The sequence below is a fragment of the Lepus europaeus genome, chromosome 15, assembly GCF_033115175.1.
Source record: "Lepus europaeus isolate LE1 chromosome 15, mLepTim1.pri, whole genome shotgun sequence".
NCBI classification, from domain to species: Eukaryota; Metazoa; Chordata; class Mammalia; order Lagomorpha; family Leporidae; genus Lepus; species Lepus europaeus.
In genome coordinates, this window is record NC_084841.1 from 61,441,978 (window position 1) to 61,513,322 (window position 71,345).

The 71,345-nt window shown below is 42.0% G+C and overlaps 2 protein-coding genes, 1 long non-coding RNA gene and 1 pseudogene across 16 annotated transcripts; 2 read left to right on the forward strand and 2 right to left on the reverse strand.

Moving 5' to 3' along the window:
• Positions 1-3,082: 3,082 nt before the first annotated feature.
• ZFP62 (ZFP62 zinc finger protein) lies at positions 3,083-39,920 on the forward strand. Of its 8 annotated transcripts, none has more exons than XR_009868083.1 (4): positions 4,134-4,493; positions 14,352-17,363; positions 19,429-19,491; positions 39,447-39,920. XR_009868083.1 is itself a non-coding variant. In XM_062212278.1 (2 exons), exon 2 carries the CDS (start codon positions 14,462-14,464, stop codon positions 17,060-17,062), a length of 2,601 nt encoding a protein of 866 aa, XP_062068262.1. In that variant the 5' UTR covers positions 3,083-3,138; positions 14,352-14,461; the 3' UTR covers positions 17,063-19,149. The 8 variants fall into 8 exon arrangements, 4 of the variants coding, with proteins under 4 accessions (XP_062068262.1, XP_062068261.1, XP_062068263.1 ...); XR_009868082.1 differs by lacking the exon at positions 39,447-39,920 and adding an exon at positions 21,087-21,164; XR_009868084.1 differs by lacking the exon at positions 19,429-19,491.
• LOC133774524 (uncharacterized) lies at positions 21,219-40,007 on the reverse strand. The gene is made up of 3 exons (XR_009868086.1): positions 39,919-40,007; positions 22,306-22,487; positions 21,219-21,702 (listed from the first exon to the last, which is right to left on the reverse strand). It is a non-coding gene; the product is annotated as an uncharacterized LOC133774524 (long non-coding RNA).
• Positions 40,008-40,168: 161 nt separating this feature from the next.
• On the forward strand, positions 40,169-59,529 carry MGAT1 (alpha-1,3-mannosyl-glycoprotein 2-beta-N-acetylglucosaminyltransferase). 7 transcript variants are annotated; one of them, XM_062212282.1, is made up of 5 exons: positions 40,169-40,273; positions 41,234-41,657; positions 54,763-54,802; positions 57,247-57,357; positions 57,912-59,529. In XM_062212282.1, exon 5 carries the CDS (start codon positions 58,037-58,039, stop codon positions 59,378-59,380), a length of 1,344 nt encoding a protein of 447 aa, XP_062068266.1. In that variant the 5' UTR covers positions 40,169-40,273; positions 41,234-41,657; positions 54,763-54,802; positions 57,247-57,357; positions 57,912-58,036; the 3' UTR covers positions 59,381-59,529. The 7 variants fall into 7 exon arrangements, with proteins under 7 accessions (XP_062068266.1, XP_062068269.1, XP_062068271.1 ...); XM_062212285.1 differs by lacking the exon at positions 54,763-54,802; XM_062212281.1 differs by lacking the exons at positions 40,169-40,273; positions 41,234-41,657 and adding an exon at positions 47,139-47,279.
• Positions 59,530-64,586: 5,057 nt separating this feature from the next.
• Positions 64,587-65,577, reverse strand: LOC133774234 (actin-related protein 3-like; annotated as a pseudogene).
• Between the last annotated feature and the right edge of the window lie 5,768 nt (positions 65,578-71,345).

Sequence of the window (71,345 nt, forward strand, 5' to 3'; positions counted from 1 at the left end):
ATGAATATAATATTTTTAATAAAAAGATGACATAAAATTACACTGATCTGGAAAACACTCCCAAATTATTGATAGAAAAGAAAGGAAGTATACTAAGATGCTAATAGTGGTTTCTACTAAGCAGCATTATAATCAAATAGTTTTTCTAAGGTTTCTCTTTTCTAAATTTTACATAGCTGATTTTATGCTAAAGGGGAAGTAGACTTTTATTTAGAGTAAATTTATGACTAAATTAAATGTCTAAAAACGGTGTTGGAACTAAGTTCTTGTGGGCATAGCTCAACTTTTGTTCACATTTAAACAATATTTAAACTAAAGGGAAGCAGATGAGCTTCAAACCAAGGGCAAACTCCAGTGCAATACTATTGCTCCACCTATAGGTTATTTAGTGCAGCACTATCCAACAGAAATGTGTGAGCCTTGGATGATTTTTGGTTTTTCTAGAAGACACGTTTAAAGCAGAAAAGAAATAGGTGAAATTACTTTTAATGGAAAATTTTATTCACCCCAACAGAGCCAAAATGTTATTATTTCAGTATGTAACCAACATAAAAATATTAAGATATTTTACATTTTCTTTTCTTACTAGGCTAAGAAATCCAGTGTGGTTTTTCACATTCCTAGCACATCTCAATTCAGACTAGCCACATTTCATGTGCTTAATAGTCATGTAAACAGAGGAAATCATAATCTGTAGATATTGCAGAAACAAGTGTTGGAAAAAGCATGTGTATGTGTGAAGACTTGTAACAAGGCTCAACAAGGAAACAAAAATCACCTAAAATAAAAATCACATAAATTAAGATATTTTTTGTGAGCTTCCCAGTGATCATTTCCACTATGCACTTCATTTCATTGAGCAAAATATCCTAAACTGGATGTAAATACTTTTCCATCTTGCTGCCTATTTGGGAGAAACCAAGTCTTCTGGCCATGGTGGCAGTAAGGCAGGGGGCATTCAGGAGTGAGGAAAGCAAAAAAGAAAGAGGAAAATTCCAGAGTTGTAAAAGATAAAAATTAAAAATTTGCTTACTCCTTCAATCTGCAGTCTTCAATCTGCAGAGTGAATTCTTCTAGAGATCTGTGAGGACTGGCCAAAGGTCCTTTTAGGGATATACTAGAGCCATTAGATTACATTAAATTAAATGTAATTAAAAGTTTGGATCTTCAGCCTCACTACACACATTTCAAGTGCTCAAAAGCTGCATGAACCTGACAATTGTTTGAGGGCAACTCCAAAAGGATTAGCTGCCTGTCTGCTCCAGGACAGCTCTGGCCCAGAGGTCTTGCAAGGCCCGAAGCTCTGGCATGGAGCCAAAGGTGGCACAAAAATTTGTTGTTACAATGAAATCTCTATTCTCGCTACGCACCCATGAAAAACACGTGCATCTATAAAAATAAAACAATGAATTTATAGTTGGTGCCAAGCACTGGCTCAGTTGAGCAGTAAGCAAAATTCATCTGAGCAGTATAAATAACTTGAACTATTAAAAAATGCATCTTACTCAGAATTGCACTTCTCTTACTTGGGATGGCTGGAACATAGGATCTTGTTTTCCCATAAAAAGGGAATTTCAGATGTGAGATGCTGATGGGCAGTGAGCATGCAAGTGAAATTTAATGAAGAGTATACACCTGGAAGGCCAAGTGGGCATCTCAGCAAAGAACTGAGAGCCTAGTTTTAATTCAGACTCAAGTTTTTATGTGTATTGGCCTACCATATCTCCACCTCCGTTCTCTTCTTCTGGAATATTGCTGGGCAGAGGTCATCAGAATTCACAGACACCCTGGCATTGGGCTGTGAAGATTCCCTTAATATGTCCCTGGGAGAGGGCTGGAACCCACCTACCAGGGTTATCACGGGAGAGACTTTTTTGATCTACTTCCAAAGCATGAGTCTACATTTCTTCCCTCATTCAATTGCATGAATTCCCATTTTATGTTCTCAGGCCCCTCACACACACATTGGCTAATGTCTACCTTCCTACCTAACACTTCCAAAGCATTTCCCTTTCTATATAAAAACTGCTAAAATAATTTTGCAATATATTTATACAATTTTACTAAGAATCTAGAAAATAAAACTTAAGTTAAAAAAATTTCAAACTTCTAAGTATGCAAATATATGCTAGAGTGAACAACAAATAAAGTAGAAACTTTTAGAGTAGGATAAAATTCAGTGAGACACATAAAGTGGAAATATTTTATATCAGGAAAAAATTCATTGAGTTGAGCACAATAAAAGTTTAAGTAAAAGCCCGGAAAGAAGTAAAATTTCAGGATGTTAAAGTGGATAGTAGTATCAGATCATCGTGGATTTAAATAACTTTGGACACATTTGAAAGAATGATAAGGAATTTTGCTATTAAAATACCAAAATTGAAAGCATGCCATTGCAGAGGGTTGCCCCAGAAATGCAAAGCACCTTCCTGGGAGAGTTTTTTGGATCAGGGGAAGAATACCTCATCCTGAGAAGACACTGACTGCTGTTACTGGTATGCCTCTGGCTGTGCTTTGATTTCTTCCATCCAGCCAGCCCATCGCGGCTCTCAGCTTTCAGCTGTGCTGCCTGCTGTGTTGTTTCCTTGTAGTAGACAACTGTTGAATTCTTTCACTAGCTGTCCTTAACCAGTCACTTCCCACGACAGAGACTGGAAAATGAAATTGAAAGACAGGCTTATTTTGGTCAAAAATAATAACATTTATGTGTAGTGTCTTGAAAGTTTTTGGAAGTATCTGGCATTTACGATTTGAAATTTTTTGCACACAAAAAAAGACCACATTTATTAATTCTATTTTCCGTGAACTTCCTGACCTAATTCTGCACGCATTTCACAGCTGTTCAAACATAAGATGAAAATGACTTAGATTTACTGCGAAAAAAAGGGGTGGGGTAGCTTTCGAAAGTCATTTTATACTCTGGGTTTGGGTGCCAGCGTTCCCGCAGTGCCAGGCGCTGGCCCGGGCATGGAGCAGTCAGGGCTTCGCCACTCAGGTCTGCATTGCCTGGGGACATTGCGCCCGCCCCCACCCAGCCCTCCAGCAAGGCGGGAGCCGCCGCGGTCCCGCCCTCTCCCCGCCCCGCCCCGGCCGTGGCTCGCAGCCTCGCTTTGTAACTGTATTCCGGTCCACAGGCAGGTTGTTAACTGTTTATTTCTTCTACTGGGCCACTTTTTCATCTGTGCACCATCCCCCCCATCCTACCACGAGCCATAAAGGGCTGAGAAACAAGAAGCCGCTCTTGTGGTTTCTTGGTTTCGCTTCCAGGCCGCAACACGGCTTGAGCATAAACAGCGGTTGAAAGAACCATCCTCACCGCACACCCAGCCGTGCTGAGTGAGGACGTACCATCGAGTTGGTCCTCCAGCGTCCCAGAGCGGGCGCGGAAGTGCCCCGTGGCTTGAGCAGTTTTTTTCCGGCCGGGCCGTCGCAGCTTTTGTCCCGCCGGCGGCCGGGCTCCCGCGGCGCCGCCACCGCCAGTACGTGAGTCCGCGGCCGCCCGCGCTGCCGCCCCAGGCCCTGGCCTGCCACGCCCTTTTCTGCTTGGCTGGGTTCTGGCTGCCCCTCTGGTCTCGGGCGGGACTGGGCGGTGGGGGGTTGGGGAGCCGTGCCCAGTCCCGGTACAAATCTCAGGATTCGCGATTTGGGACGTGGAGGGGAGGGAGCCCTTAGGCCTGCAGAGGAGTGTGGGGCGCGGCTCTGAATCACGCTGGGCTCCACGTAGGCCCCACCTCCGGTCTTCTGAGCTGGTCAGGACCGAGTTCAGGCCACTTAGTGGTCAGAAAACCGCCGTGGCCTCGCTCCCGTGTTCCTTAGCTCCGAAAATGAGCGCTTTAGGATTCCTTTCTCCCCTGCAGTTTAGTTTTGCCTTGGTATTTGAGTGGGTTCGAGCACCATAGGGAACTCCACAGGTGATGTGTGACTCGATCTCTCCACCCCACCTCCTGGTAGTGATGTGTGATAATGAGAGTCTCCCGACGCCAAGTGTGAATGGAGTCCCAGGGAGACCTAGCTGGCTTTCGTCCTGGGAAGGCTCGCTGGTGTGTAGCACGCTGGTGCTCTTGGAGGCGACCTGCCGCGGGCTCCGGGAGCTGAGGAGGAGAGGACTGGAGAGGAAGGTGGGAGAGGCCCCTAGAGCCTGGGGCAGCCTGCCGGAGCCCAGTTGTGGGCCTCTGAAGGATGAATGGAGTGTGTGTTGCTCCAAGACATTTAGACGAGGTAGCCAGCAAGAATGTTTTCTTTTTAAAGTAGGAGGTCCTATTATTTATTTATTTGAAAGGTAAAATTGCAGAGAGGGAGCTTCCATCCGTTGGTTCACTCCCTTAATGGCCGCAGGAGCCAGAGCTGGGCTGGTGGGAAGCTGGGAGCTTCTGAGTCTCCCATGAGGGTCGGAGAGCCCAGGGACTTGGGGCATCTTTGGCTGCTTTTCCAGGCACATTGGGGATCTGGAATGGAAGTGGAGCAGCTGGACTCCAGCCGGCATCTGCCAGCTAGTAAGCCACAGCACCGGCCCTTAAGACGCTTTTTTAAAATGAAGTTTTGACTATGTGATACATTATTATGGTCCAGATATTAAAAACAAAAAGTTGTCAGTGAAAAGATTTCCTCCCTCTCCTCTCAACGGTCTTCTGACGTCCTTAAGTAGCTTTGGAAGTTTAGAATGTATTCTTCCAGGGTTTCTTTAGAGCAAAAACTGGCAAATATAAATGTCGTTAGTTCCCTTTAAGAAACATAGATGATAGAGTACTTTACATCTGTCCCTTCTTTCATTTACTGTCTTGCAGATCTCTGCATGTTACAAGATAGAGCATTAAAAGATTTTTTTTTGTAAAGTGCTGTGATTGGCCATTATTTGGATGTTTTGGATGTCTGTAATTTTTGAGATTTATTTGAGGAAGTATGGGCTGTTGCCAATTTTTGTTATCAAACAGTTGTATACTGTATGATGTATACGATGAGGGCTTTTAAAGAAAGGACTGAATAATCATAAAATAAATTTTGTTCTACATTAACTTAAGCAAATATTGGCAGGTTATTAAAGATGTCAAATTATTAATAATAATCCTTCATGTATAAAGAACAAATAAAATAGGCTTTTCCTCCTGATATTTTCCTACATGATGTTTAGTCTTAACACTAGCTCAACAGACTAATCTATTCATGACTACTCAAGACACTTTTCATAATCTGCTTTACTTATTACCTAGGATGGCTAGAAATATTTTTTCCACCATAGATATGAGAATATTCATTTATTTTACATTAAGGAAAGCCCGCCATTGTTATTTTTTACTCTTAAGCAATAGAACCAACTCATGTTAACCATCTACAATTCTGATATTCATAAATTTAGTGCAATAATACCTAGAGCATCAACTCTTTTCTCTCTCACCTGTGTATCACCCACCTCTCTTCTTATTCCTGTTATTCACTTGCTCATTCTCTCTCTAGGAACTTTTCTGAGTTGGTAAGCATTTTATGATCATATTTCCTATTAATTTTTTTTCTTTCTCTGTTCATCTTCAAGTCAAATATAGTATCTGAGAATTTAAGATACAGAATACAGATGTGACATTTGAGATGGTAGGGTGGCTTGTAGAACACCTGCATGGTTGGACTCTGAAACTTAAATTAGCTACTGGCACATTGCACCTGTTGCTTGATGCAGTGTGTTATTAATGAGAAAATATTTTCAACCAGAGGGAATTACAGTTCATCTCTTGAAGTTGTCTAGTCTCTTGAGAAATGGCTTTTGATTCTCCAGGGGCAGGGACAGAAGGAACTAAGGGAAGGTCCTTACTGTCTGCAGGCAGTTTTCTAGGCATTGGTAGAATGTGAACAGGAACCACAGAGGTTATTTGGAAAGAGTAGATGGCATTCTATGGCTATCACTTTTGACAAATATAACCAGGCTATAAAGAAATTCTCTACTGATGATAGGTTAGAAAGGGATTCCCACCCAGCCTTTAGAACTAATAGGAAATTTAAATTTTTTCATCCTTCTCTATGGAGGAGTGATGATTTTGGAGTAATTCCTTTCTTGTGTCCTTAGAGGATGCATGAGTTAGCGACCACATCGATCTTCAATTTCAAAACTCAGTTCATTCTCTTCTCAACCCATTTTCTTCTTCTGCAAGTAGTAGGAATGATCTTTATTTTTAAAATTTATATGGGAAAGTAGACTAGTACAGTGACCTCCCATACACCCATCACTCAGTTTCAGCAATTATCAGGATTCTGTTAGATTTGTTTCACTTTTGCCTTTGTATTTTTCGTTGATTGAGATATTTTAAAGCAAATTCAAGATGCTAGGCCATTTCACTTTAGCATTCATTAATCTGCATTTTTTTTTTTAAAAGGGTACATCTACCATAACCATGTGCCACTGTCACATCATCTTAAATTAACTGATTCCTTCCTTGATTTTTATCTAAAGAGGGTTATAGACTGCTGGGCCTACAGACTGCTTTTGCATAACCAGCAAGCTAAAACTGATTTTTGCATTTATAAGGTAATAGTAATAATAATCAACACTCCTATGTGGCCCACAAAACCTGAAGTGTTTCCTATTTGGCCCTTTAGAGAAAGTATTTACTAATCTCTTGATTTAATAAAATAAAATGCATATCCAAGTTTGCTGCTTTTTTGCCTAAAACTTCTGAGGATTAAGTCTGAACTCCTTAGTATGAAACATACTAAATTATGTGTAGTGCCTGTTTTTGCCTACTTGTTTGGTTTTGCCCTTGCCCACCATTCGAGATGTCTGAGATGTCTGAAGAGGGGTGAACACCATCCCCTTTGCACATGATCTTCCCGCTGCTGGGAATACCCACTTCTGTCTTTATGGTGCTCTTCCTAGTCCTTTGAAGCAGAGTCTGTACCATTCTACTTTTCCTCCATTTGTCTCAGTTGTTTTAAAATATCACGTATTATTTTCCTGTCAGAGTTTCCTACTAGTCTGCAGATGACTTGATAGCTGAGCCTTGTCTTGTCTGTTTCTTAATTTCTAAGGACTAGCCTAGGGCCTGGAAAACAAAAAAGATGGGTATGGTTCATAATGTAAGTTCCTGTGCAGCATTCATCCTTAGGAAGGACTAAGACACTGGAGTGCATCTTCAGTATTGTTCGTAAGGATAACTTAACATTTTGTACATTTTCTTGGTTGCCTTTATATTTTAGCAGCACTTATTCTAGTGGGTTTTAGCCTATGTTTCTTTTTGTTGTTGTTATTCTAGTATTGATTAATATGAATTTCATTTCAAGCCATCTGTTTTCAATGATGATGCACATTTATACAGATCCAGTTTCATTTCACTCAATGAGGAGAGAATGCATTACATCAGATTATGGAACAATGTACTCTCCCCACCCCTCCTACCCAAACAGGAAGTAAAGCAAAGCCAGAACAGAGAGACTACTAGCTTTTGCATAAGTTAGAGAGGTAAGCAGTGGAATACTAACATTTTTTATTTAATACAGACTGAGCCAGTCAGCAGCCAATCAAACAATTTCAGCAGACATGGAAGGAACTAAGAATTAGTCTATCAGAGAGAGTTAGGGAAAAGGCAGGCAGAGAATCAATGAGTACAATGGGAGTGAGGGGTGAATTAGCATGTTACCATTTAGTGTTGGGTGCAGAAGACTTAGGTTGTCACAGTGAATAGCCTTAAAGAACTTAGCATTTGGAAGTGTGTTTGTTTTGCATTATGAGAAAACACCACAGGGGCTGGCATTGTGCATTGGGTTAAGCCACCACTTACCAATTTAGCATCCCCTACTGGAGCACTGGTTGGTGTCCTGGCTTCTCTGCCTCAGATCCAGCTCCCTGCTAAAATGCTTGGTAACTCAATGGAAGAAGGCCCTAGTACTTGGGCCCCTGACACATATGTGGGAGACCTGGATGGAGTTCTGGGCTCCTGGCTTCAGCTTGGTGCAGCCCCAACCATTGTGCCCATTTGGGGAATGAACCAGTGAAAAAATAAATAAATAAATCTTTAAAAAAAAAAAAAAAAAACTAGGCTGGTGAATTTAAAATTAGAATAGTCCTGAAGGTTGGAAAGCCTAAGATCAAGGTCCTGGTTTCCACTGAGAGCTTTTTGCTACAAACCCATCACTTGACAGAAGGGCAAAGAGAAAGGGGCAAAATGGGGCCAAACTCACCCTTTTATTTGGAATCCACTGCCACAATAATATCAGTAATACATTGGTACAGGTTAGGCCTAATTACTTCTTTTTTTTTTTTTTTTTTTTTTTTGACAGGCAGAGTGGACAGTGAGAGAGAGAGAGAGAGAGACAGAGAAAGGTCTTCCTTTGCCATTGGTTCACCCTCCAATGGCCGCCGCAGCTGGCGTGCTGCGGCTGGCGCACCGCGCTGATCCAATGGCAGAAGCCAGGTCCTTCTCCTGGTCTCCCATGGGGTGCAGGGCCCAAGCACTTGGGCCATCCTCCACTGCACTCCCTGGCCACAGCAGAGAACTGGCCTGGAAGAGGGGCAACCAGGACAGAATCTGGTGTCCCGACTGGGACTAGAACCCGGTGTGCCGGCGCCGCAAGGCGGAGGATTAGCCTAGTGAGCCGCGGCGCTGGCTCTAATTACTTCTTAAAGGTTCCACCTGTTAAGAATGTTACAATGGCAATTTAATTTCAGCGTGAATTTTGGAGGGGACATTCAGACCATAGCAGAAAGTGACTGGGTGTACATTTTACAAACTTATTCACAGCTGGTGGAGGAAGAATTGGATGGGGTAAGCAGGAAAGCAGAGACTAGGGCAGTCGTTCAGAAAATTTAGGAAGGCTTCAACAAAAAAACTTAAAAGAGAATGGAGGTAGGGTGGGGAGGGAGCTTGAGGACCAATTAGATAATAGAATCAGCTGATCTTAGCAGCTGTTTTGGATATAGATAAGAGAAACAACCTATTTCTGATTTAGGCAAAGGAGCATGCAGGATTGGATGTGAGGGTCTGTAATAGAAGGCTCTGGGACAGAGATGAAGGTCTGAGAGCTTGTAGGTGCTGGGTCTGTTAAAGGAGGATGGGGGTATATAAGTATATTGAGTCAGAAAAGGAAAGTTTCAGGATGGAAGGAGGGGGTAGGGAGCACCTAAAGGTGGTAGCCTGGGGAGCAGGCAGCTAACTTAGAAGAAGCTAAAATAGCATGGTCTGAATGGAAGAAATCAGATTGAGTAGATAAGGCTTGAGGGGAAAAGAGACATGAAGACTCCTTTTTCTTTTTTTAAAGATATATTTATTTGAAAAACAGAGTTACAAGGAGGGAGAGGATCTTCCCATCCACTGGTTCACTCTCCAGAGTTGAGCCAAGCTGAAACCAAGAGCCAGCAGCTTTGATTGGGTCTCCCACATGGGTGGCAGAGGCCATCTGCTTTCCCAGGTGTGTTAGCAGGGAGCTGGATTGGAAGCAGAGCAGCCAGCATTTGAACTCCCAACAAACCTCATTTACTCAGTCCCATAGTGCATCTAAAATTGTTTCAGAATTTCTTTGTTCATACCACTGTAGAAAACAGACCTGCTAACTATCAGTTGTTTGCTTATAACTTCCTTCCAGCCTTCCTAAGACTGGTATACAATATTTGTATACAGTATACAGTCAAGTATTATGGTCTCAAGTGACATTATTTCTTTTTGTTTGTTTCCTTTCTGTGCTTATGGTATTCATGTGAAACACAAATGGGTTTGTTTCTGTTTGCTTTCAGTCTTAGCTGTTTTACCCCTCTTCTCATCCTTATTAATTTTATTGTTTAAATATGCAGAACATTCTCGTGCTTCTATAAATAAAAGCTATACAAAAAGGTATACTCAGGAGTGTCTCTCCCTATTCCTCCTACTGTTTCCCACTTAAACCCTTTATAAGGAATGAACTTTATTGTTTTCTGGTTATAAAGATAAGCAGTTATATGCTTGTCTTATGTTTCTTTCTTAAAGCATATTTTCTTCACTTAACTTTGCTTTTTTGGCTTTATAGTATATCATAGAAATTGCACATATCAATTCACAGATATTCTTTTTTAGTACTCTGTAACATATATTTGCTATGGTTTATTTAACCAGTCTTCTATGCTTGGACATGTAGAGAGTTTTCCAGATTTTGCAGTTAAAAATACTGCTATGGTGAATAACTTTATGTATACATACTTTTGTATTATTGGAGGTGTATCTTCAGTTATAAATTCCTAGAACTGGGATTTCTGAATTGAAGGGTATATGTATGTATGTGTGTGTGTGTGTGTATGTATGTATGTATAGAGAGAGAGGGAGAGAGAGAGAGTTATTGTCAAATTCTCCCTAACAGAGGTTGTGTCAACTTGCATTCTCAAGAGTTTTTTGTCAAACTTTGAACATTTTCAGGTTTAACAGTTGAGAAATGGTATCTTACTATAGTCTTTATTTCTGTTACAATAATTGAAGTTGAATATCTTCACAGTTTCAAGGGCTATTTTAATATTCTTTTTTGTGAATTTTATGTGCCTTTTCCCTATTTTCATGTATGATTTTTTAGTCTTAGTGTTTCTTAAAGATTTACTTGCTTGAAAGGCATAGTTATAAAGAGAGGAGAGACAGAGAGAGATCTTCCATCTGTTGGTTCACTCCCCAAATGGTTGGAGCTAGACTGGTCTGGAGTCAGGATCCAGGAGCTTCTTCCAGGTCTTCCATGTGGGTGCAGGGGCCCAAGTACTCGGGCCATCTTCTGCTGTTTTCCCAGGCACATTAGCAAGGAACTGGGTTGGAAGTGGAACAGCCAGGTCTTGAACTGGTGCCCATATGGAATGCTGGTGTTCTAGGCAGCTGCATCACCAACTGCACCATAATGCTGGCTCCTCTCTTCAATTTTTGAAAATTCTTTTACTGTTAGGGATATTTGTCTTTATATATATGCCATGATGTTTTATGTTGCAAATATCTTCTTTTACTTTACCATCACTTCTCAGTTTTGCTTATGATATTTTTATTTTGCAGTTTTATTTATTTATGTCAAATATTTATTTATTTGAAAGAATTACAGAGAGAGAGAGAGAGAGAGAAAGAAAGAGATCTTTTATCCACTGGTATACTCCCCAGATGGTTGCAACAGCCAGGGCTGGGCCAAGCAAAAGCCAGGAGCTTTATCTGAGTCTCTTATATGTGTGGCAGGGGCCCAAACACTTAGGTCATCTTCCACTGCTTTTCCCAGGCCATCAGCAGGGAGCCAGATTGGAAGTGCAACAGCTGGGGCACCAACTAGTGCACATGTGAGATGCTGAGTCACAGGCAGTGGGTCTGCCAACTGTGCCACGACACTGTCCCACAATTGTATTTTAATATAGTCAAATGATCTATTTGATTGTATTTGGTCACAGTTAGAAAGCTGTGTTTATTCCCAGGTTATAGAGGCAGTCACACATGTTTTCTCTAAGTATTTCCTTCAATAATTTGAATTACCATCTTTTCCCTAATAATTTTTTTAAAGATTAATTTTATTTATTTGAAAGACAGAGTTACAGAGAGAGGTAGAGACAGAGAGAGAGGTCTTCCACCTGTTGGTTCACTCCCCAGATGGCTGCAATGGCCGGAGCTGCACTGATCTGAAGCCAGGAGCTTCTTCCGGGTCTCCCATGCTGGTGCAGGGTCCCAAGGACTTGGGCCATCTTCTACTGCTATCCCAGGCCATAGCAGAGAGCTGGATTAGAAGCAGAGCAGCCAGGACTCAAACTGATGCTCTGATATGGGATGCCAGCATTCCAAGCAGTGGTTTAACCTACCATATCATGACACTATCCTTGTTTTTTTTGTTGTTGTGCTTAAGATTTATTTATTTTTTTGAAAGTCAGAGTTACACACAGAGAGGAGAGGCAGAGACAGAGAGGTTGAGAGGTCTTCCATCTTCTGGTTCATGTCCCAATTGGCCCAAGGACTTGGGCCATCTTCTGCTGCTTTCCCAGGCCATAACAGAGAGCTGGATCAGAAGTGGAGCAGGACTTGAACTGGCACCAATATGGGATGCCCACATTGCAGGCAGCGACTACCCAGTACGCCACAGTGCTGGTCCTGCGGTTGTTTTTTTCTTTTTTTTTTTTTTAATTATTGTTAATTTGTAGATGAGAGCAAGAGTGAGAGAGGAACAGACAGAACTCTCATCCTCTAGTTTACTCCCCAAATGCCTGAAGCTTGAAGATATCCCAGGCCATTGCAGAGAGCTGGATCGGAAGAGGAGCAGCCAGGACTAGAACTGGCATCCATATGGGATGCTGGTGCTTCAGGCCAGGGCTTTAACCTGTTGTGCCACAGCGCTGGCCCCTGTAGTATGTTTTAATGTCTAGTATCCACTCAAAGTTTTCTCCTCATCTTTTCTCCCTAGCACCTTGTGTGTGTGTGTGTTTTAGCAGATTTGTTTTTTTTTTTTTTTTTTTTTTTTTTGACAGGCAGAGTTAGACAGTGAGAGAGAGGGAGAAAGGTCTTCCCTCCGTTGGTTCACCTCCCAAATGGCCGCTATGGCCGGCATGCTGCGCCGATCTGAAGCCAAGAGCCAGGTGTTTCCTCCTGGTCTCCCAAGCAGGTGCAGGGCCCAAGGACCTGGGCCATCCTCCACTGCCTTCCCAGGCCACAGCAGAGAGCTGGACTGGAAGAGGAGCAACCGAGACAAAATCCGGCGCCCCAACCAGGACTAGAACCCGGGGTGGTGGTGCCGCAGGCGGAGGATTAGCCTAGTGAGCCGTGGCGCTGGCAGCAGATTTGCTTTTTATGTCTGTATGAACCTGAACATTTTTTGGTCCTTAGGGCTGAAGGTAAGTAGAAATGGTAGAGCCTAGATCAAAAAGGAAATTGGTGAAACAAAGGCCCTAATGTATGTGGGAGAAGGATTCATGCACAAATAAAATATGTGTTACAGTTGATGGTTCTGGAATTCCACTGCCTACCAAGTAGTCCTCACAATTCAAGTGATATGGACTCTTCTGTCCAAAGCAATGAAGATAGGAAGGATAATGGGCTGTAATCTCTGATGATCTCTTATTTAGTACTAATTATTACCTTATATTTAATTACTTAATAGTCATTTTGTGACAGAATTTCTTAGCCCTGACCCAGTGCAGTCTGACACCCAAGGTAAGAGGGAGTCATCTTTATTTTTACCTAATGTTAATCACAAATGTGTAATTATCTAAGGCTGGGGGATAACCAGCTTAGAACTCTTTTGTTTGCTCTTAGGAGTCAGTTTGTCAGTGGATTGTGGATGCTGATAGAGTGACAGTCCTGTATAGAATGCCTACAGGGGAACAAAGAGGACCTGTCTCTGTCTAGCCCTTAAAGCTGGCTTTGGGAATGAGTTTATCCTTCCAGTCATAGGGTTTATCTCTGGGTTCTGATCCAGATCCAGTAATCCCAAATTCTTAATCATAGTACTATAATAGTAAAATTAATAATATGTAGAATCACTAAATGACAGGCATTGTTATCAGTGTTTTAAATATGTTGTCTCAGTTAGTATTTATAGCAACTCTATTGCTTTCATTTTAGAGAAGAGGAAACTGCTGCCCAAAGAGGTTAAATAACTTTCTCAAGGACCTACAGCTAGATGTTTGAACCAAGGCAATATTTCTTTGTCTGACTGTTTATGTTTTTGCTTTTTTAAAAATTGTGGTTTTTTGCTAATCTATGATATGCCCTGATTATAAATAGCCTGTTCACACATATAGGAATGAAAGTATCTTCCCTGGCATATTGGACTTTCCACATGGCATTCTTCCCTGACTACTGACTTTCCAGGGTAATAATTTCCTTAGAGGAAAGGTCCAGAAAGACAAACCAACTTCAGACAATTTCAGATTTTCTTTCTCATTTCTGCAATGACTATCATGATTTCATAACTCACTCCCTGGGATGCATACCTAAGTACTGACTCTCTTTAGTTTTGCCTGTGTGCTGATTATATGTAACTTTGTAATTAAAAAAAACCTAACATTTTTCTTACTAATTTTTGTGTTTCCTTCAGAGATGTCTGCTTCCTTCTGTTTTTTCATGATTAGGTGGTAATAGTCAAATACTGATCAGTGTTGCTCTTGGTTCTGTTCATCATTTCAGTAATTTCAATCCATTCATCCTGTCCTTTTGTTCAACTGTTAGATAAGAATAGAAAAACTCTTCATTATATTGAAAATCTTGAGCTTTAGCATTTGAACATTACATGCACACAGCAGAAATTTTGTCATGTACACTGCTGTACCCCCAGTCCTTAAAAAGGATACCTGTCACATAGCATGCAGTCAATAAGTATTGGTTATGTGAATGTATAAATTTTGAAGTGATTCTTCCAGTTTTTTTGTAAACAAAGTAAATAGATATAATTTCATTTTCTTGGTTTAGTGTCACATTTGAAGACTGGCACTGAGGATGAAGAATCAGCTGAAAAATATGAAAATGTTGGAAATGCAGACTGTACGTGGCCAAAAGTAGAAGGCCTTCATAAGGATCATATGCAAGAATATAAGGTTGGTGCAACCTATGACTGGGATAGCAAAGTAGAGATTCACCTGGAAAAGATTGAGGGAAAACGAATGAAAGAAGACCAGGGTGGCATGAAGGATAAGACTGACAAACCCAAGAACATGGCAGATATTAAGACAGAACAGGAAGATGAAGCATCTGAGAAAAGGTTACATGAAAGCACAAAACATGTTCCACACCAGACCGCCCCTGTAGAACAGAAAAGCACTGAACAAGGCAGATGTGTGGAGAACATTAATGGAACCTCTCACTCTAATCTACAACTGAAAAACAATACTGTTAAGAAATCACATAAGTGTGATGAATGTGGGAAATCCTTCAAATATAATTCCCGCCTTGTTCAACATAGAATTATGCATACTGGGGAAAAGCGTTATGAGTGTGATGACTGTGGAGGGACTTTCCGCAGCAGCTCCAGCCTTCGAGTCCACAAACGGATCCATACTGGGGAGAAGCCGTATAAGTGTGATGAATGTGGGAAAGCATACATGTCCTACTCCAGCCTTATAAACCACAAAAGCACCCATTCTGGGGAGAAGAACTGTAAGTGTGATGAGTGTGGAAAATCCTTCAATTACAGTTCTGTTTTGGACCAACATAAAAGGATCCACACTGGGGAGAAGCCCTATGAATGTGGTGAATGTGGGAAGGCCTTCAGGAACAGTTCTGGTCTCCGAGTTCACAAAAGGATCCACACGGGGGAAAAGCCCTATGAGTGCGACATCTGTGGGAAAACCTTCAGTAACAGCTCTGGCCTTAGAGTCCACAAAAGGATCCATACGGGTGAGAAACCCTATGAATGTGATGAGTGTGGAAAGGCCTTCATTACATGCAGAACACTCTTAAACCATAAAAGCATCCACTTTGGAGATAAACCCTATAAATGTGATGAGTGTGAGAAATCTTTTAATTATAGCTCTCTCCTCATTCAGCATAAAGTCATCCACACTGGAGAGAAACCTTATGAATGTGATGAATGTGGGAAGGCCTTCAGGAATAGCTCAGGCCTCATAGTGCATAAAAGGATCCATACAGGAGAGAAGCCTTACAAGTGTGATGTCTGTGGCAAAGCATTCAGCTATAGCTCAGGCCTTGCAGTTCATAAAAGCATTCACCCTGGGAAGAAAGCCCATGAATGTAAAGAGTGTGGAAAATCCTTTAGTTATAACTCACTTCTTCTTCAACATAAAACTATTCACACTGGAGAAAGACCTTATGTTTGTGATGTTTGTGGCAAAACTTTCAGAAATAATTCAGGCCTCAAGGTCCACAGAAGGCTCCATACTGGGGAAAAACCATATAAATGTGATGTATGTGGGAAAGCCTATATCTCACGCTCTAGCCTTAAAAATCACAAAGGAATCCATCTTGGGGAAAAGCCCTATAAATGTAGCTATTGTGAGAAATCCTTCAACTATAGCTCTGCCCTTGAACAGCATAAAAGGATTCATACAAGGGAGAAACCATTTGGGTGTAACGAGTGTGGAAAAGCTTTCAGAAATAATTCAGGCCTTAAAGTACATAAACGAATCCACACTGGGGAAAGACCTTACAAATGTGAAGAATGTGGCAAAGCCTACATCTCACTCTCAAGCCTTATAAATCATAAAAGTATACACCCTGGAGAGAAGCCCTTTAAGTGTGATGAGTGTGAGAAAGCCTTCATCACATACCGGACACTTATAAATCACAAAAAAATTCATCTTGGGGAGAAGCCCTATAAGTGTGATGTGTGTGAGAAATCTTTTAATTACACCTCGCTCCTTTCTCAACACAAAAGAGTCCACACTAGAGAGAAACCCTATGAATGTGATAGATGTGAGAAGGTTTTCAGAAACAACTCAAGCCTTAAAGTTCATAAAAGAATACATACTGGGGAGAAGCCCTATGAATGTGATGTGTGTGGAAAAGCCTACATCTCACACTCGAGCCTTATTAACCATAAAAGTACCCATCCTGGCAAAACACCCTATACATGTGATGAATGTGGGAAAGCTTTTTTTTCAAGCAGAACTCTTATGAGCCATAAAAGAATCCATCTTGGGGAGAAACCATTCAAGTGTGTTGAGTGTGGGAAATCTTTTAGTTACAGCTCACTTCTTTCTCAGCACAAGAGAATCCACACAGGTGAGAAACCTTATGTATGTGATAGGTGTGGGAAGGCATTCAGGAACAGCTCAGGCCTTACCGTACATAAAAGGATCCACACAGGTGAGAAGCCCTATGAATGTGATGAATGTGGAAAGGCATACATCTCACACTCAAGTCTTATAAATCATAAAAGCATACACCGTGGAAAGCAGCCCTATAATTGTGAGTGTGGGAAATCCTTCAACTATAGATCAGTCCTTGACCAACACAAAAGGATTCACACTGGAAAGAAGCCATACCGATGCAATGAGTGTGGGAAGGCATTTAATATCAGATCAAATCTCACCAAACATAAAAGAATTCATGGAGAGGAGTCCTTGAATGTGATAAATATGGGATATCATGGTGGCACATTCCAGAAGAGAACTTATGAGGGAGGGAATGTTCTGGATGGGACTAGGATGAGGAAGCCTATGTAGAATACTAACAAGTTTCAAAGAACTCCAGGTGGGGAGAGGGGACCCTTATGAATGTAAGAATGTCTGTGGTCTATATTCATGGTTTCTAATTTTTGAAGTTAAAACCATTCCAGATGATTTTGACTAATGTTTTCTATCTGGTTTTCAATCAAAGCCAGCAAGAAAGGCTCCACTGTCAAGATAGTTGAGCTCTTTTGGAATATAACATAATTCATACTGGAGATAAAACCTCTTAAAGTGATGGAACACAAAATAATTCAAAATAAGCAGATATAGCTGGACATAGAAACACACAAATGAGGTAAGGACATCAATTAAACATATAGACGCCCTAAGTTCATATTTTAGTGAAAAAACTTAATAGAAATATAAGAAATTTAGGTATTGCTTTGAATCTCAATTGTAAATTGGTCAGTGGGAGAAAAATACAAGAAAAGCCTCTAATAGCAAATTCAGGAGAGAGAGACTTCATGGAATATAAATGTATTTATCAACTGCGATTATGAAGTATAAACTTGATATAATTGAATGGTTCGGTGGGGGCAGATGGCAACTTTTGAAACAAAATTTGTATTTCTTTGTAGTGAATGTACAAAGTATAAACTTAGCTAACAGGAGATAGGAGAGAGGTCACTCACAAAACTGTACATTGATTGGAATATAATATTGTAATACACGAGTGGGTAAAATATTTTAAAGTTTTGAAATGAACTTTCTCAAATGACAAATGTGTGTCTAAGTGAAAACCTAGAAGGTAGTATTCACATATTATACTACAATAATAAGGTTCCTCCATGGAGAGGATTTTGGCACACTGAATAATGTTAACACATTTTTAGCATTAATTTGCACCTTACATGACAGTAAGAATTGATTCAGGGATTCCAGTGAATTAAGTATGTTGGGAAGGAGGGAATTTTATTGCAGGAGCTAAAAGGCTAGTTAATGGTAATCAAGAGAGAAGTGGAAATTCATGTTTCTTAATCTTTTTAAATTTTTTATTGTTTTGGAATGTGTTATTGTAAAGATTCCATGCAGTACATGTGTATATTGTCTGCTGTAAAAAGTTATGTTTATTTGTTCAGGCTTCACTCTTTGCCATGAAGGCTAGATAGTTGTGCCAAGGTAAGGTCAAACTACAATAAAAAAAAAAAATTCTTCAAATATAAAGATGTGGTGACTTAATTTAGATGGAACAATATTACACCCATTTATAAATCAGATTTTTGTGGAGTACATTACACCAGATCCAAAACCAGGAGGGTAGCACAGGGCTCATTCTAAGGGGCTAGTAGCTTAGGTTTTATCAGAAATGTGGAACCTGAACTGGAAGCACAGAATGGGTTTTCAGGGGGCTGCAGGTAAGCAATATGATTCTCATACTGGAGCTGGACCATAACTTGTTGGTGTTATTCACACACAAACAATTATGTCGAACAGAATTTGACATGAAAAAAAAATTGGGGAGATAGGTCCCCCTTGACACACCCAGGGTCATTCCTTAAATGCCCATAGTAACTAGGATTGGGCTGGGCTGAAGACAGCAATTTGATTTAGGTTTTCTTTTAAAGATTTTATTTATTTGGGGCTGGTACTGTAGTATAGTGGGTTCAGCCTCTGCCTACAGCACTGCTATCCCATACGGGCACCTATTCGTGTTCTGGCTGCTTCTCTTTTGTTCTAGCTCTCTGCTATAGCCTAAGATAGCAGCAGCAGATGGTCCAAGTGCTTGAGTTCCTGCACCTGCGTGGCAGACCCAGAACAAGCTCCTGGCGCCTGGCTTCCAGTCAGCAAAGCTTTGGATATTGCAGCCAATTGGAGAGTGAACCAGTGGATGGAAGACCTTTCTCCTGGTCTCTCCCTCTTATAACTCTACCTCTGAAATAAATAAATAAAATCTTTTTAAAATTTATTCATGTATTTGAGAGGTAGACTTACAGAGGGACAGAGAAAAGGTCTTCCACCTGATGGTTCACTCCCCAAATGGCTGCAACAGCTAGAATTGAGCTGATCCAAAGCCAGGAGCTTCTTTGGGGTCTCCCATGCGAGTGTAGGGGCCCAAGGACTTAGGCTATCTTCCACTGCTTTCCCAGGCCATAAGCAGAGTTGGATCAGAAGAGAATCAGCCAGGACAGGAACTGGTGGCCATTTGGGATGCTTGCACCACAGGTGGAGGCTTAGCCTACAGTACCACAGTGCCAATCCCCAATCTAGGTTTTCTGTATGAGTAGCAAGGGACCCAACCACTTGAGCTATCACATGCTGCCTCCCAGAGTCTGCACTAGCAGGAAATGAATTGGGAGCAAGTTGGAAATTGAAACCACTCTGACATGGTGTATAGACTTTGTAACTGTCTCAACTCCTAGGTCTAATGCCTGCCCCTGAAATATTTTTAGCTGCATGAAACTGTTAGCTGTTTAACTCAAAAGGTAAGGGTAGACTCTTCTGCAAGGTAAGTAACTTGTCAGAGAATACTGTGGGTGGGACCTCTCAGTACAGGCTGAATTTTAAGTCTTGTCTTTGGCCTCACAGTCCATAATCTTTCTAAAAGAGCAAACTCTAAAATCAGTACACTTTGGACTGATGGCATAGTGTCTGCAACTACAGGAACGACTGCCATTTTTTCCTACAAATTGTAAAGTCTGTAAAATTGATATCTTAAGAGTTGATTATATTTGCAGGAAATAAGATAACCATTTTTGCTGTGGTTATCATCAAGTCTGAGTTTTCATACTTGAGATCCATGGTGTAGAACTGAAAATTTTCTCAAATTGTGCTGACCTTGCTAGAATTGGATAAATTCTGTATAAGCCAAGTTTGAATAATACATACTTGAATATAGTTTATTAACTTTACAAAGCTATGACTTATCAATCAGGCTTGTAGACCTACACCCTTACCCAAAACAAGTAGACTCTCCCCAGTTTTATTTTTTATCCTGAAGTTGAATGTTTCCTATTGGATGTGAGTTCAAATAAGCTGATCTGAGTAGCTTTTCATTTCTGAATTAAAACTATGAAAATCCAAACAAAAGAACAATCTCTAGCCATAATTTTGTTTCTAGAATTCCTATCTATCTAGCCAGGTATTTCAATGCCTCTGTCTAGGAGTATAATTCTTCCACTGTCTCCAACCTCTATCAGTAAATATTGAGGAATGAAGTAGTGGAAGAGAAGGGTAGGATGGAGTAAGGACAGAGACAAAGTATTTTTGAAAAACTCTTTTGGAATTTTGTGACTACACTTGCTTGATGTCCTTTACAAGTGACACTGGCAAACTGGACCTTATCAATAGACTAATTTATTCAGCAAATTCTTATTGAGGGTCTTCCTGGTGCAATTCACTGTCCTGGACACTGGGTGAGGAAAAGATGGTAGGAAGTAGTTTCTGGCAGATTATTAAATGGAAGATCACAGGCAAAATCACCCTATTTAATATCTGAACTAAACTCTAGGTGTTCAGAGGAAAATGACCATGACTGACCAAGAAGAGGGAAGTAGTGATATCTGGGCAGGACATTGTATTGGAGTGTTTTGAGAGGGATGAACAATAGAACAGCCTGATCAAAGGCAGCCTTGAAGCACTCTAGCCTAATCTTCCAAAGTGGCTAGTGTGGTAGAGCTGGCCTCTGGTGGAGGATGCCATGAAATGGGCTGGTCTTCTATTTGCTATAGGTCAGTCCAGCTCTGAGATGACTGAGACACCTGAGCAGTCCATGTGCCCTGTGCCTATGGCTCTAGACCCATGCCACCCTCACCCACATACCTATACTTAGAAAAAGCTCCAAGTGGACCTAATGCACTTTTTCCCTAAGGGGAGATACAGGTGAAATAACAAAAGAGGGGATAACCAGGTTTGTATGAGGATTCTGAACATCCCAGCCACAAGAACACTTCTAGTGTGGTTGCCATCTATTTAGATGATCTGGAACCCCTAGACATGGGCCTCAAGTATACATAGGGCTAAATTTGTGCTGTCCAGACTGATCCCAGATGTGATTTCTCTTGGTCTCTTTATGCTCTAGGTATACACTCTATGGCAGGTCCAATGAATTGGTGCAGATGAGCCTACTCAGGCCAGCTGGGGATGTGAGGTGGTTTTGAGACCACCCCATCCTCTTCCAGAGACTGAGATGCAAGAAGAAAAAAAGAAACAAAATCACTAACTTAGGTAAACCAACACTAAAAAGTGTCAAATTAGCAGCACTGAAGATAGAATTGAAATGGTGAACAAGAGCAGGTGAATTGGAAGCAGATCTACTTTGAATACTTCTGTTACCTGAGAGATAGTCAACCCCCCCCCCCCTTTTTAAGATTTATTTATTTATTTGAAAGAGTTACACAAAGAGAGGAGAGGCAGAGAGAGAGGTATTCCATCCGATGGTTCACTCCCCAAATGACCGCAATGGCTGGAGTTGTGCTGATCTGAAGCCAGGAGCAGAAGCTTCTTCTGGATCTCCCACACTGGTGCAGGGACCCAAGGACTTGAGCCATCTTCTACTGCTTTCCCAGGCCATAGCAGAGAGCTGGATCGGAAGTGGAGCAACTGGGTCTCAAACCGGTGCCCATGTGGGATGCTGGTGCTTCAGGCCAGGGTGTTAACCCGCTGCGCCACAGTGCCGGCCCTCCAGATTTTATTCACTAAATATGTATGGGAAAATGTCATAAGCAAGAGTGAGAAGGATAAAAATATAAATTTAAATATCTGGAATGAAAAACCTCAACAATAAACAGAAGGGGAAATCCTTTCACTTTCTGGTAAAGGTAACTTTGGTTATTATGTCAATTTCCCATAGAAAACAATGAAAAGGATGTACAGTGTAAACAGTAATGGTTTGTGTCTTAATCTGTTCAGGTTTATCTAATAAAATGTCAAACTGAGTAGCCTATAAACAAATTTAATTCTCATAATTTGGAGACTTGGAAGTATAAGACAAGGCACCCTCAGGCTGTATGTCTGGTAAGGGTTCATTTTCAAGTTCATAAGTAGCACCTTGCTGCATCCTCCAGTGATGACAGAGGTCTCTTGGACTTCTTGTAAGGGCACTAATTCATTCTCTGCTCTGCTCATGACTTAATGACCCCCTCCTCCCGACCCTGCAGAGGTCCCACATCCTAATGCCATCCCACTGATTAGGACCCTTATGCAAAGGAATTTGAAAGAAGTGATCGGTCACAAGTCAGGGAAAGGAATTCTACCAGAGATATGTGACTGCAAATAGAGAAATACTGTTTTATCCTTACCTCTTTACATTGGCTCACCTGTACCATAAAGGTGTGTGGAGAAGTTCCTGGAAAGCAGTTTAGAGCAGCACATAACGGTGAATTAACATACCGCATTGTCTGTGGTTCTTCTGGGTTAAATTCTGCCATGCTTTACCTCTAACAACATTGTTTTCTTCTCTATTATAGTTCCTTCAGCTTCCCTGTAGTAGGAGGAGTTCCCCAAAGAAATTTTAATTGTGATGAAGTATCCCAAGAGGAAGTTTAAATGATATGCCAAACATCTACCCCCTTGCATTTGAAAATACTAATTCTGTACTTGAATTAATATATACTCATAGATTAAATATGAAGCCACAAGGCTCCATAAACTTGCTAAATCTCTAAAGGGATATTTTAGGTTTACACCTAGTTCTCTTAACAGGTTTAAAGTTCTTTAATATAGAAGTTAGCTTCAGGAAAAGGGGCACTCCTGAAGTCGGGATTACAAATTGTTTCTTTGCTAATTATCATTGCTTATTGTCTGTTCCTTCTTTAAATTGCTTGTCTTTTGTGTATCTCAACGTGTCAGGACTTCTACTAAAGTAAAAATAATGGTATCTTAACAATTAGAAAGTAAAGTAATTACCAAGCTACTTCTTGTTGACCTAAGAGAGTACAAGTCACTTGACCTACCTGAAGGTCTGGTGCTTCAGCTGCCTCCTTGTCGCTCAAATGCCTGTTTTATTATTTCTATTAATTTATTTTACTATTACAGCTACCAAATACACCCCCTAATGATGGACATAATTTCCTGAGACAGACCCATGTCAGCAGTGACATTTCTAATTCTTAGACTGATCATCAGTGCTTTGCTGTGGGTTTTGATCAAAAGGGGAGAATGTGAAGAAAATGGAGTAGCATTCATTTGTAGAAGTAGGGAGTTGAGAGATCATGTTAAATCAGGTTTCAGATATGTCTGTTAACTGATCCTTAGAACTGGTTTGCAGACATCCCCCACCCCATGCATGCTAATGTTTTTGGGAAAAACTAATTCACTACCTTTGTAACTTGAGGCAGAGTTTCTGTTTGCTGGTTCACTACCCAAATGCTCACAACAATTGGATGAAGGGTTGGGGGAAACCAAGAGACAGGAACTCAACTCAGAGTCTCAACTAGTTGAGCAATCACTGCTGCATTCTAGGGTCCACATCAGCAGAAAGCTGGAGTCAAACTGGAACAGGGAATCAAACCCAGCCCACTCTAATATGGTATGTGGGCATCTTAGCCATTGGGTGAAATGCTGGCCAAGACAGCTTGACTTCTCAACACTAATCACAATTCTTGATAAGTAGATTACATAACCAACACACCCTTTGTGTATTTAAGCTTTTAACTGTGTATAACCATTATTTTATTAAACCTTGGAACATGTTTTCAAGGTTGCTTCAATCTTTTTCCAGATTGCAACTGTAATTCTCAACAAATGTTAATTTTCTCTGTTATCAGCTAGGCTAATTTTATCATTGGTTAACTAACAAAACAAGTCAGGGAGAGGTTTTTCAGGAAAATGGTTGTGCTAACAATAGAAACCTGCAATAACTGCATTTTACCATAATAAACAGTCTGTGTCTGTTACTAGTACAGCTACAGAGAATGATGCCTTTCTAATTTAGATGCTGTACAAGATTTGGAATGAATGCAAAAGAGAACTGATGCCTCTACCAAACGAACAGAAATTTACCTCTAATTTCTTCATAGTGCCCTGGAACCTCAGTTTTCTGCAAGTTGAATGCAGTTTTCTAATAAACAGCTTTCTGTATTACTTGCTGATTAATCTGAAGTGATTTGGGCATGCAGAAATGATACAGAATTTTATCTACTGGGGAAATTGCTAGAGACATGCAAGAGGTAAAACACTTGAAAGCACATCAATTTACATGTGGGTATGCATTTTGGGGTGAATTAATTATTCCTTGTGAAGTACTGGCTGCTTAGTTGAAACTGGCTGAGGAAAATAAAAGTCTAACATTTCTTCAAATATAAGATAGCCCAAATTCTACCTAAGGTTTTCTATGTATGTACCTTCCTACATTTTATTATGACAACTTTCAAGTACTTAAAAATGTAAAAAAAAAAAAAAAAAAACCACATGGTAGGCAGTCTAGCAGTTAAGATATCAGTTCATATGTCTCCATCTGACATTAGAATATCTGTGTCTAATTCCTGGTTTTGGCTCCTGATTCTGACATCCTATTAATGCAGACTTTGGTTGGCAGTGATGGCAGGGTGGGTTTTTTCTGCCCACAGGGAGACCTGGATTGAGTTCCTGGCTCCCAGCTTTTGGTCCTCTGGCTGCTGTGGGTATTGGATGTATGAATCAGTAGGTGGGAACCCTTTCTCTTCCTGCCTCTTAAACAAGCAAACAAAAAACCCACACATACCTTCCATCTAGACTAAATGGTTAATAATTGCTTTCCCTTCCTACAAATACATGGATACAACTGTCAATATGACATCATGATTCCTAAAGCCTTAATGACTCTCCTGAGAATATACAGCCTCCCATATAGCCGTAATGTCATGACGATGCCTAAGAAACTTAAGTTATTTCATAATCACAACAAATGTCCAAGTCTTCCCAGTTGTCCCCTATAAGTTTTTGTGTAATCTCATCCTCCAACCTAATCAAGATGTATGGATTCTATTTGGAGGTTTATGTGTAAAATCTCCCAACCTTATCTTCCATTTGGTTTTGATTCATGAATGACTTGAAGAGTCTGAGGCTAACATTATTGCTGCTAAAAATCCAAAGTTGTAAAGATTCTGCAATGTCTTTATTTATGGTGATGGTTTGAATTTCTCATGGGGATTAACACACTGTAAAAACTTAAAAAAAAAAATTAAGTAAAGACAAAATTTTAATTAAAGTCTGAGGCTAGCTAACTAGGGCCAAATGAACAGTGTTGCAGTTGATTTCTTCTGAGAGGATTCGTTCTGAGAAGGAGGAGCGTGGTGGGGGCAAGAGGTGCAAGAATCTGGTGAAAGCGGGCCAGAGGCAAGCAGCCCGCAGACTCATTTATTTCAGTTGCTACAGCTGCTTATATAGCCAAGGCAGTCAATCCAGGCAAAGGGGCAGTCTATGCCCTAATCAATCACAGCCTGTTGCCAGACAGTTTCCAAAGCCATCCAATCATGGCCTGTTGCCAGTCAGGCTCTGTTGCCAGGCAGTTTCTGAAACCATCCAATCATGGCCTGTTGTCAGTCAGGCTCTGTTGTCATATGGCTTCTGAAGCCATCCAATCACGGCCTGTTGCCAGGCAGTTTCTGTTGTCAGTGGCCATCTTGGCATGACCTTCTCACCTCAGCAGCTATCTTGGCATGACCTTTTCACCTTCTCATTCCACCACAGAACAGCACTGCTAGCTCTACCCTATTTCCTCAGAATCAGGAATTTGGACTGGATTTTTCCTTTCTCTCCCTGCTTGTCCACCTGTTGGACCTCTCAGTTGCAGAGATGCCCACTTGCTCAGAAGGACGCCCAAAGATCCAGACTCCAGACCAGTTGATGCAAAAAGCACGAGGTTTTTATTGAACGTTTGCGCAAACGGGCCCCCACCTCAGGCAGTGAGGAGCCCTGAGCAGCAGTTTCACACAGGTTATATAGGCAACGAATTAGCATATTCCTAATGCGCATGCATAGGATTGGTCAGTTCAGAGGGACCATTAGCATATGGGAGAACGCTGGCGAAGAATGCTGGTGGAGAGTGCTGGTGTAAAATGCAGAGGTGGCACGGGATTGGCTGGTTCGGAGGGACAATTAGCATACCGGAGAATGCTGAGGGAGAGTGCTGAGGTGTAACAGGATTGGCTGGTCGCAGTGACATCATAAGTGCACGCCTAGAGACTCCGAAGGGGAGGGGCAGCTCTGCTCTGGGCGCACCCAGAGGTTTCCCGGAGGGGAGGGGCAGTTCTGCTCTGGGCGTGCCTAGAGGTTCTCTGAAGGGGATTGACTTTTCCTTCCCAGAGAATGTCCTGCCCGCTAGACTCTGGGGAACATCTATCCTCTTAAGAAGCCCCTGATATTTGCCCAGGCCTAGTTTCTTGTCCCTCTCCCCCATAAGGGTCCTTCACACCCACTCACATCCCAGGAAAAAATTAGCTGCTGTCTGAAATTGCCCACCAATGGATGATTTAGTAAACTGCTTCACCCTGCCTTTGTTCAGGTTGTTTCCTTAAGCATTGGCTAACAACAAGGATACATGTCACCTCTGGTCCAGGCTTGATATGGGTTCTGAGATCCATGGCCTCATAGGGCCTCTCTCTGTGGCTTCAGTAGTGTTGTAAGGCTGCAGATAAGTCTTTTTTTCAATGGGCTGAGTAGCAGGATAGAAGCTAGTCCCTTTCTCTTGCCTTTTACTAGTTGCCTTTGTACACATTGCCCAATGTCCAGCATATGTAGAGCTACTTGTTTGTGGAATCAGCACATGAATGAAGCACAGCTCATTTACAGCTGAACAGTGGAGGGTTGGGGTAGAGTGGTAAAGTGTAGGCCATGGTCCATGGTGTTCATTCCTTTCACTTTCATCAAACTTTTCCATAAACATACCTTCTCTGACTGTCGAGAACCAAAAAGTCTCAGGGCTACAATTTCTTCTGGGGCCATCCCTCTCTTTATTAACACTCATTTATCCAGACCCCACCTCTTTTGATGAATTGAAAAAAAATATTTCATTTTATTTGAAAGGTGGAGAGAGAGATGTTCTACCTATTGCCAAATGTTCACAACAGCCAGGGGTGGACCAAGTCAAGGCTAGGAGCCTAGAACTCAATCTAGTTCTCTCCCCTGTGGTTGATAGGGATCCAAGTATTTAAGCCATCACCTACTACATCTAAGGGTATATATTAGCAGGAATCTGATTCAGTAGTTGAGCTGGGACTTGACCCATGTGTTCAGATAGTGGATGTAGGCAACCCATATATTATCTTAACCAGAATGTCAAATGCTTGCCCTTTATCTAGTTCCTCATGCCAGGTTCTGAGGTCCAATACTTTGCAAAGTCTCCCAAAGTGCCATAAAGAAAACACAAACATCAAACAAAAAACACAAACACTGCTAATGTGTAAATGGCTGTCATTGGGATACTTTTGAAATTTTGTATTTTAAGATTTATTTACTTGAGAGATAGTTATAGAAAATGTGTATGTGAGAGATCTGCCATCAGTTCATTCACTCCTCAAATGGCTGCAATAACTGGGAATGGGCCAGGCCAAACCCAGGAGTTGGAACTTTGTCCCGGTATTCTATGTGGGTGGGAGGGGTCCAAGCACTTGGGCCATCTTTTGCCACCTTTCCAGGTGCATTAGCAGGGAGCTGGATCACAAGCAGAGCAGCTGGGACTCAACTCTCTGATATGGGGTGCCTGCATCACAAGTGGCAGTTTAACACACTGTAGCACAATAAAAGCCCTGAAAATTTGTATCTTAAAAAATCAGCAAGTGGTAAATAAACTCTGCTATGTGTGCCTAATATTGTTATGACACAAGTTCCTGCCTTCAAGAATTATACCAGATTTAAATATATCAAAGTTTTTAGAATGATCCAAAGACACTAGTAGATAAAAAAAAAAAAATCCACAACAACTGAAAAAGGTCATCTAATGATCATGTATTTCCTCATTTCTAAAATCAGAGAATTTTATCAGGTTATCCTGACAGTCCTCTTATTTATTTTAAATAAATTACCATGATCTTTGAAATTTTATAAAAAATAGCATGAGATGGTATTATGTGCCAGGTGTCATCCCTGGCAACTCCTCCAATTTTACAACACAATGTGGTGGCCATTAATTTCCTACTTGGTAGGTGAGGAAACTTAAGCACAGAGTGGAAGAGTTGCCATAGGCACATAGGCTGGCATCTGAACCCAAGGCTACAGTTCTCATTTGTGCTCCTAACCTCTGAGCCACAGTGTTTCTGTAGGTCCTAACTTGCTTGCTCTACTTACTTTTCAAATTGTACTTTATTTTTCAATGGGGAAACATCATTCTTGAAATGCCTATTTTTCTTTCTTTCTTTTCTTCTTTTTTTTTTTTTATCACCTCACAAACTTAGCCTTCTTGGTTCAAACTCATAGACTTTCCAACACGATTTCTTTTCTTTGGGGATTTAGTTTTACTAAATTTACTGGAGTTAGAGAGAGATCTTCCATCCACTGAATCACTCTCCAAATGGCCATAAAGATTGAGGTTGGGCCAGGCTGAAGCCAGAAGCATGGAACTCTATACTTGGGCCATCTTTTGCTTCTTTCCCAGGTACATAAATAGGGAGCTGGATCATAGCAGAGTTTAGCAGCCAGAACTCAAACTGGCACCCATGTAACATACCGGCATTGCTGTTGGTAGCTTAATCTATGGTGCCATAATGCTGCCCCTTCTACCCCTCTTAATTTTGATTCCAAGCTTCCCCAGGATTTCCACACAATGATTCACTAAAACTCTAGTTTCTGCCATGGCTGTTCCTGTCTACTACAGGCCTGCACCTGCTCATAATTTCACTCAGACCCCTCAAGGTACTATTGATAGTGATGTGGGACTCAGTAATGAGGGAAGGAGTAAGACCAGGGACAGCTTTACACAAGACAAAGAAACAGCAGTGCTGACAACACACTGAAGTTTCAAGCAGAGTGGCAAATTGAGTCAACAGGTTGAAGGAGGGGAGGAGGAGTGTGGTATTTCCGTGTGCCTGAAACCAACTGCTTGGTTTTCCAGAGATTGACAAAGCCCAGAAAAATATAAAGTAAGATTTTTTAATTGAAATAAACTCTTCACTCTGGGTTGTGGCTCTGACTTACTTTATACATTCAATCTCTGGTGGGTTTCCAAATTTTTTTTCACCCACTTGAGAAGGCATGTCAGAATACAAGCAAGTAAACTTGATATGCTCTCAGACATGACCTCAAATGGTTTGTTTTATTTAGAAAGGTCAAGTATCTAAAAAGGCAAGTCTTTTAACAGTTGCTAGGAATTAATCAGTGGTGTGACACAAACTAGACGTGACTGACATCAATCAGTAGGACAACTGTGAGGTGGAGACAGTAGTCAATTAACTCTCAGAAGGCTGTAACTTTTTTTTTTTTTTTAATACTTGCTGTGAATAGCTTCCAGATGCTACCTAAGGAGTGTTTCCTGAAAGTGCTGAACTGCTTTTAACTTTCATTCTTCCACTGTTTTAAAGAAGCCTAGTGTTGATTCTGAGTTAGGGCCATCTGTGGGCCACACCTTTGTCTCAAAATAATGTAGAAAACAGGAACCACACACTTAGCAACAGGTCAGAAAATTATATTTTGAAAGACTAACATGTTTCCCTTTTTATGATTAGCTATTGATATTTAAGATGTTTCTAGTAATTGGATATGGTTATTCTGGTTTAAAACCCATTTTAAAAAAATGAATTACAGCTGTTACCTTCCAAACCTTAACAGTTACAGTTTTTTCCTCTAAGTACCTTCCAACCATTCCTACATGAGGTGAAGATGCTTTAGAAAAGCAGAAGTAAAGGATTTGGTTGGGGTATGAGATGAGTGGGAATCAGGATCAAAATCCAAGTTCTCAACAACAAACTTAAGATTGCAAAGCATCCATTTGAGCTTGATTGTACTTGAAGGATTTGTGTCCCCCAAACAAGAAGTTCCTGTCTCTGCTTTCCTTTGAGACCTGGCTGAGGGTATTTCCAGGAGTTAATCCTGATTATTTTTACATACTTCTAAACACTACCATAGAACTTCTGAATAGACTTCAATTTTGCACTTGTTATTTACTGAGAATGAGTTTCCTCTCTCCATGTGACCTGGCATATCCTGAATACGGACACTTCTGTTTCTGTGTTCCCATCACCACTCCCTCCACACACACAGCCCACTATCTTTTTAAAGATATATTTATTTGGGGGACCGGCACTGTGGTGTAGTGGGTAAAGGCAAAAGGCACCACCTGTGGTGCTGGCATCCCATATGGGCGCCAGTTTGAGTCCCAGCTGCTCCACTTCCCATCTAGCTCTCTGGTATGGCCTGGGAAAGCAGTAAAAGATCCCCCAAGTCCTTGGGCCCCCGTACCCATATTAGAGACATGGAAGAAGCTTCTGGTTTCGAATCCGCGCAGCTCCAGCCGTCACAGCCAAATGGGGAGTGAACCAGCAGATGCTGGTTCTCTCTCTGCCTCTCCTTCTCTCTCTGTGGAACCCTTTCAAATAAATAAATCTTTAAAAAAATTATTTATGTGAAAGGCAGAGTTCCACAGAGAGAGGGAGAGACAGAGATAGGTCTTCTATCCACTGATTCACTCCTCAAATGGCTGCAATGGTTAGGACTGGGCCAGGCCAAAGCTAGGAGCCAGAAACTCTATCTGGGTCTCCCACCTGTGTGGTAGGGGTGCAAGTACTTAGGTCATCTGCTGCTGCTTTCCAGGTGGGAACCCAGTAGAGGAAAACCTCAGCCTCTTAGCATCAGGATTCAAGGCTTCAAATAATCACTATATATCAGGAAATACATATGGTTTAAATGCAGACTCCGACCTAAAAACAAACCAACCTATAATACTCGGAACTTACAGTGTTCAAGAAAGCTGTTTAAAAATACTTTCCTCTATGGAGGCCGGCGCCGTGGCTCACTTGGTTAATCCTCTGCCTGCAGTGCCAGCATCCCATATGGGTGCCGGTTCTAGTCCCGGCTGCTCCTCTTCCAGTCCAGCTCTCTTCTGTGGCCCGGGAGGGCAGTGGAGGATGGCCCAAGTGCTTGGGCCCCTGCACCCACATGGGAGAGCAGAAGCACCTGGTTCCTGGCTTTGGGTTGGCGCAGCACCGGCCGTAGCAGCCATTTGGGGAGTGAACCAACGGAAAGAACACCTTTCTCTTGGTCTTTCTCTCTCTCTCACTGTCTGTAACTCTACCTGTCAAGTAAAAAAATAAAAAATAAATAAAAATACTTTCTCTATGAAGTAATTACACTTTAGGAGCCTTGCAAAAAGAGGCCAAACAAGAAACAGGAGCAGCTTCCAGAGGGAGGGGATGCTCAGAGCTTTCTCATTCTCAAATGGAAAGGGCATTGAGTGTTACCTCTTGAAAGCTCAATACATACCGGCACCCTAGCACTGCTGACTGCTGTGAACTTCAAAACATTACAGAAATTTATATAGCTCTTTATAGTTTCCAAAGGGTGCCCACACCTGTCACTTCATTTGAATCCTCATGAATACCTTGCCAGGGGTAAAGGACAGGTTTCATTATCCTCATTTTATAAAGGGACACTGAATCTCCAGAAACCATGCTTCATGACCCAGTTCTTTGCTAATACACCTGGTAAAACAGTAGAAGATGGTCCAAGTACTTGGGCCCCTGCCATACATGTGGGAGACTTAGATGGAAATCTTGGCACTTGGCTATGGCCTGGCCTTGACCTGGCTGTTGCAGCATTTGTGAAGTAAATCAGCAGATGGAAGACTACTCTCTTTCTGTCTCTCCCTCTCTGTGTCTCTCCTCTTCCTCTCTCTCCCTCTGTTGGCCACTCTGCCTTTCAAATAAACATTTTATTTGAAACTGGACCACTTAAAATGGCATTTCCTAAAATCTAGGATGGTACTGGACCCTACCTACTGCCCTTTAGAGAACACAAATTCCCTTAAATACACCCTACATCATCTAGGGGATTCTGTGTCCTTTCCCATGTAGATTGATCCTGTCGCTCTATTCCCTTCAACCTGGGCAGATACATTTGCAAAAACAGATGCACAATAGAAAAAACCCTTAAATGTCCATTAATTGATGAATGAAAAGTGGCATACCCAGAATGAAATATATTTCAGTCATCAAAAAGAATGAAATGTTTATTCAAGCATATGGATGGACCTTGAAAATTATGCTGTGGTCAGTGTTGTGTTGTAGCAGGTTAAGCTCCAAGTTGTAGCTTCTTGTGATGCTGGCATTCCATGGTGAAATGCCAGTTGAGTCTTGGCTGCTTTGCTTCCCATCCATCTCTCTGCTAATACATCTGGGAAGCAGCAGATAATGGCCCAAGTATAAAAGTTCTTGCCACCCTTGTAGGAGATCTGAATAGAGTTCTTAGCTCCCGGCTTCAGCCTGGACCAGCCCTGGCCATAGTAGTCATTTAGGGAGTGAAATCAGGAAATGGAAGATACATCTGTCTTTCCACCCTCTCGGTAACTCTGCCTTTCAAAATAAGTAAGTAAAATTATTCTAAGTAAAAGCCAGATACATAATATATGATTCCATTCATGCAAAATGTTCAGAATAGACCAAATGACAGCAAAAGGGGTTGAAAGAAAGAGGATGGGAAGTAATTATTAACAGAAATGAGTTTTTTTTTCAGGTTGATAAATGTTTCTGGTGATGGCGTTAGAGTATCAAAAGGTTTGAGGAAGGCCAAAAAATCTCAAGGGAAATGTTATGCAAGACTTTTATAGTTTGTCCAGGTGTTCTTCAAGGAGAACAGCTGAATGTGCTGGTTGGTAGCTGGGGTTTACCAACTGCAAGAAACTTTCCCTGAGTTCATAAGGTCCCAGAAAGGAGCTGGTTGGCTAGATTTGGTTCTTGTGCCACCCACTTATTTATGACCCAGGTACGAGATGCTTTGACTATTTCAGCTTGCGATGGGATAGACAGAATGGGTACAGTCATGAAATAATTGGTAGATGAACTTTGGGAGGGTTTGTTAACAATTGGGTATGACAACTTTATAGAAAACTTTTGGGCTTTTGACACTGTAACTGGTTGGGTGACAGAAGTATTTGCTGATAATGAGGATGCTGGGAGAGGAAATGGACTATATTGACGAAGCTTAAGGCACTTTAATTAGAGATATCTTCAAAGAGACCAAGATGAAATGTCAAGCAGGTAGTTGGACATATCAGCCTGTAAACAGAGAAGGAGCTTAGAGATGTGTATTTGGCTGTTTGACATAAAATTAACAATGAAAGCTAAGGGATTTTTAGGGAGTTACCTGAATTAAAATGGAGTGCTTGGGAAAGTTACTGTTCTAAGGAGCCTAACATATAAATTTTGTAGAGGAAAAGTCAGGAAGTCTGAGAAGGAGCAGCCAGAGAGTAAGGAAGAACCCAAGAGAATATGGTGGTGTGGGAGTTGGGGAGAAGAAAGCTGGGGAAAAAAAGTGAATGGTTGAATGTAAAATAAGTTGCTAAAAGGTGGGGCTGGCAATGTGGCACAGTAGGTTAAACCATGGCTTGTAATTCCTGATGAGAGCTGGGTTGAACCCTTTCTGCTGCTGCATGTCAGATCTAGTTCCCTGCTAATGCAACTAGCAAAGCAGTGAGAGATGGTCCAATACTTGGATTGCTGCCACTCATTGTGGGAGACCCAAATGGGGTTTCATGCTCCTGGCTCTGTCCTGGCAAGGAGTGTGGGGAGTGAACCAGCAAATGGAAAATTCTCTCTGTCTCTTTCCTTTCTCTCCTTCTGTAACTATACCTTTCAAATACATATATCTTAAAAAAAGAAAAAAAGCTAAAAGGCTCAAGATGAAGAAAGGAAATGAGTGTGCCTCATTTTCTTTTGGGTCAGAATTTTAAAAAGATATTCCAGGGTAAAAGATTATATAAAAAATAGTACATATACAAACTGACTTTTGTACCTATCAGGCTTCAGACTACAATTTGTAGAACGGACACTTGCTAAGGTAGGAAGAAGCCACCAAAATTGTGAGAGTATCTATTTTCTGAAACAAATTTAAAATAGTTATCTGAAAAATATGTCTCAAAAATTGTGGGGAAATGGCCAAGACCTCCAAAGTAAAGCTAAATAACTCTTATGTCCAGTTTATTAAAACTATCAGCTTACTCACATGCACAAGAATAAAACCAGAACCCTATCTCTCAACATATACAAAACTGAAGTCAAAATGGATTATACTTAAAATATATGAAAATTTCATGGAACTACCAGAAGAAAACAAAGGGGACATTTTTAGGACTTTGGAATGGGCAAGGATATTTTGATAAGATCCCCAATGCACAGGAAAAAAAAGCAACAATAAACAAATGGGATTTTATCAAATTAAAAAGCTCCTGTGCCATAATGGAAAGAACAGAGTAAAGAAACAATCTACAAGGGCTGGCGCCACGGCTCAATAGGCTAATCCTCTGCCTTGAGGCACCAGCACACTGGGTTCTAGTCCCGGTCAGGGCGCCAATTTTGTCCCGGTTGCTCCTCTTCCAGACCAGCTCTCTGCTGTGGCCCGGGAGTGCAGAGGAGGATGGCCCAAGTGCTTGGGCCCTGCACCCGCATGGGAGACCAGGAGAAGCACCTGGCTCCTGGCTTTGGATCAGCGCGGTGCGCCAGCAGCAGCAGCCATTAGAGGGTGAACCAACGGTAAAGGAAGACCTTTCTCTCTGTCTCTCTCTGTCTACTCTGCCTGTCAAAAAAAAAAAAAAAAAATTAAAAAAAAAAAAAAGAAACAATCTACAGAATGGGAGAAAATATCTGCAAGCTATACATCTGATAATGGTTAATATCCAGATGATATAAGGAACCCAAATAATAACAACAAAAAAACCACAAAAGATTTGATTACAATAGATTGGCAATAGATAGGAATTTGCCATTTTTTAAACAGACATACAAATGGCCATCAGGTATAAGAAAAATGTTCGACATAACTAACCATCAAGGAAATGCAAATCAAACCTACAATGAGATATTACTTTACTCTAGTTAGAATTGCTATAATCAAAAAAACCAAAAAACAGCAAGCGCTGATGCAAATGTGGAGGAAAGGGAGGCCTTACACACTGTTAACAGGAAATAAACTAAGAGTGTCATTGTGGAAAACGGTATGGAGGGTCCTCAAAGAACAAACAATAGAATTAAAATATGATCCAGTAATCCCATATTACGAGGTAAATATGCAGAGGAAATGAAATCAATATATTGAACACATGCACACCCATGTTTATTGCAGAACTATTCATAACTGCTAAGAAATGGAACAAGCTAAGTGTCTACCAATTGATGAATGAATGAAGAAAATGTGGTATACAAATACCACAGCATGATATTCAGCCACATAAAAGGATGGGATCCTGTCATTTGAGACAACAGAGACATGTGAAATGAAATAAGCCAGGTACAAAAGCCAAGTACTGGATGATCTTACTCATTTGTGCAATCTAAAAGTGTCTGATCTTATAGAAGTCGAGAGAATAGTAATTGTCAGGGCAAAGGAAAAATAGTGGGAAGGGAGAGAAAAGGAAATGTTGGTCAACAGGTACTAACTTGCAGTTAAGACAGGTGAAATAAATTCTGGTGTTCTATTGCACAGTAAATATAGGTAGCAATAATGTAATATATATTTCAGAAAAGCTAGGAGAGAGGATATTGAGTGTTTTCATCACAAATAAATGATAAACGTTTGGGAAGTCTGATATGCCTACCCCGATTTGAACATACGCAAGGAATACATATATTAAAACATCATATGTTATTGCATAAATATGTATGTTTAAAAAAATTACTTAACTACCAGTTGCACTGAATAGAATAGGAGCCAGAATAGATAACCCAACAAATCGGAATCACAAGCTCTAATACATTAGTTTCGTGGGAGACTGTGGACTAGCTAGTAGATCTCTGGGACTTCTTTCCTCCCCCAGTTAGAAAGGCTGGAAATGTAACTCCCAACTGCAGTTTGGTTTGGCCAAATAGGAATCCTTGAGCTAGATTTGGAAGACAGAAGTGAGGAGGGCCATTTTCCTGCTGTTCTGATGTAAACATGAGGCTTTCATGAGGAAAAGAATCCAACTGTTACAAAATGCACAGCCACACTCTCCTGATGTCTGGTCCCTCCACCCAAATGACTGTCTACGAGATTCCACCTGCTGGTCCTTAGATGGAGTGACTGATACAAAAATCTCTAGCCTGCTCTTAGTATTTATTATGAAGGCAGAGCATGGTCAGCAAGATCACACTTCCATCTCAGCTGGTGTTGATTCCTGTAATGTCAAAAAAGTTTGACTTAGAGGGCAAATGACAAATGGGGAAAGCAGTTTCAACGAAGTGTCAAAGGCTTACATTCTATAGAGTCCTTGCAAATAAATAAGATGAATTAAAATAGACAATTCACAGAGATGACACCTAAAAAAGATTCATCTTTACTAATCAACAAAATATATTTAAAACATCAATACAAAATCTTCCTCCCATGAGAACAGGAAATGACAAACACTGAAATGGTGCTAGAAGGATATGAAAAAAATGGTATCAAAGCAATGCCACCTGTCTATAGGTCTCTCTATAAAATGTACCAAGTCTTCCACAATGAGTGCACCTGCTGATACCAGTTCCAGGAGTTTATGGAGAGGAAATAGTTAAGTACAGAGATTTAGCTATAAGTAATTTTTGCAAAGGTGAAAACATGGAAATAACTCAAATATATAAAAACAAGAGAGAATTATGTTTTTACAACATAAAAACCAGTTATAATATGATGCCAAATATGCATATATGAACAGAACAAATCTGGAAGCCTTGATTATTTTGCCTACTGGATATACAATAGTTTTTGTTTTTACTTCACTTTTTAAATTTTTTTACTTTTTTATTTGACAGAATTGTAGATAGTGAGAGAGAGAGACAGAGAGAAAGGTCTTCCTTCTGTTGGTTCATTCCCCAAATGGCTGTTACGGCCGATGCTGCACCAATCCGAAGCCAGGAACCAGGTGTTTTTTCCTGGTCTCCCATGCAGGTGCAGGGGCCCAAGCACTTGAGCCATCCTCCACTGCCCTCCTGGGCCACAGAAGAGAGCTGGACTGGAAGAGGAGCAACCGGGACTAGAATCCAGCGCCCATATGGGATGCCGGCACCACAGGCAGAGGATTAACCAAGTGAGCCACGGTGCTGGCCCCTTTACTTCACTTTTCGTGGATACTATTTTTCTGCAATAAAGGTACATTTTTATAAATTTTTTACAAAACTGAATTGTGTGAAAACAAAAAGCAAAGGAGAGCATGTCTGAAATTAATCAGTAACTAATCATTATTACATAAACAATTAGATACTAGCATCTGCTTTATTAGATTTAATTTTCTGCCTTCAAAGGGAATAAGGCCTACAATAAGAACAGAGTTGAGTTACAAAAAACAAAATTCAGGTATACCTGTTTTTGAATTATGAATTCTGTACTTGTTACATATGTATATGTGTGTGTACTGAACAATATTTGGAAGAATACCCATTAAATTTAAAAGAAGTGGTTCCAGGGCCGGCGTTGTGATATAGCAGGTAAAGCTGACACCTGCAATACCACCAGCATCCCATATGGATGCTGGTTTATATCCTGGCTGATCCACTTCCGATCCAGCTCCCTGCTAATGGCCTGGGAAAAGAAGTGGAAGATGGCCCAAGTGCTTGGGACCCTGCTACTCATGTGGGACACCCGGAAGAAGCTCCTGGCTCAAGCCTGGCCCAGTACTGGCTGTTGTGACCATCTGAAGAACAAACTAGCAGATGGAAGATCTCTCTCTCTCTTCCTTTCTCTCTGTAACTCTAACTTTCAAATAAATAATCTTTTTTTCCTTATAAATAAATCTTTAAAACAAATTCATAAAATAGAAAACAGTGGTTTTCCTTCAGAAGGACGCAATTAGAGGGGGAGAGGACATAAAATCTTTTTTTTCACACAATTGTTTAGTTTCGTTATATGCATTTAAAACCTAAAAAGTAAAAATGGTTATACTTATGAAAATACTTAGAAACATGAACAGTATTTATAGCATGATTAAAAATCACAAGGCAAAACTTTAGGTATTATAATTAAAGTTCATGCAATTGCAGGTAAGCGTGGCCTAGATAAGAATGTTCTATAGTGAAAATATTTGTTGAAATTCATTCATTCATTTGTTTGTTCCGCAGTTAATATGGTCCATGCAACTATTCTAGGCACTTGGGATATGGCAGAAAATCATGCCTCCCATCATGGGACTTAAATTCTAGTAGGGACAGACAAATAAGTTATAAACATGAATACAATAAGTATGTTAGGAGAGGATACTTGAGTATTATGGAAAGAATGGAGTATAAGAGGTAGGTTTAGTAGTTTGAGACCAGAAGTGACATCTGAGAAAATATTTGAAGGAGGTGAGGGAGTCAGAAGAGTTTTATAAGCAGAAGATAGCCAGTGCTAAGGCCCCGAGGTGGGCTCACAAACAGCAGTAAGCCCAGTATCACTGAGACAAAGGGGAGAACAAGTCTGGTAAGCAAGCCAGTTGGTGTTGGGGTCTGTTGGATATTGTAAGGACTTGGGTATTTTAATTTCAAGTGAAATTAGGGGCCACTGCAGGATTTTGAGTAGAGAAATGTCAGGACCTTTGTGGTTGCTATGTATTGATCAAGGTACTATGAGGAGGGAGAGGGATGAAGGCAACTGCGCACATGCTGAGGTGCTGATGGTAACACACCGTGTGAAGGTACAGCCAACAAGATCTCCTGACAGACTGGGTGGAAAATGGCTCTGGTGTTCTGGTTCCCATTAATTCAGAAGAGAAAGACAACCGGGTAGCACAAGTTTGAGGATGGAGGAAGATGAAGAAGTATCTGTGACTCTATTGTTAACATTTGAGAGTAGTAGCAATATATTTTAAGGCTGTTTCTAATATTAAGATATCATTGCAAAGTAAAAAGAAAAATATCTTAAGACCCCTGAGCCAGCAATTATTACATTCCTCGAATTGACAGAATATATTCCAGAAGACTGGAACCTAGGTTTCAGTTTTCAACATGAGAAAATCAGACACTGCCAATCCATCTACCATCCAGGCAATAATCTAGTTACAGGCGTACGAATGGCAAAAAACAGTAGCTCCCCGTGGATCCAGTTTGAGATTAAGAGAAAGTCAGAGCAACATATTTAGAAAAAAAGTAACCGTGGGGTTTTGAATTCTAGTGTTTGCAGGAGTGGAAAGTTTGAGACAGTGGCGACACCGCAGACTACTGGTTGCTGTGACTGAAGGGACTCTCTGGACTTGTCAAGGCATAAGATCACCGTGGTTAACCTGTAGATACGCAGTTAATACCTGTAAAACCCTCAGCGCTCTGTACTGCAGTGCGCTATGCTGGGTGGGAGGGGCGTGCAATATTTGTTTTTTTAATTTTTGTTTTTTTAGACACCAGGAAGATCCTGCTTCATTAAAAGATGCGAGAAAAAGGGATGAACAAAACCAAGCAACTTTCTTCTGGTATTTGCTACACAAAGTGCTCAGCACCTAATCGCACAGGCACAGACCTCCAGGCTTTGTAAATTGATTCTCCACCGGCGAGATTCGCAACGGGAAGCCGCCGCCTTTTCCAGAAGCCTGGTTAACTGAGCCGTTGCTAGGCGACCCTCGGACTGTGGGACAAGCGGCCCGCACTTCTTCCGCTTACTTCGGCGCGCCTCGCCTCGCCCCGCCCCGCTAACGCTCAAGTCCCGCCCAGCCAGCAGTCCGAACTTCCAGGCTCGCGACACGCAGAGGCACTGCGACGCATGCGCTCTTCTTCTCTATGTCCCACGTGACGAACGCGCTCTCGGCCGCAGTCTGCCCCGCCCTCTTTGTTCGGCCGCTTTTCACCGTCCCCATCTCCCGTTTCCACACTGACCTGGTTCTACCCACACTTCGTCGTCAGCCCCGTGAACAGTGACTGTAGAACAAGCTCAAACCCTGCAGATCCACCTCCCCTGCTCCTGTGGTGCCGGTGGTGATGGGCAGGGGTGTGGGTTAGAGAAATGTGCGGGATATGGGGAAGTCGCTGTTGCCGTGGGCCCACTTCCGGAGGACGGGCGGAAGTGGTTGCGGTCGTTGGTGGGAGGGGGAAAGAAGCGCGAGGGGAGGGCCAGGACGCTGGGGGTCGAGGGGGTGGGGCCTGGGCCGGCGGTGGGGATCCGGCCTGGGGCCTGGACTGCAATCCCGGGCAGTCTGCGGCTCCCAGCGGAGACAGGGTGAGCGGGATCCAGGTAAGGACCCAGCGCGGTTAGGGGAGAAGGTGGTTCGGGCAGCTGTGAGATGGGGTTCTGAGTACAAGGAGGATCGCAGTGTCACTCCTGGAGAACCGTGAGCGCAAGGTTCGGAGGAAAAGGGTGGGAGGAGTTAAATTCTGGGCGGGGGACATGGGGGGGTTCATGTGGACGCCACGCCCCTACAGGAAAGAGGGAAGTGATGTGTGTGTGTGTGTTTGTATGTGTGTGTGTGTGTGTGTGTGTGAGAGAGAGAGAGAGAGAGAGAGAAAATAAACTTAGATGGGAGGGGGCAACAGGGACAGGGTTTGGTTTCCCGGAATGAGAAATTGGAACACTGTGAGGCTACTGTAAGCAGGAGGCCTCATTCCAGAGTGCTGTGGGGAGTAGCCCTGGAAGGAGTTTGACAGAAATTGGGAATTATATACCTGGAACAGTTTTCGAAGCAGAGTGGGAGGTGAGGAGTGAAGGATAAGGAGCATGAAATGCATGTGTAAAGTATCAGCATTTCGAAAGTGTCAGCGTTTTGCTCTGAAAGAGATTGAGTTCAGTGCAAGAGAGCTGGTGGATTAAGACACATAACACTTTTAAGAAGCTTGGGAGATTAAATTAGTATGCGGTGCTTTAGACAATTGAAAGACATTCTTTTATCTATTTTATAGAAGACGGTCTCCACATACATATATGCTTTTGGTTAATTTTCTCCAGTGAAAATAGGAACAACTTTTGTTTTATTCTGAACCATATCTATGTGCATATATTGATGAGGTAACTGCTATGTGATGCGATATGTGAATGAAATAGTTTCCGTAACTTTGTGGAGTGCTTAATGAAAGTTTTTTGTTATGATAAAGCATAAGAAAGGAATCTAATTTAGGTAGAGAAAGAACTAGAAAGTCTTAGGAATCCATTTCCTGTATACTAGATTAGAGGGTGTCATAATCTTTAAATATTCTGCAGGACAACACAGGAATCAGCTTCCTGGGCCATGCCAGTTTTAAGGCCTATTTCTTCTTGTGAGCCCCAGCAGAAGACAGATGGGCCAGTCCTCACAGTGGATGACTTCCCATGCCTGAGCAAGAGATGGGATAGTACCTGGGTTCTGTCCATCACCAGTGGAAGCGTTTAATAAGCCAGCTGAATGAAGGGATGTAGTGGACCTCTGAGAGGGACGCTGAAGCCTGCAGTGGGGGGGAGGGGCCTGGACGCACCCCTTCCCCCCAAGACTTTCCCTATCAAGGTCCACTCAGCCATGGACTTTGGACCCGGATAAGAGGAGAGAAGCTGCACTTTGCTGGATTTAATTTGGAATACCCCGTTTTGGAAATGGAGTGCTGATGCAGTTTGATGATCTTGGGGGAACAACTCAGAGAAGAGAAGAAAGGTAAGATTCTTATGTCATTTCCTTCTTAAGTGTGTCTTGCTGCTCCTGTACAGAAATTATTGAATGGAGTAAATCTGGGGATGCTGCCATTCAGGAAGTCAGGGTACCTCTTGTAGCCTGCTGAGAACCCTTAACCTAATGGGTACACAGGAAGCTTCACCTCCCCTTCACTCCTTCAGGGTATAGACTTGTTCCCGACCTCTCCTTATTGAGACCACAGGATTACCTTGTAAGGGCCTATAAGCAATGGCAATTGTGAGGTTTGGCCAAAGAGAACATAAAAAGAATTCAGGCTTCTATAAGGTCATTGGATTAGATTATTTTCAAAGCCTTTTTCACCAGTGAGATAATAGGATTCCAAGTCAGTCTGAGCTAAGACTGTGGAATGGATTATCTAGGTAGGGGTAGCCTGCTCTGGGAGCTAACTAAATAGAACTGCAGGAGGATGCATCATGGTCTTGATAACCCTGTGAATGGTTATTCCTGTAAGGGAATTTAGGCCATGTTACCTCATGGAAAGATAAAAACAGTACAAATATGAAGATCAGTAGTATTTGTGTTCTACCTTTGACTTTCTTAAGTTAATGTACAACCCTAGATATGTTGATTTATCTCTGCTGCGTTTTCTTCGCTTGTAAAATGGAGATAATTTACTTTGTATATGCCTCACAGGTTGTTATAATGAGGAGAAGAAATAGTGCATTTTGAAAAGTACCCCGGACCAAATAGTAATGTTGACATTACCTGATATGCCTTTGATTAGTACACAGAGAAAAGTTCTAAATTAGGACTTCTTATATTGAGGTAGTGTGCTGGCAAAAGCCTTAGAAGATGTCCTTAATTAAAAGCCTGTCTTGGATTTGTGTTATCTTGTTGCTCTTAATACTTGGGATTGTCATGTTGTAGGAAAGGTGAACAGACTCAAGGAGAACTTAAAATGAGGGATTCTGCCAGATACTCCACTGACCCTTAAGGCTCTTCAGTCAGCTTGGCAGTGTGCCTTTTTTGGGGTAGCAAATTAAAAAAGAGTAGAGGGAAGTTTAAGTCTCAAAAGCCAAATATCTTAGTTAAGAGATCAAATTCCATTTTGTTGAGTGAGTTCTGTGCCTTTCCTTCCTCTGCCATAACCTAGTCTTCTCTTTTAAGATGACATGTTTTGTTTTTTTTTGTTTGTTTGTTTGTTTGTTTTTTTAAGCTGAGATCTCTTAGCTCTTTGTGGTTTTGCAGGCTATTTTCTCACTTCAAGCATACCTATTCAAGGTTGTTTTCTTACTGACTGCTCCTTAAATTCCAGTTTACCTATGCCAAGGTGCTTGCTTTTCTCAGTGACAGCAAACAACAATAAAGAGGTGGAGCGTAGTGTTGGGAACTTTGAGAGACAGTAGGGTATGCATGATTGGGTGAAGGGCAGGAAAGCTTGGCTTCTGGCATCTCTGCTTTTCACTAGTTGAGCAACACCTGGGTCATACATTGATTGAGGAACTGACAATAATGACGAACATCATTTGCAATCTGAAAATCTTGTATTTATGCCTTACTCCTTTGCTGAATTGCTTTCTCTTCCCCCTTCTTTCTTTCCTTGTCAAGGAGCCCCAACCTTCCTCCCTAACTCACCAGCCTAGGGCTAGGCAGGGAGGCCTGTGTGAGGCCACTAGTTCTGAGCTATTTTTTCTCCTATGGTCTGATGCCTGGGATAGCCACTTTGGTGCTCTGCTGACACTTCAGAAGTTGTGGTTCTCAGGTTAGGCATGCCATTTTCACTACCTTTGCCCAGCAAATTCTATGTGCCAGTCTTTGCCTAGGAACAGAGATCACAGTTATCCCTCAGGACCATGTGATTCCATGATGCTTCCTGGGATCCCACTATATCAGAAGCCTTCCTTCATTCTACTCAGGAGACTGAACTGTCCTGTTAGTGCTTCCAATTCCTTGAAGTACCAAGGAGTTGTGTTGTTAATTACTATACTACCTGAAGTATTCAGCCTGTTGCATCATTTGTGAAGAATACAGAGGAGGGATTATTTTCCCTGTATGGGAGAAGCACTTAGAAGGAGCGTTTTGCATTAAGAGTGGAAAGATAGACACTGAAATCACCTGTACAGTGCTGTGCTGCTTGTTCAGCAGCTGATACAAGGGGTCACCTGGCTTCTGCTGCAAACCTTCAGAGAGGAACTCTGTCTTGTCAGACAGCCTCTGTGCTAAGATCCTTCAGCCTTAGAGTATGCCAGAATTCCTGTCCCCTGTCATTTCTACTGAAATAACTAGTTTTGCCCTTTGTCTGGCCCTTCTGAGAGACAGTCCGCCTCAATGCAGCCATCAGCTTTCTCATAGAAGCACCAGGATGCCAGGATAATGGCACTTACCAGGTGACAGCCCACTTAACCAGGACCAGTGACAGACTTAACTCAATATTGTATTTGATTTTAATTGAATATATTTGTACTCTTTATTATTCCAAAGGGAATTATTTATTCCAAAAGTTGCATTTTGAAGACATTGTTTGGTGGTTACTGTGTCAATCTCTTCTTTCTTTGACCTTGATGAGCTGAGTTCCTGGGTCTCCATGGGAGTGGGAAGGGACAGAGATGTTGACAGCAGGAAGAAAGGGAACTAAAATACTGACTTTAGATGTTGCTTTTATTTCTGCTTGAGATTTTGAGCCAAGATCTGTCTTAAATTTAGAGTATGAATTCTTTTAAAATTATGAAAAAAGGATTAAGATTCCTTGGATGTGGTTTTTGTGAAGGCAGTTTTCTGAAACAGTTTTCACTTTGTTTTCTCTCACTTTCTCTTTTGGTGATGGTGGGGTGGGCAGGAGAAATATTGCCCCTTGTAATTCTGTTAGCCTGTGAGTAGATATTCCTGTTTTTTCTGTTTTATGAGCCAATCCAGGCTCATCCCAGAACCTAGGCATCTGGCTTCTGTTTCTGCCCTTATTCTTCTGTCACCCTTCCCCAAGAAACTTCTGTGAAGAATCAAGAGTCTCCTTTCCTAGATCAGTTTGGTATTTATCTCCCTGACTTCTTTTCTCTAAGACCAAATATTTTGCTCCCATCCAACAGTTAAGCCTATCTCAATTCTCATTTCAGTACCTTTCTTCTTGGAATAGTCCTCTTGCAAACAGAATGTCTACTTGTAGATCCTGTCTACCTTGGAATTTAGCAAAGGACTGTAGAGATAGGGGGTGTGAGTGAATTATATTTCCCACTGCTTTGCCTTAGATGGAAAAGTATCATGGTTAGAGGTGAAAATCTCAACATCTCATGGGCTGGTCAGTCTTCCCCCCACCTTCAGCATTCCACAATGTCCATCCTTTCTCCTGGAGGATGATTTTAGCGTCTTACATCTCATATCTAAAAAACCAGGGCAAACTGTTGAAATCTTTACCTAACATATACTAAACTGATCTTCTGTATACAAAGAGAATTGAAAATGAATCTTTACATGAATGGAAGGGGAAAGGGAGCGGGAAAGGGGAGGGTTGCGGGCGGGAAGGAAGTTATGGGAGGGGGGAAGCCATTGTAACCCATAAGCTGTACTTTGGAAATTTATATTCATTAAATAAAAGTTTAATAAAAAAAATATGCCGCAAAAAAAAAAAAAACAGTGCTTCTCAACTTTTTTTTACTTTCAGGAAGCAGTCATTTTTCTTCATGCCTTTACACTGAGTTTGAGTATGCTGAGACCCACACCTCCTAACTCCCTTCATAAGAAAATTGTAAAGAGCAGAGGTGCTGAGACCTTGGTCCATGACTGGCACAGGTTCATGGGCTGGAGACACAATCTACTAAATGGAGACCTCAGGCACAGACACGGTTTAGCCTCAGTGATGTATCAGTTTTTGTATTTCTTTAGGGTGAGATTTTAGCTGCTCCTACCAAGATTTCCCACTATATGCCTGTCATGCTGGATACATGGCTATCTCACAGAACAGTAGCATTTAATAATGCTAGTGTCTAACACCTAAGGATTATGACTTTTGGCAAGTTGATATTTATTCTGAGCCTCACATTCCTTGTCTGTAAAAAGAGGATGATAATGCACACCCTGCAGAGCAGGTAGTTAGGGTAAAAGAGAGGCTGAGGAACAGGTCTGGCCTGTGGAGGCCTATATGCCTTGTGGCCTTTTACAATTATGTTTTAGCTCTTTGCCTTCATATAGGGGCCTTTAGGGCTTGCTGACCTTCTGTGTCTTTAGAACCTGCACTATTCTTGGATTCATGTGGAAATAAATTAGTAAGCAAAGTCGTTCATTAACCACAACTACAGGTTTCCTGGCTACTCTGTGATGGGAAACACTGGGGAGGGAGGTAGATTGAGGAGAATCTCATGTCAATAGAATGTTTCACATGGCAGCAGTCCTCTAGAAAGTCACCTCTCCAGCAGCCAGTATTTCTCAGCCCTCCACTGTCACTTCTTAGAATCAGAGGGTGAGACCAGTGGGTGTTGGCAGTTGTGGCTTTTGCAGAGATCAAGTAGTGGAGGATATTGATGGGAGAGAGCAGACCTGTTCATGAAGAGCCAAAGCATGTACTTGCAGGTACCTCTGTGAGTTCTGGAAAGGCTTGTCATAGCATCCAGCCCTCAGACCTCAGACCTGGCTGTCTAGGGAAATTGCTTTGTTTTTGGAGTCAGGCCCTTCAGCTTGTCTTCAGCTTTTTTACCTCCTCTCTGACTTTGCTTTTAGGTTGGGTTACAGATAATTAAGGGAGTGTTCCCTCCCTTGGTGGCTGTGAGTTTTGAATCTCTTCTCTACCTCTTTGGGTTTCTTGCCCTCTTATCCTCTAGAATACCAAATATATGTACAGACATCCATGCTTTTCTGGGATGTTATCCTATCCCCTGTCCCAGGGCTACCACAAAAGCCTGTGACTGATTCTTCCCCTCCTTAGGCCTTTAGGTTCAGATCTAACCAGCTCTTATACCCACCTCCAACGGAAGAACAAGAGTGTAACAGTTGGCTCTCGGCCTTTGGCAGCAGGTGTTTCCTCTCTGACTTCCCTTTTTGCACCCTGGTTTCTCTTCCAGTTTTCCCTGTGTTGCTTCCTCTGCTTCCCCCAGCTGAGACACCACAGCCTCGGTTGGGTCCTGGGGTAGAGGTGGGACTGGTTCCCAGATCCTTGATATCTAGTTTGGCCCCAAAGCCCCACTCAGGCTACCATGCCTATCCAGTATTTCACTTTATCTGGACTCCATGGCTGGGAAATCTGGACTGGAGGGTCCAAGGGTGTGGGTGGGAGCATGCATCAACTCTTAGAATTGAGACTGGGAGCAAGGGGGAGCTCAAAAGTACTAGCTGCCTCCCGAAGTTGGGGTTCTAGGAAAACTTCATGAGTGAAAAAGTGGGCTAGAGGCGGGCCAGGAAGATGGGGCGGAGCTGGACCCGGGCCTCCCGTGGCGCGAGGTGAAGCTGTGCATTCCGCCCCGCCCCTCGGCCGGCCCGCCCTCCCCGGGGAAGGGCCACGTTGCCAGCCGGCCGCCTGGCCCCGACGCGCAGCAGGAAAGGCCGGCGGGGTGAAAGGGGGTGGCGCCTAGCGAGCACCAGGGAACCTCGGGGCTTCGGGCTCGCTCCCTGCGTCCCTTGGGCGGGCCAAGTTCGGGGCCGAGAAGTTGGGAGGACCTGGTGAGTAGGAGCCAGGGACTTTGCCGTCCCTCAGTTCTGGGGCTTGTCCCAGGGAGGATTTGGAAGGCAGATTTAGGGAGGCCTAGCGAACGCGGAGAGGGCGCTCCAGAGGCGCCAGGTCTGACTCCCTCTTGTCACCCGGAAGCCCCGGTCTCTTTGAGCCCCAGCAAGAGGGATTTTCTTCGAGAGCAGCCCTGGCCGACCCTGGTCCCCTCTGCGTGTTCCCCCTCTTTAGCCAGGAAGTCGGAACTCCGGTTCTAATTTCGGAATCCCTGCCTCCAGCTGTTGGAGGAAGGGTGGGCCCCGCGGGTTGAAGTGGCTGTTGTGAAACTCGGGCGCTGAACGCCTGTGGGTGCGGGGCAGGCAGGAGGTGGGATCTGCCCAGCGGGTTTAGGGAATGGGAATGGAAAGTGGCCTCTGCCTCAGACCTCATCCTGGCGTCTTTTCCAGAAGTTACAGGGAGTTTCTGCCCAGCCCTAGGGAATAATTGACTCAATTGTGAAATACGTATATTGTCAAGAAAACTTTTTTCCTACCTGTTTGTTAATGTGTGTGGAGTAGAGGGCGCCTATGAGGTGCAGGCCCCCATCTTACAATTCTGAGGTAGAGAAAGGGATTGTGGCCAGCACATGTCTGTGTCTCCACAAGAATGAGCCCAAGGGTTTAACTGGACTTTGGTTAACCCTTGCTGCTGTAGTGTATTTACAGTTTTTGCTTTGGAAAATTAGCTGAGATGTTGTCCTGTTGTATTTTGTGCATTTATAATACTTTGCAGATCGTGTAGCCTTTGCTGTTAGATGCCTAGGTTCTCCAGGATCTGCTGCCCATAGTGAATCACAGCTGCCTGAACCTGTCAGTTACTGAAGACCATTGAGCTCATCTGTGCCCCTGCTGCTTTTGGGACTTATTCTCACAGTGTAGTTACAAGGCACTGCAGTGTGTCTGACTTAAGTGATATATATGGCAGGTTAACTTTTTCTTGTTTGGCGCCCTGGGAAAATTGTCAGTCTTCTCATCCAGACACCAAAAACCTTGGAGTTGATCCAGATCAACCCTATTACTCTACATATGAGGGAACTGAGGCCCAAAGGGGATCAGTTAACTTCCCCAGAATTAGCTGATTTGCTGATTGGTGCTGGATTGCTGGCATTCAGGCCTTTAGGCTTTTTGCTACACTAGCATTGTATTTCCCCTCCATGTGTGTCTATGTGTGGGGGAGAGCCCCCCCTTTCCCGCCATGAATAACCTGTGCCTCTTTCCTTCTAGGTCTTATTCTCTAAGTTCATGAATTATGTAGTATATTTTCTCTGACTCCCTTTCAGTCCTTTCTTCTGAAATTGTGGAGCCTGGTACATGACACAAGAGTCTAACAGAGGTCTAATAATGAACAAGAAAGTAATTGAGTTAGATTTCCATTATCTGTGTTGTGTACTGTACTTTGGTTTTTTTTTTTTTTTTTTTAAAAACAGAGCTTTTTAACATATTAAGCAAGGCAGAATTAGAAGAGAAAGTCTGTCAACATTCCTTCTTCCACACCTACACTTAATTTTCAGCTAAAATGACTTTGTGCTTATAAAAAGAAGTTGACTATCTGGTGTTTATTTGCTGTTTAAGAAACATTTTTTGCCAGAGAGACAGGACAGGCTGGAGAATTACCTTGAAATCAGAGGGAGAAAGGGATCTCACAGCTTTTAGGCAGTCCTTCAAATAAGCAACTGAGTGACACCCCCCAGTACCTACCCTGAGCTACTTGGGGCTTGGTTGAAGGTGTTGTACTGTAGACTTCTCGTATCCCACCATATTGCAGTGTCTTTGTGCTTGTTATAGATCCACTATGTCACTTCTCTAAAGGAGTTGTGAAAACTCTAGAAAATAAAAGCCAGTTTGGAATCTGTCCCTATAGGCAGATCTCATAAACAACAACATTAGGAACTCAGGTCAGGATTAAGGAGAATTCTGTTTTGCCAGCTCTCTGCTGTGGCCAGGGAGTGCAGTGGAGGATGGCCCAAGTGCTTGGGCCCTGCACCCCATGGGAGACCAGGATAAGTACCTGGCTCCTGCCACCGGAACAGCACGGTGCGCCGGCCGCAGCGCGCTATCGTGGCGGCCATTGGAGGGTGAACCAACGGCAAAAGGAAGACCTTTCTCTGTGTCTCTCTCTCTCACTGTCCACTCTGCCTGTCAAAAATTAAAAAAAAAAAAAAAAGATGTGACAGGTTGTATTTTCACAAAATGGTCTCACCCATAAGTACTCCATTTCATATGTTAAAATTTGATGTTGTCTTCCTCTTAGCTAGAAGTGAGCTTTGTGGGTCTCCATGATTGTGGGAAAGGAGAGGTGATTTCCTTGACCCAGTGGATAAGGCAGAAGTGATCCAAGGCTGGATCAGGAAAATGATGCAACTTACCTATTTTACTTTCTTGGGATACTCACCTTTGGAACTCAGCTATTATCTTTATAGAAGTCTTTGACCATGTGGAGAGACAATGTGGAGGTGTTCCAGCACCCTGGCTAATGCCCCAGGTGATGTCAACATCAACCTACTGATGTGTGAAAAAATGACCCTCCAGGGGAGTCTAGCCCTGAATTTTTGAATCCTCCACTTGAGGTTCTAGATATAATTGAGCAGATAGGTCATCCTCTCTGGCTCACTGTTCAAATTTGAAACCTAGAAATTGTCATTTTAAGCCAGTAAATTTTGAGGTAATACATTATTCAGCTATAATTACCTGACAAGGAAGGGTATGTGAATGGAGGCAGAACCTAAGAATTGTGACTTGAGGTTTGAATGTGGAGGGCAGAGAGGAACACTTAAGATTCTAGTTTACTCTAAAATACTTATTTATATACCTACATAATGAATCACTTTGTGGTCTCTCATGTGATGCAGTCAGATGTGACTGGAGCTGGGATCATAGACTTCCTCCCTTGCTTAGTGGTGAGTGCTAGCTGTCAGCGGGGAACTGTTGCTTGGGTACCTATGAATCTCCTGTCCATGTGAAAGGATTCCAAAAGCAAGCATCTTTACTGGAAACTTGTCTCACAAGCCACATGGTATCATTTCCAGAGTCACATGTCTTCCCAGAATCAAAAGAAGGGAACATAGACCTTTAGCTATAGAGAGAGGGATACCATTGCCATTTTGTAACAAGAGCATGAGAAATGGGATATGTGGTGGTCATCTTTGGGAAATGTAATATTTCATTCAACTTGGTGCTGGCTTGATAATCTTTCTTCTTGATTTTGTTAATAATGAAAGCAGTTTGTCATTTAGCCATGTGAACTTCCCAATGTGCCAAACACTGTGGTAGGTCATGGAATCTTTTTCCATAAGAGTAAGATGAGAGCCAGGTAAAGTACAGCTATAGATTATGTTACAATGTGGAGAGAGTACTGTGGGAGTGCAGTTATTGGGAGGCCTGGCTCTGGAATGTTACAGAAGAAGTTGCCTGATTGGAGCCTTGAAGAATGTGTGGGTGAATTGTCCGTAGAGCTTTGAGTACCTTTTTAGGCTGAGGTATCGGCTAGAGCAAAGGCATAGCAGTGAGTGTACTTACTGAGGAGATAAGTAGCCAGCTGAATCCAGAGTAGGGGGTCTCTGGGGTTAGTGATTGGAGGTGAAGTTAGAAAAGGATGTTTCAGTGAGTTTTCTGGGAAGGCTCCTCTATGTTATCGTCATGAGTTGGAACTTTATTCTGTGGGCTGTGATGGTTTCTGATAGGTTTGTTTTGTTTTGTTTTTTAAAGATTTTATTTGAGTTACAGAGAGAGACCTTACATTCGCTAGTTCACTCCCCAGATGGTGGCAATGGCCAGGGCTGAGCCAGCCCAAAGCAAGAAACCAGGAGCCTCACCCAGTACGAGTGATATGGGCCCAGACACTTGGGCCATTTTCTGCTGCTTTTCCAGCAGAGAGCTGGATTGGAAGTGAGGCAGCTGTGATACAATCTGGCACCCAAATGGGATGCAGGTGGTGCCTTAACCTGCTGTGCCACAACGCTAGCCCCTCTGATAACTTTTAAGGTAGAAGGTGTATACTTTAGGAAGCATTCTTAGTGGGAAGTGAGATTAGTGACAGGTAGACCAGCTGGAAAACCATGTCAGAAGTTTAAGATTAAACTAATTTAATAATAAGGAAAGAGACTCCAGGTTAAAGGATTTGAGAGCTTGAAATGGGACACAAGCAATGTGTGAGTGACTTCATTTTTTCCTTTTTCATAAATCTGAAGTTCTTGGGGTGAGTTGTGTTTCAAAATGTGAATATTTGGGACTTTAAAAAGATGATATGGGGGAACCAGTGTTGTGGCATAGGCAGTAAAGGCACCGCCTATAGTGTCTGCATCCCGTATGGGTGCTGATTCAAGTCCCACATATTCCACTTCTCATCCAGCTCTCTACTAACATGCCTGGGAAAATAGCAAAAGATGGCCCAAGGCCTTGCACCCCATACCCATATGGGAGACCTGAAAGAAGCTCCTGGCTCCTGGTTTCGGTCTGGCCCAGCTCTGGCTGTTGTGGTCTGTCTCTATCTCTCTCTCTCTCTCTGTCTCTGTCTCTTTCTGTAAACTCTGCCTTATAAGTAAGTAAGTAAATTAAAAAAATGAAAGATGATATGGTACATTTACTATGTAATATATTACTGGAAGCAACACATCATAATCCACCAAGTAAATAGCCTCTCATTAGGTCAGTTCAGATTTTTGCAAATGAGATTGGGTGAATTTTTCTGCCAAAGGAATTAAGAAAACTTTGTTTTCAGAGCTCTTGAGATTTGAGATTTATAACTGAGGGATTGTAGATGCGTGTGGCATCCACAAATAAGTCATTTTTTTAGGTCACAGGCAAATCTTCATTGAGCATCTTAGCACCACACCATGGCAGTACTGGTGTTCCTTGTCTTCATGCAGCTTGCAACTGAGAGGATTTGACAGCTGTTAAACAAGTGGTTAGGTGGTCCAAAGGCATCCAGGAAGTACTGGCCAAGATAAGAATGAGGGTGTGCCAGGTGAAGAAGATAGGGAAGAACAGACCAGGCATACAGGCACATTTAAGGGCCCTAAGGGTAGGGTTAGGTGTTGAGAGACTAGAAGGAAGTCTAGTAGAGCAGCACCAAGAGTGGAGCAAAACAAATGACTGGGTAGCAATTATGTTGTCATGTGCTGGGCACTGTTCTAAATATCTGACGTGGATTATCTCATCCAGTCCTTACTACAGCAATCCAAGGTTTCTATCTATTATGATTTCTATCTTAGAGGTGATAAAATTGATTTTCTAAGATATGGAAAATAAAAAATGTGATGCCAAGCATTGCCTCTGTGTCTTCTCGTCTTGACTTTGTTACTGCCATAGCCTCCTGTTGGTGCCTAAGCAAGACTCAGAGTAGTGTTTCTTGGAGGAGTGGATCAGCTTTGCTGGGTTTGGTCATCCCTCTGGATACAGTCAATTCCTGGAGAGTACATGCAGTCATTGGCTTGCATATATGCACATACCAGTAACTTAGAGACAGAGCTAATAATTCTGCCCTGGAGAATATAGATAAACAGGAGGAATATAGCACTGAGACTATATGGAGGAACAGGTAGGACCTGGGTATAAAGATGTCATGTTTAGAAATAGGTTTTGTTTGCAAACTTACAGAAAAAGACCCTTGGATGGTGAACAAAAATCTGATGCAGGGATGGGGAATAGCCTGCCTCCAGGGCTTACAAGGCCTGCAAAATCATTTATTTGTTCTGGCCCTGACAAGGCAACTGCAGGCAGGACTTGAAGTTCAATACATCTGTAACAGGCTAATTTTTTTTTTTTTTAAGATTTATTTATTTATTTGAAAGTCTGAGTTACACAGAGAAAGGAGAGGCAGAGAGAGATCTTCTAACCACTGGTTCACTCCCCAGTTGGACGCAACGGCTGCAGCTTTGCAGATCTGAAGCCAGGAGCCAGCAGCTTCCTCCGGGTCTCCCACGTGGGTGCAAGGGCCCAAGGTCTTGGGCCATCTTCTACTGCTTTCCCAGACTATAGCAGAGAGCTGGATCAGAAGTGGAGCAGCTGCGGCTGGCGCCATGGCTCACTTGGCTAATCCTCCGCCTGCGGTGTTGGCACCATGGGTTCTAGTCCCGTCTGGGGCACCAGTTACTATTTAGTCCTGGTTGCTCCTCTTCCAGTCAAGCTCTCTGCTGTGGCCCGGGAGGGCAGAGGAGGATGGCCCAAGTGCTTGGGTCCCTGTACCCACATCGGAGACTGGGAGGAAGTACCTGGCTCCTGGTTTCCGATCGGCCCAGCGCCGGCTGTGGCAGCCATTAGGGGAGTGAACCAACAGAAGGAAGACCTTTCTCTCTGTCTCTGTCTCACTGTCTAACTCTACCTGGCAAAAAAAAAAAAAAAAAGAAGAAGTGGAGCAGCCAGTCTCAAACTGGCGCCCATATGGGATGCCAACCCTTCAGGCCAGGGTGTTAACCCACTGTGCCACAGCATCAGTGTAACAGGCTAATTTTTAAGTTGATAATTTTATGTGGTCTACAAATTGTATTATAAATATCTGTATGGCCTTGGCAGGAAAAAAAGTTTTTCATCCTGGCGTAAGGGCTATATTGGAAGCCAAGGCCACTCTGGATAGCTTTTCTGGTAGGCAGTCTGTCTACTCTAGTTTGCAGAATTGCTATTGCATAGTTAAGAAGGGTTGCGGAAGTGGTCTCCTTCCTATGCCTTAGATAATGCCTGCAGTTTGGCTACCTAATTCCATTGTCTAAAGAGTGAAAAGTAATTTGTAGAGCAGATATGGTCCCCTTGGGATTTTGCCTCTAGCCAGAGAGTTTGCACGTCTGAATGGAACAGATTGCTCCTCTAGCCCTGAGAACAGCAGATCAGCTAATGGAGTTGTCTCTTTCTCTTTTCCCATTTCCCTTTTCCTAATGACTTTCTCCTTCTAGGAAAGGGGAAGTTGGAATAGGGAATCCTCACCATGAGACTGGAGAGAAAGTTCTAATTGATCACATCCTAATGGAGAGTGAAGAAGAAACTGGAAACTAGTATGAGAGCCCTGATAAAAAGGGATTTATTAGTGGTTAAGTGGAAATGGACTTAAGGTTTCTGAGAAGACTGGTGTTCTGGAGCTGTGGATGGTAGTGGATGCTGGCAGGGACTGGGAATGTGGGGGAAGTTTCTTAGGAAGGACACAGAGTCCAGGACTCTTTGGTGACCCTTGAGGATCAATCTTTGAGATTGGGCTTGAGAACCCAGGGCCCCAGATATCTGGGACCCAAAGTTTTGCCTGGAAATAGAGAGCTGTACTGTAAGGCAGAATGTAACTGGCAGAAGAGAGTGGATACATGAAGCTTTGAGGTCTAAAGACCAGAAGCAGGAAGGCCAGGTAGTAACAAGATCTGGAATGACAGATCTCTGGGAATTGGAGGGTGTTTCGGATCCTTTCAAGTAACAGGGTTATAGTGTTGTGGAAGGTTGGTGAGACTATGCCTTTTTCTTGCAGGTTGTATTCTGGTTCCTTCCTGGAGCCTGGCAAAAAACAGGTTTGTGATATATGTCACTGAGTGAAGAATTTCAGTGAATTATTTCAATTTGTTTACTTATGTGCCCAGCTGGGGCCCTATTGATGGATGAAACTCTACAGAGGTATGGGTTGTCTCCATGTTTGATTTAAGAAACTTTATTTTGAAATAGTTTCAAGCTTACAAAAAAGTGAAGAATAATAATGGCATAAGGGCATTCATATTCCCTTTACTCAGATTGGCCTATTGGTAACATTTTGCTCACTGTGTACACACTCACACACTCTCTCCATATAAGTGTGCATGATATTTTTGTTCTGAACTAGTTGCATCTTTCATGGCAGATGCAGTGTGTGTTCAGTAAGAATTGGGATGTCTCCTATATAACCATAATAGTTATCATTCGGCACTGATGCTTTGAGCTACTATCTATAGTCTAATTTTGTCATTTAACTCAATTATCCTTTTTTTCAAAAGAAGTTTCAGTGAGATATAATTGATGAACAGTGACTCATACATATTTAAAATGTACAACTTGGTATGTTTTCACATATGTATACACTTGTGAGACTGTCAAGGTAATCAACATACCCACCCTCCCCCAGATTTCCTAGTGCTCCTTTGAAAAACTTCCCCAGTGGCCCTCTCTTCCACTATCCCCATGTAACCACCAATCTGCTTTCTCTCACTATATATGAGTTTCTATTTTCCATAATTATTCCTTTGAAAATATTTTGTTGTTTATGTTTAGTGTAATTATTTTGAGATTTATTCCTATGTTGTATGTATCAGTAGTTTATACATTTTATTGCTGATTATTATTCTATTCCATGGGTAAGCCACAATCTATTCATATTCCTCTGAAAAGGTGGTTTTTTTTTTGTTATTTCCAGTTTGGGGTGATTATGAATAATATTGCTATAAACATTCCTATATAAATTTTTGTGTGACTGTGCATTTTCATTTCTCTTGGTTGTATATTTAGGAGTGTGCTTTCTAGGTCATATGTTTGACAAACTGTCCAATTGTTACAAAAGGACATTAGATCTATACCATATACATATACAACAGTTCACTCAAAATGAATCATAAATCTAAATATAAAAGCTGAGACTATAAATCTTATAGAACAAAACATAGGGAACAATCTGTGATTTGAAGTTAGGCAAAGATTTCTTAGATATAATACCAAAAATATGATCCATTAAAGAAAAATAAATCCCTGATAATTGAACATAATAAATATTAAGAATTTTTGTTCTTCACTTGATATTAATAGAAAAGGACAAGTTTTTTGAATTTTTGCCAGTCTGATGAGTGAGAAATATCTTGATAGTTTTAATCTGTATTTTTTTTCTTATTTTGAGTGAAGTTGAATATTTTTTCATGTCTTGGAACCATTTTAATATGTATTTCTTGTAGCTTATCTGTATTTGGCCCATTTTCTGTAGAATTTCGGGTCTTTTCTCCTCTGTTTTTAAACATTCTTCACCTGTTAGGGTTTTGACTCTTTATTTGTGATGTACAAAGTAACAATTCTCTGCCAGTTTGTCATTTGTCTTTTGACTTGCTTATACTATTTTTATTCATACAAAAGTGTTTCATGTACAGAAATGTAGAAATCTTTTTGTAATTGTGTTTGGATTTTGAATAGTACCTAGAAAGTCTTTGTCTACACCCAGTTTATAGAGAAATTTGCCTATGTTTTTTTTCTAGCAATTCTGTAGTTTTTATTTTTTATATATGTATCTGATACACTTGATCTTCTTTATAATAATTTTAATTTGTTTCAAAATGGCTAAATAGTACTATAAGACTGTTAATAAGACCATCTTGGCCCCATTAATTCTAAATAGCACCTTTGTCATACACTAGATTTCCATGTACAGAGAATCTATTTCTGGAGTTAAATTTTATCCCATTGGATGATCTGTTTGTTTATGTGCCTGCACCACAGTTTTAGTTATGGAGGCTTTGTAAATGTAATATTTTAATACATGACAAGGATAGTCTCTCTTCATAGCTCATTATTTCATTTATTTTCCTAGACGTTCTTGTGTGTTTCATTTTTCATTGTCAGTTTTGGTAGCTCCATAAAAAGGTATTTTTATTGATATTTTTGATGATGTTTAGATGTCCTAACCAAGAACAAAGGGTGTTCAAATCCTTTGTGTCTTTCAGAATATGTAGCTTAGTTCATGTAAGTTTTACATGTTGTTAAGCTTATTTCTAAATGTTTTATCATTTTCATAGCTTTGGCATGTAGGTTTTTCTTATCCATTATTTCTTCTAGTTATTTGTGGATATGAGGACTGATTTTTGTATGCAAATTTTTTTGCCTTTCTCAGTTCTTTGGTGTAGTTCTATCATGGATTCTTCTAGAGTTCTCTAGGTGTATTTTTAGTATCAGCAATTGGATATAGTTTTGCTTCTTTTTCATTTCTATCTTTAATTGTTTTCTGTAGTTCAGTTGCATTGGCTGATACCTTCAACACAGTATTAAATACCCTTGGAGATCTTGCGCAGCTTGGATTTGCTCCTGACATTCATGGGAATGCCTTGTGCTTTCTTATTAGGTAAGGTGCTGAATTTAGTCCTGAGGTTTATTTATTTATTTATTTATTTATTTATTTATTTATTTATTTTATTTAGTGAATATAAATTTCCAAAGTACAGCTTATGTTGAGGTTTTTTTTCAAATCAGTAATTTTAGGGCAAATTGATTTGATGAATGGGAGGCAGATTATCTCACCCCGTATTCCTCTCCCTAAACTCCAGATGGAAGATAGGAAATGAAAGGGAATAGGGGAGCTAGAGTTCTTTTATATTTTCCCTTCCACCAACATCTTCCTCTACTTTCCCTCAAACCTCAATTGCTTTTCTAAGACTCATCAGCTCATTTTGGGTTGGTGGAGCAGAGTATCTTCCTAATCCTATTTTCCAGTGCAGGTTGACTGTCTTAATAAGGGAAAAGGTAGCTTTTCTTTATGAGATCTCTAAGTCAGCCTCCTACTTTCCCTTTCCCCCATGTTTTCACCTGTTCCTACTGCCAACATTCCTTCACTCCATATGGGTATGGGGCCTCATTCCTTTTTGGTGAATGTTGTTTTTATCTTTCTCTCCTCTCTAGGTGTATGGCTGCTTTCTGATCCTGTAGCATAGAGGAAGCAACTCTAGAATTTGGGAGAGTGCACCAGGTAAGCCAACAGCAGCCTCAAGTCATACCTTTGCCTGCCCTCCCCTGTGGGGGCCAGGATGCTGAAGAAGCAGTCTGCTGGGCTTGTGCTGTGGGGTGCTATCCTCTTTGTGGCCTGGAATGCCCTGCTGCTCCTCTTCTTCTGGACACGTCCAGTGCCTAGCAGGCTGCCGTCAGACAATGCTCTCGATGATGACCCTGCCAGCCTCACCCGTGAGGTGATCCGCTTAGCTCAGGATGCCGAGGTAGAGTTGGAACGTCAGCGGGGACTGTTGCAGCAGATTAAGGAGCACCATGCTCTTTGGAGCCAGCGGTGGAAGGTGCCTACTGCAGCCCCTCCTGCTCAGCCGCATGTGCCTGTGACCCCACCGCCAGCTGTGATCCCCATCCTGGTAATTGCCTGTGACCGCAGCACCGTCCGCCGCTGTTTGGACAAGCTGCTGCATTATCGGCCTTCAGCTGAGCTGTTCCCCATCATTGTCAGCCAGGACTGTGGGCATGAGGAGACAGCCCAGGTCATTGCTTCCTATGGCAGCGCAGTCACACACATCCGGCAACCTGACCTGAGCAACATTGCTGTGCAGCCCGACCACCGCAAGTTCCAGGGCTACTACAAGATCGCACGGCATTACCGCTGGGCACTGGGCCAAATCTTCCACAATTTCAACTACCCAGCAGCTGTGGTGGTGGAAGATGATCTCGAGGTGGCACCAGACTTCTTTGAGTACTTCCAGGCCACTTACCCACTGTTGAAAGCAGACCCCTCCCTCTGGTGTGTGTCTGCCTGGAATGACAATGGCAAAGAACAAATGGTAGATTCGAGTAAGCCAGAGTTACTCTACCGCACAGATTTCTTTCCTGGTTTAGGCTGGTTACTGTTGGCTGAACTCTGGGCTGAACTGGAGCCCAAGTGGCCCAAAGCCTTCTGGGATGACTGGATGCGCCGGCCTGAGCAGCGAAAGGGGAGGGCCTGTGTGCGTCCAGAAATCTCAAGAACGATGACATTTGGCCGCAAGGGTGTGAGCCATGGGCAGTTCTTTGACCAGCATCTCAAGTTCATCAAGCTGAACCAGCAGTTTGTGCCCTTCACCCAGCTGGACCTGTCGTACCTTCAGCAGGAGGCCTATGACCGGGATTTCCTTGCTCGTGTTTATGGTGCTCCCCAGTTACAGGTGGAGAAAGTGAGGACCAATGACCGGAAGGAGCTAGGAGAGGTGCGCGTACAGTACACAGGCAGGGACAGCTTCAAGGCTTTTGCCAAGGCCCTGGGTGTCATGGATGACCTCAAATCAGGTGTACCCAGGGCTGGATACCGGGGCATTGTCACCTTCTTATTCCGGGGCCGCCGTGTCCACTTGGCACCCCCTCAGACTTGGGATGGCTATGATCCTAGTTGGACTTAACAGCTCCTGCCTGTCCATTCTGGGCTCCTTCCTTGCAATTTCATGATCTAAGATGGGACTGTAGTCCCTGGGCTGCATTGTCTTTTCTGTCTTTCCCTCTTGGGTCCATTTTTTTTTTTTTTTTTTTTCTTTTTGGAGTGGCATTTGAATGCACAGATGACAAGGTGAGGGTTCTTTTGTTAAGGGAGTTAGATCAGGGAAAGCATTCTGCCATCTGTTGTGGGGTATCAAGCAGCAAACCACTGTGTGATAGGGGAAGAATGAATGGGCTTTTTGGGGCCAGAAATATCCATGTCTTGAGTTTTTCTCTTAGGTCATCTGCAAGAGGAGTCGGCAACTTTAGCTTTCTTAACCAGGCCTTTTCTTTCTGACCTGAGAGCCAGGGCATGAGACTTCTTGTTGTTCATGCTCCTTGTTACCTTCCCTCAATAAGGGTCTGGGCTACAGGAGAAGTGAACATATTGTGGCCAGAATAATACTAACCAGAGGGCCTCATTGTCAGAGTCTAGGTGCAGTTATTGGGTTGCCAGAGTTAATGCCTTCTGCTCTTCTTTCCTTATTCCTGACTTCTGTCAGCTCTTCTTTCTTTGCAGCCTAGCAATTTTTGTTTCTAAGATGAAAAATGAAGAGGAAAAGAAGTACCTCTCATCAGTTCATACCCAGCTATTGGGAGAAAGGTAGTGGGGAAAAAACTTCATTGTACCACTTCAAAGAGACACTCTTGACCTCTTCCTTTCTAAAAATTAGTCACCTCCCTGTTGCTTCAGGAGAGTGCTGTGCTGGTCAGTCCCGTGTGATCCTTCTTCCCTGAGTTTTGTACACAGGCTCCTCCCTGAGGCTGTGGCTTCTGGTGGCCCTCCTGACATAAGTTACAGTGGCCAAGACCAGGACAACTCCGGCCATGAACTAGGTCCTGCCTACCTTCTCCAAAACATTCCCATGTCCTCACAGGCTAGGATGCAGATGTTGGTTGGAGAGGAATTTGTGTGTGTGTGTGTGTGTGTGTTTTCTTGCCTGACCTCAGTTTCATGGATGAAAAGTGGAAGCTACAGAATTATTTTCAAAAATAAAGGCTGAATTGTCTGAAAAATATTTGTGCCTGTGTTTATATATCCTGGAAAAGGAGGTAAAGGGTGCTGAAAGAGGAAAAAAGTGAAGAAGAGGGTAAGTTGAAGGAAGGAAAGCAAGTGACTGGAGGAAAAGGGAGGGACAAAAGCCATGGGACAGTTGAAGAGAGGACTGGGATGGATTGATGGTGGAGTGTTGGGGGGTTCCCTGAAGCTCCACTCCTACTGGTGATCTGTACCTCTTAGCTGTGAAACCTTCAGTGGCATGGTGAATCCCTTCCTGCTTCTAGGTAGCTCAGCAGGCCTGGTCTGGGAGACAACCAGTTTATTTAAACTCAGCTCCTCCCTCAGAGTAGAAGCTTCGTGCTGAGTGCTTTCTGTTGGCTCAGGCTGCATATATATCTGCCAGGGAGTCCCAGGATGCATTGCTTATGCCAGGATTTGCTATAGGCGGAACATTTAGACTCCTGACTGTGATCTCAGTAAGAATGACTTGGACACCAACAATCTGGACACAGATACACAGGAAATAAATGTTTCTTGAGATTTTATATGCCTCTATTATATCCAACACATTCTGAGTTTCTCTTTTCCACTACATTTTTTTCTTTTTTGAAGTGCTGCTTTTGACTCACTGACTTGATTTCATTCGTGGGTTTGGAAATCCCAGGCTAAGTGACTTTGTTCACAGAAACCAGGAACTTTCACACCAGATGGTGGCAGTCCCTGAGTGCTCAGGGCAGTGAGGGTGGGGGAGATATTTGTGGCTACCTTCCTTCTGGATTCAGGAATAGGAATTATAGAAAGGAAACCGACATCATGTGTTCATTTTAACCTTTTAATTTTGTGTGGTGTTAGTTTTTGCCTTCATATGTTGCTTTTAGACATGATTTAACCTAGTTTTGATTAAATAAGGGAGATAGTTATTATCCATTATTTCCAGATAGAGAAATAGGCCCAGATTGGAGCTTTATCTTGCCTGACACAATTGAGCTGAAATAGTTTGGCTTCTAGACTCAATACTGTTCACACTTAATTTAGCAATAATTGCTAACCAAGTGTACTGTTCTAAGTGACCCATGGTTAATATGGTATTCCCCTTTTATTTATGGCTTTGCTTTCCATGGTTTCAGTTACCTGTGGTCAACTGTGGTTTCACATATTAAATGGAAATACATATTCCAAGCAGATGATCCTCCTGATGTGTTGTCAGAAGGTCTGTAGTAGCCTAATGTCTGTCATTCACCTCATTTTACCTCATCATGTAAGCTTTGTATCACATCATCATCATAAAGAAGGGTGATTATGTTACAACATTTTTGAGAGAGAAATCATATTCAGTGTTATTACAGTGTGTGGTTATGTGTCTAATTTATAAATTAAACTTTATCCTGGATGTATGTCTAGGAAAAAGTCTATATAGGATTTGGTACTACAGGGTTTTGAGCATCCACTGGGGATCTTGGAATGTAGCCTCCATGAGTAAAAGAAGGCTGCTCTATCAGCTTATTTTGCCCTCAAAGCAGTCCTGAGTGGTAAGTACATTTTTGCTTAAGTTTCATCACTAAGGAAACAGGTACTTAGAGTTAATTTGTCCAGTGTCACAAAGACAGATTGGAGTTAGGATTTGAATGAAAGCTGTGCTGCTCCCACTGTGTGATGCTGGATTCTTCCATTCTAGCCCTTACTGTCTCCCTCAGAAGTTCCCTCTCCAGCAGGTGTCCCCTGCTGAGGGTGGTGCTTGAGTTTAAGGAAGGCATAGGAGACATGGAGGAAAGCCTGAGGCTTGTGGGGTCCAGAAGAACACTTTTATAAGATAGCTTGGTTTCTCCTGATTACAAGGGACACTTTTAGGGGTCCATTTATATTATTTCTATCCCTTCTGATACATGTTGTCAGGCTGCCATCATTTTTTCAAGATAGCCTCAGGTGTCAATCATATGTTGGTTGTTGCTGCCTCTTAGGAACCCCATGTTCCTGTGGAAATATCGAATGGAAAAGCATCCAGTCACTAAGTGCTGTAGAATTCTTCTAACCTTGATTTTGGAGACTTAAAAGATAATTCCAGAAAGATCACTATATTAATGTTTCTCGTTGCTTAAACAAAATACCTGAGGAAGACTACTTGGGGAAAAAAATAGATTATTTAATTTGCAGGTTTACAGGCTGAGAGTCTAAGAGATTGAATGGTTCTATTAATTTGGCCTCTGGTAAGGGCCTTATTAGCTGGAGGTTATGGGAGCAGGTATGAAAGTGAGACATCACATTGTAAAACAGGAAGCCAAAGAGGTAGGAGTGGGCAGACTTCCTCCTTTTGTAACAACTCTCTTTAAAAAAAAAAAAAGATTATTTATTTAAGAGGCAGAGCTACAGACAGAGGGAGAGACAGACGGAGGGGTCTTCTGTCAGCTGGTTCACTTCCCAAATGGCTGCAATGGCCGGAGCTTGGCCAATCAAGTGCCAGGAGCTTCTGGGTCTCCAGCATGGGTGCAAGGGCTCAAGCACTTGGGCTATCCTCTGCTGCTTTCTCAGGAGCATTAACAGGGAGCTGTATTGAAAGAGGAACAGCCAGGACTCAAACCAGCACGCATATAAGATGCCAGCATCACAGGCAGAAGCTTAACATACTAATCCATAGTGCTGGTTTCTGTAACAATTCTCTCTCAAGAACTAACTTAAGGTCTCATGAGACCTATTACCCTTTTAAGGGTAAGGACCTCCTGGTAGATTCATCTCTTAAAGGCCCTCCTACCTCCCATATCACAGGGGGCAGAGCCTTCAACTTTTGAGCCCTTGGATATACACAAATCCATAGCCAAACAATTGCAGTCATCTACTTTGATCTTTCTGCATTTCTGCTTTGATTTACACCTGTGACAAATACCCTTTCTTCCTCCACCTCCTGCTCATTCATGGTCTTGAGGGCTTCAGGACTACTAACTCTCCTTTCGTTTCTTACCTGCATCATTGTGGTGGCATGTCATTTGTAGAGTGAGTCACCTCCAGTGTAGACAAACGTGTTAGGTAGAGTCTCTGGCCAGAACTTTCTTTTGTAGACTCCCTAATGAATCAGAGCCCTGCGAGGGTTGGGTTTTAAGGGAACAAGCAAAGAACAGCCTTTCAAGGCAGGCCAGGAGGATGGGAGTGGAAGTCATTTAGAGGGATGGAAAAAAAATACCCTTTTAAAAACTGCTTTTCCTTATTCAGTGTCCATTTCTGGAGTTCAAAGTAGGAAACATAATATCGATACTTCCACACTCCCTGGTTTGCATTAAATCACTTTGGCTGTATATTTTATTGAAGTCTCCCTTATATATAAATATATAACTAAAACATTTTTTGTCAATAAAGCCCAGTTATACAACTATTTAGCTTATGTTACTTTATATAACATGTAAGTTTACATTCTTTCTGAAATATTTTTAACCAATATGGATTTCAGGCTTCTGGGTGGGATTTTTTTTTTTTTTAAACTGGTACAACTGTCTTGCTTTGTCTTTTAAAGCAAGAAAGTCCAAGCAAGAAAGAATGCAAGTTATCAGAAAGCACTAGCAGGCATCAGTTAATCCAAGATACAGCTTCTTAGTTCCAAAAGCATTTGCAAAGGAACCACTGGTGGAGAGGAAAGGATAAGGAGAGAGGAGCAATTTGTAATAACTAGAATCCTGTGAGTGTGTACACCAAGTCTCAGGTTATTTTTTAAATTTATCTTTTACTTGGTCATTTTTTTCCTTAGATACTACAGTTTGTCTTTGACTTTTTTCCTCAAAGCATAAAAAGTACAAAATAAACAAGCTCTTGCATCATGCATTTAGAAGTATACAATTCAAGCATTATAGAACTATCTATATACTGATAAATCCCATCAAATCTTGGATAATTCAATAATATACTAAATATCAGGGCACTGGTAAAACTCACTTTCGCTACACATAAGATTAAAATATTCAATTTAAAGAAAATCATTTTGGCTGTCTTCTATATGTACATGTTGATATTTTTATTAACATATTCCTGCATAATCATGTTTGGTCTTAACTATTTGAAGTCAGGTGTAAAGCCTCAAAATTAGCCATCCATACAGGTAATTAAAGATTATCTCTTCCCCACCTCCCTAACCCCAAGAACTAAAGTCAATTTTAAGATATGACTCCAAGCGTTGGATTGTGATGACAAATGCTATGTTCAGTTTCTTCATAATCCTTCTTGGTGTGGCATACTTGGTAGAACTCAGTTGTGGAAGCCAGCATTGATCCTCCAAACTAAACTGCATATCATTGCATGTGGTGTGTAATGACTTGTACATCAATAAGATTTGGCTCCAATCTACCACCACTCAATTCTTCACTTAATTTCAGCATCTATGGTTCTTTTCACATCTCTTTGCAAACAATGTCCCTGAACATCATTGAACCTCCAGAGAGGACAATATTCTCATAGAGAGGATGTCTGACATCAGTAGGACAATTCTGAATTACTTCATCTACAACTTATGAGATAGGTTGTGCAAAATCTGTATTAGCAAACTCTGGGTGAAAAAAGATTTCAGGTCCCAGAAACCTCTCATAACCGACATCAATGGAAAGTTCTTTGTTAGAGATAGCATTGATGCCAGTGTACTGCTTAATCTTCTTTGACCATTCTGTGTTCATACTTGTTAAATTCCTTTACTAAATCTGGGCAGACATAACTATAGTGCTCCTTTATTGCCTTAGCACTTTCCAGGGATTGTTCTGGAGGGATTCCTACTTCTTTGTCTCAGTAGTTGCTGAATAAAATGTTATATCTCGACCTGCAATTGGAATGTGTTTAATAGAGCTGCCAATCATATATCCTTCATTCACAGGAATGACATGAGTGACACCATCTTCACTGCCCATTACCGTACCAGTCAATATCTGCTCTACTTGTTTTGAGGTCTAGGATGCAGCTAAGGCAAGAACAGCCTGCACAGCGATGTATAAGCCTGGAACATTAAAAGACTCAAACATTATTTCAGTAGTATATTCCCTATTTTCTGGAGTGTTTAGTGGTGGATCAGTCAAAAGACAATAATGGCCTTCAGGTTCTGCCCTTAAATATTTAAAGATCAACTTGTTCTATAAACTTTTCCATGAAATCCCAATCTTCAACTATACCATGACGAATCAGTCACTTTGTTGCATATGTAGGCTTTTCTATTGCCTCATCACCAATGAAGTCTAAGTCATCAACATCTTTCATCACCATCCTTTGAGCTTGATCATCCACTTTTGCTGACTCTCTAATAACAATACTCCATGCCACAGTCCACCATGCAGGCCGGCAGCCCCCTTGCCATCTTCCTCCTCGCCTGCTGCCGCCACTGCTGCCATCAACTCCGTGCTGATTGGAGTCAGGGATTGGCGGCAGGAGAGGGGAACTATCTGCCCATCCACAGCCAGGCGGCCCTCTCCGCCAGGGGGGGGGGGGGGGAGTGGTTGGGAGTGGGAAGGCAGGGGTTATTAGCAAGCCGAAGCAGTAGCAAGAAAGCAGCAGGTTCTGTCCGTGGCCACTACTTCTGCAACCCAGCCAGCAGTCCCCACCTTGCTCTGCCGGGCCTCCTCCCCCTCTGTCTTCCTTTCTCCTCACTCCTGCTCCCACCATACAAACTTCTCCCCATCACACCGCCTTTCCCCAGGAAGCCAAGACTGATAATTCTTTATAGGTCAGTGGTTTGCTACCAGCAGAGCTCTTGAGCTTCCATCTATTCTCCCACCCATTTTCTGTCTAGTATGGACAAGTCACAGGGAATTTATACCTGAGAGCACAAGGGCATCGGTTCTTGCTGATGAGAGGTTGGGTGCCACATATGTCCTGATGTACAGAGCTGAAATCACATGGTGTAATGGGCCTGAGTTAGACCCTACAGTGATTCCACTGCTTTCATGTCAGACTGCACCAGGCATTTGTCCTGCCAGAGCCTCTTCCTGTGTAGGCAGGGACAACAGTGCCTCTGTGTCAATGCAATATTAACAATGCCTGTGGAAATCTCTCCTTTTTTTTCCTTTTCCTTGTCTTTGCCTTTGCTTTCCCAACACTTACAGCCCCTCCATGCTTGTCCAGATGAGAGCAAGTGCAGGGGTCTGGGCAGTAAGTATGGGCTTGTTATAACTTTCCTGTATCAGCTCCTTTGGCTTACATAGCTCCCTTGTTAAGACAGTGTGCCTGAATTAGATTCAGCAGTAGATAGTAGGAAATCCAGATCCAGTAGCTTATGAAAATAAGAGGTTGGCAGGGCAGGGTTGGCTTGGTGGTTCCTGACATCTTCAGGACCCCAGTCACCTTAATCTCTGTTTCACTTTCTATAGCATGGGGCTTGCATTCTGGGTGTCACTTCTTAGGTTCAAGAGCGTCAGTCATCATGCTCACAGTAGGAAGAAACAGGAAAGACGAAGGGAAAAATGTGAGTGTCAGGTGCCATTTTCCTTTCCAAAAAGCCCACAGACAGTACCTGACCATAGATCCCTGGCCAGAACCAGATCACATAGACCAACCTTCCAGCCATAGGCTGGAAAGTAACCATTTTTCAGCTTGATTATTAATCAGGAAATTGAGATTCCAGTAACAAAGAAGGGAATGATTACAGGGATTTTTTCCACACTGCTGTGCCTGAGAGACCAAACTATTGACAGTGCAGGGAGACTTGGAGAGGAAACAATGATGGGGGAAAATTAGGGGTGTGCATTAGGAATTCTGATCTAGAGAGAGCTAAAACTCCTGGAATCCCTTAACCCCAATGGATTGTATGAGAAGTTTTACCTATGCTGAAAGGGGCTAGGCTTTCCCAGTGTGATACATTGTTGCAGTGGATTCCTTTCTGAGAGGAGGAGGGTGGTGGGGGCACGAGGCGTGGAGTCACCACACAGACTCCGGGAGTGGGGTGAAAGCAGGCCTGAGGCAAGCAACCCGAAGACTTGTTTATTTTGAGTTAGTACAACAGCTTATACAGCCAAGACCAGCCAATCCAGTCAAGGGGCGGTCTATGCCCCAATCAATCACAGCCTGTTTCCAGGCAGTTTCCAAAGCCATCCAATCACAGCCTGTTGCCAGTCAGGCTCTTGTCACCAGGCAGTTTCTGAAACCATCCAATCACGGCCTGCCGTCAGTCAGGCTCTGTTGTCATGTGGTTTCCGAAGCCATCCAATCACAGCCTGTTGCCAGGCAGTTTCTGTTGTCAGTGGCCATCTTAGCATGACCTTTTCACCTCAGTGGCCATCTTGGCATGAACTTTTCATCTCATTCCACCACAATACATGACAATCAAAGCTCCTGAAGTCCACACACATCTCCAAAAAGCTGATTGACAGTCCAGTGCACCAGGGACTTGGTCCTCTATTTTATCACTTTACTGTCTTTTGACATATGACCCCCAGCTCACAGTCCAAGATGGTGCCTTGGTTCCATCCACCAGGAAAGTGAAAAGCAAAGGGAGGGCAAGCCTTATTCTATAGAGAATAAACCAATGTCCTAGGACCTACTCTCAAATATTCATCAAAACTTTGTATAGTTTCCCTAGTTGCCGAAGAAGTGAGAAATGGAGTCTCAGCTTTGCAGCTGTTGTGTTCAACTAACGCTTCTCTTTCCACTTGCATAAAATGATGAGGATGGTCAGTGGTAGGCAACATTCTCTGGATATGGGCCATCTAGCAAAATTTACCCAGAATTCCTCTCTGGAAATGATATTTGCTTACTTTTCAAAGTACCTGTTGAGGAAAGGAAAAACTCATTAGGATTACAGGCTGGTGAATGGTGATCAGGTCTCACCAAAGATCCTCAGTGCCTTTCCTGAAGTAGGTATCAAGAGCTCCTACTACAGGTCCTACATGAAGCCGTGTGTCTCAAGTAAGGCTGTGTGAATTCTACTTTAGGTCAAATAAGGTACTGTAACTGCTGATTAGTTTTTGGGAACATTGATGCTTGCAGCTTTGCTGGAGAAGTCAGATAGTATGGTTGGCTGCCTCATCTGCAGTCACGTAAGTGAACTGTCTTGAATTTACACAGCCCTGGCTAACATTTGACTGCCACTGCAGGGGACACCCCCAGCAACAACTTCCCATCCAAGCACTTCCTGAATTTCTGATCCACAGGTAATGGGCAAAATATGTAATATTTTAAGCTGCTACTTTTTGAGGTAATTTGAAAAGTGACAATACTAACAAGAATTCTTAGATACCGTGTTCCATCATTGAGATGCTGGAAGAACTTCTATAACCAGAATGGAATGTTTGCACAGATGTATTAAGAGTATATCAAATGTTTGCTCAATACCTGGGAGTGAGGATATTTTTATCCAAGGGGATAATTATGTTTTTCAGTTAAAAGTTGTCCTTGAACTGAAAAATGTGAATTTGTTTACTTTTGTGCCAAAAACTTTTTTCAGGTTTATTCTAAATATTCTCCAAATTTTTAGTAAGAAGGTTTTCAAACCCATAGTAATATTTTTAAAGATTTGTTTATTATTTATGTGAGAGGCAGAGTTAGAGACAGAGAGAGGGAGAGACACACACAGAAAGGTCTTCCACTAAAATGATATAACAGTATTTTGCCATATACTACATACAGGTATTTTTTTTATATCATTTAGTAGAAAATTACAGACTGAATAATAACTTTCAAAATCATGTAGGTAAATATATATTCATTTATAACTATTGTAAAATGCAGAAAGTAGAATGAAAAGAAAAAATTAACCATAATCCCACTACTCAGATGAACTGCTTTATTCTAGGCTTGCCTAGCAAGTTTTGAATCTGAGTTTGCTTTTCATTAGGCAGGGGTGCCCTCTATTGATGGCTGAGTGAATTACCAGTTATCAGGTAGTCTAGTGTGTTTTTGGTTGAATTGACTTTTCAGATCCCTTACTCATGGATGAATCAAAAAAGCCGAATTTCTGCAAACAAAATAGAACCTGATAGCCTTGTTCCTAGAGATTGTTTTTATCTTTAGTGAGGCCTCACCTAAAACAGCTAGACTGACTTCCTTGTCCTTGCCATATTACTACCTTCAAGTGGAGCCTGTGGGGATGGATGCCCATCACCAATCTATTCTCTGGCACACACGTGGTTCTAACACCTCTCTTCCCCAACTGAACTTATGATCCTGATCTCCTCTAGATACCTTTTACATTTTTATGTAAAATATTTTAAAAGACAAAGATTACATATTTATGGGGCACTATACAATGATCAGGGTAAATGTATTTATCCTTTTAAGAATTTAAAATTTATACTGAAAAAATCCAAAATTCTATATTACAGATTTTTTCTTAACAGAGAAATATATAGTATATTGACATTATCTATAGTCACCCTACTGTGTAAGAGAACCCCAGAAGTTCATACTGCTATCTAGCTGTAACCTTGTACCTGTCAATCAACCTTTCTCCAGTCTTCCCTCACCATTTCCCTCCTCAGGCTCTTGTAAACACTTATATTTTTAACTTCTATGAGATCACTTACTGTTTAGGTTCTACAAATGCATGAAATAATATGATTTATGTCCTTCTGTGTTTGGCTTATTTCACTTAATGTTTTCCAGTTCAATTCAGGTCATTGCAAATGGCAATATTTCATCCTTTTTAAGGCTAAGTTAATATTCCATCGTGTATATGTGCTACATTTTCTTCATCAGTTGATAGATTTTTTTTCCATTTTTTGCCTAATATATGATTTATATAACTTCTACAATCTATTATATTACATATAATAGTGCTTCAATAAATATGGAACTGAATTTATATTTTCAAGAATAGTATGCAAGGGTTCCCTTTTCTATACATCCTCATCAATACTTATTATCTTTTACCTTTTTCATAATAGCCCATGTTACTGAAGTGAGGTGTTATCATTTTAAAAAAAAATATTTATTTTATTTGAAAGGCAGAAAGAGAGAGAAAGAGAGAGAGTAGAGGGAGAAACTGAGAGAGACATCTTCCATCCACTTGTTGACTCCCCAAATGTCCACAATGGCCTGACTGGGCCAGATTGAATCTAGGAGCTGGGAGCTTCTTCTGAATGTTCCACAGTACAGGGACCCAAGCACTTGAGCCATTTTCCACTGCTTCCCCAGACGCATTAGCAGGGAGCTGGACTGGAAGTGGAGCAGTAGGGAATCCAAACAGTTCCCATATAGGATTCAGGCTTCACAGGTGGCAGCTTAACTCACTATGCCACACTGCTGACTCGACCTGGTGCCTATATGGGATACTGGTACTACAGGTGGTGGCTTTTACCCGCTACACCACAGCACCTGACCCTCGACTATGTATTTTCAAATAGACTGTGTTTGAACACAATGATTCATTTTTTGTTTGATCTATTCTGCTATAGATGTCTTCTATTGTGTAATTTTCAGCTGAAGGATTTCTCATTGGTTTTGTTTAATTGCTTCCACTTCTGTTTCAAATATCTGTTGGAATATTGAATTATTTTTCTTTGTTCTCTTGAATTTCATTGAGTTTCCTTAAAACTCAATTTTGAAATCCTTATCCAAGCATTTGGAAATATAAAAATTCATAAATGGTTGGTGTTTGACACTTTATTTTGTTTCTTTTTTTTATTTAGTGAGCTTTTTTATTTTTTATTTTATTTTATTTTAATTTTTTATGACAGGCAGAGTGGATAGTGAGAGAGAGAGACAGAGAGAAAGGTCTTCCTTTTTGCCGTTGGTTCACCCTCCAATGGCCGCTGCAGCCGGCACATCTCGCTGATCCGAAGCCAGGAGCCAGATGTTTCTCCTGGCCTCCCATGCGGGTGCAGGGCCCAAGCCCTTGGGCCATCCTCCACTGCACTCCCGGGCCACAGCAGCAAGCTGGCCTGGAAGAGGGGCAACCGGGATAGAATCCAGCGCCCCAACCGGGACTAGAACCCGGTGTGCTG

Bases quoted from the DNA above. Each gene is read 5' to 3' on its own strand.
- MGAT1 (XM_062212282.1), top strand. From the start codon at position 58,037: ATGCTGAAGAAGCAGTCTGCTGGGCTTGTGCTGTGGGGTGCTATCCTC.